Consider the following 70,899-nt stretch of genomic DNA (forward strand, 5'->3'; position numbering starts at 1 on the left):
TCACAGCTCACAAAGTGAATGCTATTAATACCTGATTGGTGTAGAGGAAAAAATAAATGTGTTGCTTTTTAGAATTGTTTCTTGATCACAGTTAATTTTCATATACTAGCCTGTAGGAAGAAAGTCTCGTTAAGAGTTAAGAAACCTTTTAGAGCCACAATTTGAGAGTCATCAGGACCCAATATCTTGGTAACAAGACAATAAATTTAAATTTGAATATAAAGGATTTTTACCCCAACCTGGCTAACAATATTTAGGTTATGTATGTGCTTGATATGTGAATATCTAGAATTTGGCTGTAGTTTTGTGTTTTTTTTGTGGGGTATTTTTTTTTTTTCTTGGAGACAAAGTATCACTCTGTTGCCCAGGCTGGAGTGCAGTGGCATGATCACAGTTCACTGCAGCCTCGACCTCTCAGGCTCAAGTGATCCTCCCACCTCAGCCCTTATGAGTAGCAGGAACTACAGGCACATGCCACTGCACCCAGCTAATTTTTGAATATTTTGTAGAGACGGTTTGCCATGTTGCCTAGGCTGCTGCAACTTCTAGCCTGAAGCAATCTGCCTGCCTTGGCCTCCCAAAATGCTGGGATTACAGGCGTGAGACACCATGCCCAGCTGGCTGTATTTTCATAATAAAATGTAATGGTGTTTTATATTCACAAAGGAGTCAAGTCTTCCTAATCTCCCATGGGGTTCCTTTTGGAAATGAGGCCCTTGGTTTGTGCTGTGATCTGAACCAAGACTCAAGGTAATTTGAGTATATAATTTTTTTTTTTCCTAGGCAATTGTCCCTTGTTTTGTGACTCCCTTGGTGGGAATCCCTCTCAAAATGTGATATTCATGGAGGCAATTGAGGTACCAGCAAGCTTGTCCAACCCACCTTGCTTAGTTGTTTTGTTTTGGGTTTTTTTTTTTCCCCAGGCTGGTCTCAAGAAATTCTGGGCTCAAGGGATCTGCTCACTGTGGCCTCCCAAAGTGTTGGGATTACAAGTGTGAACCACTGCTTCCGGCCTTAAAAAATACATATTTTTGAGACAGGCTCTTGCTTTGTCATCCAGGCTGGAGTAGCAGTGGCGCGATCACGGCTCACTACAGTCGTAACCTCCCAGGCTCAGGTGATCCTCCCACCTCAGCCTCCTGAGTAGCCAGGATCACAGGCAGACGCCACTATGCCCAGCTAATTGTTGTATTTTTTTGTAGAGACAGATTGTTGCCTTGTTGCCCAGGCTGGTCTCAAACTCCTGGGCTCAAGCGATGCACTTCCCCCACCTCTTAATCTCTCAAAGTGCGGGGATTACAGGAATGAGCCCTAATTTATGGTTTTGTTTTTTTTGTTGTTGTTTTTCTGTACTCTGTATACTCCAGGGTATTTCAGATGTAAGGTATTTCAATACATCTAATAAATTTCCTTGTCTAGACTTGGTGACAGCCATTTCTCCAAGAGCTCTGCTTCGTTTTGTGGGAAATGCTATTTGAAGACCATAATCTAGGCACAGATATAGTCATTGTTTTTAGTTAGGCCATTTCTTTTTCTTTTTCTTTTTTTTATTCTTTTTTGCTTTTTTTTTTTTTTTTTTTTTTTAGACAAGGTCTTGCTCTGTTGTCCAGGCTGGAGTACAATGGCATAATCATAGCTCACTACAGCCTCAAACTCCTGGGCTCAAGTGCTCCACCTTCCTCAGCCTCCCAAGTACCTGGGACTATAGGTGCGTCCCACCATGCCTGGCTGATTTGTTTTTTTTTTTTTCTAGATACAGGGTCTTGCTTACATTGCTCACGCTGGTCTTGAACTCCTGGGCTGCTTCAGCCTCCCAAAGTGTTGGTATTACAGGCATAAGTCACTGTGCCTGGCCTAGTTTGGGCATTTCTAGGCCTTTTTAGTGGACTGAACTAAAAGAGACTATAGTCTCTTTTGCTGAAAATCTTGGTTCCTAACCACATAATTATTTGCTCTTCCCAATGTATACATAAATACATATGTATGCATATATGTAACAATACCAGTATTTTCTAGCCATAGTATGACTGGAGGTAAATTTTCTTTGGGGTAGTATAAAATTTCTGTGTTTGCCAATCACTTGAAATAACTCCTTGTGTGCATCACAATGTTTCTTCATCCATGTTGCTGCCTGTGTCAGTGTAGAGTTCTCCAGAAAAACAGAGCCAATATGATAGATGCAAGAGATTGATCAGGAGGAGTGGCTTAAGTGGTTATGGAGGCTGAGAGGTCCCATGATCTACTGTCTGCAAGATGGAGACCCGAGGAAGCCAGTGGCATAACAGTCCCACTCCTAAGCCCTGAGAACCAGGGACACCAATGGCGTACGTCCTGGAGTCGAAAGGCCTGAAAACCAGGAGCTCTGACATCTGATGGTGGAAGATGGATGTCCCCAACTCAAGAAGAGACAAAATTCGCCCTTCCTCCACTTTTTGTTCTTTTCCGACTCAACAGGTTAGATGATGCTCCAGATACTGCCCAGGTTGGTGAGGGCAGATCTTCTGTACTCAGTCTACTGATTCAAATGCTAAAGTCTTCCAGAAACACCCTCATAGTCAGAAATAATGTTGACCACCTCTCGGGTATGTCTTAGCCTGGGCAAACTGACACATAAAATTAACTATCACAGTCAGTATTTCTTTTGGATTACTGAGTAGAATGCTGTGGTATGAATATGGCACAGTCTGATTACCTTTTCTCCTGTGGGTGGACATTTGGTGTCTTTCCAGTTTGGGGCTATTATGAATAATGATTCTTGTACGAGTTTGCTTTTGTTTTCCTGATACATATGCCAAGGAGTGGAATTGCTGAGTCATGGGGTAGGCATATCATTACCTTTATTAGACACTGCTGAACAGTTTTCTAAAGTATTTACATCAGTTTATACTTCTACCAGTAGTGTGCCAGAGGTCCTGTTGTTGCCATTCTCCTGTACTGATTTCTGTCATTTCTTCTATTTTTCTTTTTTTCTTTTTTGAGACTGAGTCTCTTTCTATCACCCAGACTGGAGTGCAGTGGCATGATCTTGGCTCACTGCAACCTCCGCCTCCTGGGTTCAAGTGATTCTAGTGCCTCAGCCTCCCAAGTAGCTGGGATTACAGGCGCCGCCACCATGCCTATTATTATTATTATTATTATTATTATTTTGAGATGGAGTTCTGCTCTTGTCGCCCAGGCTGGAGTGCAATGCGCAATCTCGGCTCACTGCAATCTCCGCCTCCCAGGTTCAAACGATTCTCTGGCCTCAGCCTCCTAAGTAGCTGGGATTACAGGCGCCTGCCACTGCGCCCGACCTATTTTTTGCATTTTTAGTAGAGATGGGGTTTCACTATGTTGGTCAAGCTGGTCTCGAATTCCTGACGTCAAGTGATCCACCCACTTCAGCCTCCCAGAGTGGTGGAATTACAGGCATGAGCCACCACGCTTGGCTTCTCCCTATTTTTCTTATTCTGATATTTCCTCAACATTTTTTTCCAACCCTTTACTGAACTTTTTATTTCTGTTATCAAAATTTTTTTTTTTTTTTTTTTTTTTTTTTTTTTTTTTTTTGAGATAGAGTCTCACTCTGTCGCCCAGGCTGGAGAGCAGTGGTGCGATCTCAGCTCACTGCAACCTCCGCCTCCCGGCTTCCAGCGATTCTCTTGCCTCAGCCTCCCGAGTAGCTGGAATTACAGGCACACACCACCACTCTGGATAGTTTTTGTATTTTTAGTAGAGAAGGGGTTTTGCCATGTTGGCCAGGTTGGTCTGGAACTCCTAGCCTCAAGCAGTCTGCCTGCTTTGGCCTCCCAAAGTGTTGGGATTACAGATGTGAGCCACCATGCCTGGCTCAGATTTTGATTTTAGAATGTACACACTTACAAATGGAAATTAAAGTGTGTTGAGAAGTTTTTTTCGAAGCTGAGTTAAGAGTTAGTGCTTTTATATCAATTTTCATTATTAAAAAGTTCTCAGGAACCAAATAACATTGGTCCCCTTAAATTGAGGCAGTTCTGCCCAAAATGGATGCTTGGGGCCCAAGCTGAAGGCCAGTGGTTGTTGAGGAATCTAGTTAGAATTGCGTTAGAGGAATTCCTTTCTTTTTCTTTTTCTTTTTTTTTTTTTTTTGAGATGGAGTCTAGCTCTGTCGCCCAGGCTGGAGCGCAGGGGCACCATCTCAGCTCACTGCAAGCTCTGCCTCCCAGGTTCACACCATTCTCCTGCCTCAGCCTCCCCAGTAGCTGGGACTACAGGTGCCCGCCACCACGCCCGGCTAATTTTTTGTATTTTCAGTAGAGACAGGGTTTCACCGTGTTAGCCAGGATGGTCTTGATCTGCTGACCTCGTGATCCACCTGCCTTGGCCTAAAGTGCTGGGATTACAGGCGTGAGCCACCGCCCCCGGCAGGAATTCTTTAGTCCAACATTTGTGGTGCAAACTTTGAGGTTTTGCGCAAATAACTTCTTTCTTTCTTTCTTTCTTTTTTTTTTTTTTTTTTTTTTTTGAGACGTAGTCTTGCTCTGTGCCCCAGGCTGGAGTGCAGTGGCGCGATCTCGGCTCACTGCAAGCTCCGCCCCCCTGGGTTCACGCCATTCTCCTGCCTCAGCCTCCCGAGTAGCTGGGACTACAGGCGCTCGCCACCTCGCCCGGCTAATTTTCTTGTATTTTTAGTAGAGACGGGGTTTCACCGTGTTAGCCAGGATGGTCTCGATCTCCTGACCTCGTGATCCGCCCGTCTCGGCCTCCCAAAGTGCTGGGATTACAGGCTTGTGCCACCGCGCCCAGCCTCTTTCTTTTTTTTTTTGAGAAAATATTTGAGATAGCCCAGGGCCTCTCTCTGGAGCCGCATCCCCTGCCCGTGTTGGCTTATCAAGTTGGCACTGAAGTTGGATCTCTAAAATGTTCACCAAGAAAGCCAACTCCTTCGTGTACTTTCAGTACTTAAAGCATGTGTTTTTATCTTTTAAATCCACGTTCAGCGTCGTGACACTTCAAGAGGTGGGCAGATTATTCGTTTGTGAATGAACAGCATTTATGAGAAATTTGGAGAAATTTGATGTTGAAGAGACACGAAGAATCCCGAGCTTTCCAAAACAGACTGAATGAAAATGCAAGCTCCTGGAGCAGGGGCCTCTGCTGGATGTTCGGAATCATGGGGCTGGTAGGGCCAGGAGTCTGTACTTTCATAACGGCCAAATTATCTAAAGTATATAGTCATTCCCAGTCCAAACTCTGTATGGAGAGAAAAAAATCTAAAAATGGCATATTCGGATTATGTTATTCTAGCTTCCTGTAGAAATCAGGCTTCAAGGAGCATACAGCCATTCTTATCAACATGAGACACTGATTTTTAGGCAATATCTGTACCTTTCATAAAGCTGGCTAAAAGCATCAGCCAGTATTTATATAAGAATCCATGTCTGTTCTTTTTTTCCAAAAATCCTAGAGCAGTTGGTTCCTCAGATAAACCTGTGTGTTTCTTTTATCCAGTAAAAGCAGCGCATCCAGAGGTACTTGTTTCCTGGCCTTCTGCGAAGCCCACAGATAAATTAGGTCTCATCTGGAAACGTCCCATTTCAAAAGGCCTGCGGTATCTGTGCCTACCGATCAATTTACCGCCTCACTTTAAAATGTGAGTCTCTTCTTAGAAAGGATTTATAACTGCGTCTACTATAATAATAAAATGTAAGCAACCTTGCGCTAGGTACTGAAGAATTTCATAGCTTTGAACTCTCCAAAATGTTCTAGAAGCCAATATAGAAACCCAGAGATCTCAGTTTTTGTTTGCAGAAGGGACAGGAGAACCGGTCGTGTTCGCCCTCCCAAGTGCACAGCGCCAGCATAAGGTCTGTCTAACACACAGCCCAGGCTCTGTAAACGTTTGCTAAAAGAACGAATCAACAAGGAATAAATAATGGATAATAATAATAAACAATAGTGAATCCATTCTTCCTGCAGTCGTGGGTCTGGCGGGAATAAATTCCGGCCCGGATTCCGACCCCAGGACCAGACCCGGACTCGCCTCGGCGCCTAGGAGGGGGCGGGGCTTCCCTGGGGTACCGCCCACGTCGGGCGGGACCTGAGAGGCGCTTGAGGGGCGGGGCGTCCATGAGGTCCCACCCATGCGGGGGGCGGGGCCTGCGGCGCGCGGGAAGCGGCGCGCACTGCGCGGGATGTGACGGCGCCTCTGACCGTCCGGGTTCCTGCAGGTACGGCTTCTCGGGGCTGGCCCGGGCGGCTCCGCGGCTCTTTTGGTCGGGTCGATCTGGGGCCAGAGGCCCTCGCCCAGGGCCTGGGGCCCGGGATAGCTCCGGAGGGCGCGCGTTCGGGCGGCGGGGCCCCGTCCACCCCCGGCCCCGCGCGGCCTCCTCCCGGCGGCCTCCGTCCCAGCTTCCCGGGCCCAGCGCCCGGTCCCTGGGAAAGGCGGGGTTCTGCTCTCGCCCCGCCGCCCCGGTCCCCTACCCCGTTTGCCCCCCTCTTCCGGGAGGCCCCTCCCGGGGCGGGCCCCTACCTGGGCTCTCAGGGCGCGCCCCTAGACCCTACTAAGCGGGGACAGGCCGTGCAGATGGCCGGGGCCCCTAGGTAGCCTCTACCTGGATGTTTGGTTTTGCTTTTCTGGACGTAGCGGCGTATCATAAACTTGTGGATGTCAGGACCCAGCGAAGCATTTTAGGTGGAGCTAGCAAGGTGTTCTTGTCAGATGGCAACGTTAACATCCTTTCCCAATGCAGTGTGCATTTTAAATGGCTCCTGCCCTATTCAGCGCTCAGTAACCCTTCGCTGCTGCTAACACTGTTGTTTAATCCATCACCAGCATTTTGCAGCTTTCCTCCGTCTTGAAGTAGAACGGTGCCCGAGAAACGTTTTGCCCCTTCAAGACTCAGGAGGATGAAAGTCATCACTTGTGAAATAGCCTGGCACAACAAGGAGCCCGTGTACAGCCTGGACTTCCAGCATGGGGCGGCCGGGAGGATCCACAGACTAGCGTCTGCGGGCGTGGACACCGCTGTCAGGGTAAACTGGGGCAGAGATAGCCATCTGGGAACACTGCTTGAAGCAATAGTTTTCATTCTTTTATTTAAAACCAATGTCGGCTGGGCGCGGTGGCTCACGCTTGCAATCCCAGTGCTTTGGGAGGCTGAGGTAAGAGGATCACTTAAGTCCAGGAGTTCGAGACCAGCCTGGGCAACATAGCCAGAAATGAAAAAGTAGCAGGACGTGGCGGTGTGCAGCTGTAGGCCCAGCTACTTGGGAGGTTGAGGTGAGAGGATCGCTTGAGCCTTGGAGTTTGAAGCGAGCAACCATCACTCCACTGCACTCTAGCCTGGGTGACACAGCCAGACCCTTCTCTTAAGTAAATGAATGAATGAATTGAACATATGTCAACAAATTCAAACTACTCTGTCATCTAGCCCAGAATGCTAAATTTCCAGGGCCTGCGGTGAACAATGAAAGCAAAAGAGAGCTGCTTTTTTTTTTTTTTTTTTTTTGAGATGGAGTCTTGCTCTGTTGCCCAGGCGGGAGTGCAGTGGTGCAATCTCGACTTACTGCAACCTCTGCCTCCCAGGTTCAAGCTATTCTCTTGCCTCAGCCTCCCAAGTAACTGGGACTACAGCCACTCATTACCACACCCGGCTAATTTTTGTATAAAGTAGAGATGGGGTTTCACCATGTTGGCCAGGCTGGGCTCGAACTCCTGACCTCAGGTAATCCACCCACCTTGGCCTCCCAAAGTGCTGGGATTACAGGCCTGAGCCACCATGCCCTGGCTCTGCTTTCTTATTTGATTCATTTTCCCTAGATTATTGTAACTGGACGTTCATTGTTTTGGGATTCTGATCCTGGTTCCTATTGGGTAACAAGTTGCTCTAGAAAGAAGGCGGAGGGGAACAGTAGACATTTATGTTTTAGATAGGGATTTCTTTCTGAAAATAAGCATAGTTTTTTTTTTTTTTTTTTTTTGAGACAGGGTCTTACTGTGTCGCCCAGGCTGGAATGCAGTGGCCTGATCTCGGCTCACTGCAGCCCTGACCTCCAGGGCTCAAGTGATCCTCCCACCTCAGCCTCCCGGGTAACTGGAACTACAGGCATGTGTCATCACACTTGGCTAATTTTTAAAATTTTCTGTAGAGACCAGGTCTCACTATGTTTCCAGGCTGGTCTTGAACTCCTGGCCTCAAGTGATTTACCCACCTTGGCCTCCTAAACTGCTAGGATTACAGTTGTGAGCCACCGCACCCAGCCCATAGTATTGTTTTAATACAAACAGTATAATATGTGCCCATTCTATGTTTTTCAAATGAATGTTTTGGTATTGACAGATCTGGAAGGTAGAAAAGGGACCAGATGGAAAAGCCATAGTGGAATTTTTGTCCAATCTTGCTCGTCATACCAAAGCTGTCAATGTCGTGCGTTTTTCTCCAACTGGGGAAATTTTAGCATCGGGAGGAGATGGTGAGTATTGCTGTTCTTCAGAGATTCTTTAGGAACCAGATAGATACCTGTGTGTCTCGTGTCAGATAGTGAGATTTGAGCTGAATATGCTTTTTTAGGAGGGGTGGGATAGAGTGTTGCTCTTATTCCCCAGGCTAGAGTGCAGTGGTGCAATCTCGACTCACTGCAACCTCCGCCTCCCGGGTTCGGGCGATTCTCCTGCCTCAGCCTCCCGAGTAGCTGGGATTATAGGCACCTGCCACCACGCCCGGCTAATTTTTTTTTTTTTGTATTTTTAGTAGAGATGGGGTTTCATCATGTTGGCCAGGCTGATCTCGAACTCCTGACCTCAGGTGATCCACCTGCCTCGGCCTCCCAAATTGCTGGGATTACAGGCATGAGCCACCGGGCCTGGCCTGGATATGCTTTTTATTTCAGATATGGCCGACCTTCTCAATCTGTCATTTAGGTAGTTCAGTAAAATAATGTTCTAGGGAGTGCGGTAGAATCGGAGAGGGAGGACAGCAAGATGACACTGGGAACACCTGTTTGAAAACAGCTGCTTTCCTGCTAGCTCCCACTGGGCTCTTCCGAGACAAGATGGAGAGGCACTTACCTTTCCATCACATCCCAAGTAAGGCGGCTGTTCTGGTTTTGATTGTTAGTTTAATATCTGTGGTGATCAGAGTCAGTTCAGTGTCTCTGTATAATTAATTAATTGGCTTTAGGACTGCATTATTAATTAACTGGCTTTGGGAGTTTTTTTTTTTTTTAAACCAGTCATCTTTTATTTGGGTTTTTTTTTTTTTTTTTTTTTGAGAGAGTCTCACTCTGTCACCCAGGATAGAGTGCAGTGCCACGATCTTGGCTTACTGAAACCTCCGCCTCCCGGGTTCAAGCGATTCTCCTGCCTCAGCCTCCCAAGTAGCTGGGATTACAGGCACCTGCCACCACCCCGGGCTAATTTTTGTATTTTTAGTAGAGATGGGGTTTTGCCATGTCGGCCAGGCTGGTCTTGAACTCCTGAGCTCAGGCAATCTGCCTGCCTCGGCCTCCCAAAGTGCTAGGATTACAGGCGTGAGCCACCGTGCCTGGGCTATTTGGGCATGAATTCTAAAGTGGGATATGAAAGAATTCAGCAATGGCCAAGTTCCTCATGGAGGGGTGCCATGCTCAGAAGCGCAGCATGCCTCCCACTGGCCCCTCTTCAATGGGCTCTGAGTAGCTGCTGGTGTTTGATCTCCCTGTAAGAAAACTAGTAGCTGAAAAGCACATAAGCTGCCAGCACTGTGGAAAGCCCCGCGATGCTCCCCTTCCCCACAGTGACATACTTGTTGTAATACCCATAGTAGCCTCTGAAACGCTCCAGCAGTGCCCGTTGGGGTAAGATCCCACATCGGTACCCAGCTTGGCAGCTCCTCTGGTCTGACATCCATGCATTTTCTCCCATTCCCTGCTGTGCCTGATGCTGTTTTGGAGTCCTGGTGTCTGCAGTGCCGGGCTGCTGGAGGGTGCTGGGGAGGGAGCATACCGGGAGTGTCGTTAATGAATGGTCTTGTGATTTGTGCTTACTTGTTTGGTGGGAATAAATTGATTCTTGTTTTCTGCCTGTGCTTAAATGGGATAAAACTATATGGAAAAAGTAAACCAGGCTGGGTGCGGTCGCTCACACTTGTTATAACCCCAGCACTTTGGGAGACCGAGGCAGGTGGATCACTGGGGTCAGGAGTTGGAGACCAGCCTGGCCAATATAGTGAGACCTTGTCTGTACTAAAAATACAAAAATTAGCTGGGCATGGTGGTGCACTCCTATAATCTTAGCTACCCGGGAGGCTGAGGCAGAGAATCGCTGGAACCTGGGAGGTGGAGTTTGCACTGAGCCAAGATAGGATCATTGCACTCCAGCCTGGGCAACAGAATGAGACTCTGTCTCAAAAAAAAACAAAAAGTAAACCTTCCTTTTTACCATACTTTGAAACAATCTAGAAACTATTACAAAATAAAACAGAAATCTAAAGTTTTATTTTTGCAGAAGGAGGAAAAGAGACCTGGTTGAGTTCAGTGCCATGATGCCCAGAGCGCATGACGGGTGTGTGTGTGTGTGTGTGTGTGTGTGTGTGTGTGCACGCATGCACGCATGCTGATTTGTAGAGGGAAAGGTGGGGAGTAGGAGCGTCACATGACGGGTGTGTGTGTGTGTGTGTGTGTGTGTGTGTGCACGCATGCACGCATGCTGATTTGTAGAGGGAAAGGTGGGGAGTAGGAGCGTCACATGACGGGTGTGTGTGTGTGTGTGTGTGTGTGTGTGTGCACGCATGCACGCATGCTGATTTGTAGAGGGAAAGGTGGGGAGTAGGAGCGTCACCAAGGAGGAAAAGAGACCTGGTTGAGTTCAGTGCCATGATGCCCAGAGCGCATGACGGGTGTGTGTGTGTGTGTGTGTGTGTGTGTGTGTGTGTGTGTACGCATGCACGCATGCTGATTTGTAGAGGGAAAGGTGGGGAGCAGGAGCGTCACCTAGGGGTGGCTGCCTGCTGTTTGCCCTGAGGTTGCACATGGCAGCCCCCATTTTCCAGAGTCCCTTGGCCTTGGAGGCCCAGAAACCTGCTGTTGTCAGCACACAGAGAGTGTTCATCCATCAGGGCCAATGGCATCTTAACCAAGCTCCCAGACTAATGTGTGCAACCAGGATTCCGGTTAATTTAGCATGGGAATGCAGGCTGGGTGCGGTGGCTCACGCCTATAATCCCAGCACTTTGGGAGGCTCAGGTGGGCAGATCACCTGAGGTCAGAAGTTCGAGACCAGCCTGACTAACATGGAGGAACCTCGTCTCCACTAAAAATACAAAATTAGCTGGGTGTGGTGGTGCATGCCTGTAGTCCCAGCTATTCAGGAGGCTGAGACAGGAGAATCGCTTGAACCTGGGAGGCGAAGGTGGCGGTGAGCTGAGATTGTGCCATTGCACTCCAGCCTGGGCAACAAGTGTGAAACTCCATCTCAAAAAAAAAAAAAAAGGAATGGGAATGCGCATGTCCTCACATTCATTCACTCTCCTGCTGTGCACATTTCTAAAGGAAGCCAAGGGATGGTCAGAAGGTTATGTGGTAATCGTGGAGTCAGAATGTGGAGAGTCATCGGACTCAGACAATGGGTGACCTCAGGCTAAAGTACCTGATATGTCTATAATGATTAATAGCTGACACTTCCATGTGGCTTACTGTTTGCCAGCCGTTGTGTTGTAAGTGTGTTATACACATTGACCAATTTAATCCTCACAACAGCCTGTGAGGTAGATATATTGTTTTCCCCATTTTTGAGACAGGGTCTTGCTCTGTCACTCAGGCTAGAGCACAGTGGCAAGATCAGGACTCACTGCAGCCTCTACCTCCCGGACTCAAGTGATCCTCCCACCTCAGCCTCCTGTGTAGTGGGACCACAGGTGTGTGCCGCCACACCTGGCTAATGTTTTTGGTTTTTAGTAGAGACAAGGTCTTGCTGTCTTGCCCAGGCTGGTCTTGAGCTCCTGGGCTAAAACAACCCTTCCGTCTCAGCCTCCCAAAGTGCTGGCATTACAGGCGTGAGCCACCCCACCCTGCCTATTGTCCCCATTTACAGGTGAGGAAACTGAGACATCAAGATGCTCAGTGACTTGCTGAAGGTTTCTCAGCAGGAACATTTGCCAACCCCTGCACTAGGGGTTCTTTGCTGTTTTGTTTTTCTGTTCGGCTATTTATAGATTATGCCTTCAGTTTTGTTAATGTAGCCAGTGTCATTTTGCAGTGGCATTTTGCTGGCCTAGGACCCTTCTGTTTAAGGTGATTTTGTATAGCTCTGATCTATTATGAATTTGATTTTGGAGTTTTAGCTGAGAAGGCAAACCTACTTTCCCTGTTGAAATGCTTGGAAGTAAATCATCGTGGCCATGGTGTCCACTGAACAACATAAATGTTGTTTTAATGCCCTAAAAATCCTGATGTGCGGCTCATTCTTTTGTATTTTTAGTAGAGACAGTTATCCAGGATGGTCCCGGGAGGCGGAGGTTGCAGTGAGCCAAGATCGCGCCACTGCACTCCAGCCTGGGCGACAGAGCGAGACTCCGTCTCAAAAATAAATACATACATAAATAAAAATCCTGACATGAAGGAGTGTGGGTGAGGCATGGATCACTGTAATTGAATCGCCCCGCAGATGCCGTCATCCTGTTGTGGAAGGTGAATGATAACAAGGAGCCGGAGCAGATCGCTTTTCAGGATGAGGACGAGGCCCAGCTGAACAAGGAGAACTGGACAGTTGTGAAGACTCTGCGGTAACTTGGGAGGGACCCTGGCAGTGATCTCTCTTTACTCTGAGCGCATTAAATGGAATATACATTTTGACTTTTTTTGGGTGTGTTTCTTTTGAGATAGGGTCTCATTGTCACCCAGGCTGGAGTGCTGTACTGTGATCACAGTACCCTGCAGCCTTGACTTCCCGGGCTCAAGTGATCCTCTCACCTCCCAAATAGCTGGGACTACAGGCACATGCCACCACACCCTGCTAATTTTTACATATTTTGTAGAGACGGGGTCTCACTATGTTGCCCAGGCTGGTCTAATTTGGAAGTTTTATTTATGTGAAACAGTCCTAAGACAATAGTTTTAAAGGATGAAAGCATAATTAAAATGGATTTTCTTAGTTTCTCCTATGAATTTTTCTCAGTAAAAAGGATTCAATTTTAAAGATACAGCTATCCTTTTTTTTTTTTTTTTAAGATGGAGTTTCGCTCTTGTTGCTGAGGCTGGTCTCAAACTCCTGACCTCAGGTGATCCACCCACCTCAGCCTCCCAAAGTGCTGGGATTACAGGCGTGAGCCACCACGCCTGGCGAGATACAGTGATCCTTGAAAGTAGTTTTTTATAGTTAATATAGTGCCAGTGGAAATTTTGGAATCTCATTTTATGCATAGTTCTGGAGCTTGCCCTTATATTTTTGATAACTTGTCCTTTTTTGAGTTAATAATTGTTTTTTGTTTTGTTTTGTTTTTTAGATGGAGTCTCACTCTGTCGTGTGGGCTGGAGTGCAGTGGCATGATCTCAGCTCACTGCAGTCTCCACCTCCTGGTTTCAGGGGATTCTCCTGCCTTAGCCCCCAAGTAGCAGGGACTACTACAGGTGTGCGCCACCATGCCTGGCTTTTTTTTTGGCTAATTTTTTTTTTTTTTTTTTTGAGACAGAGTCTCACTCTGTCGCCAGGCTGGAGTGTAGTGGCACAATCTCAGCTCACTGCAATCTCCGCCTCCGAGGTTCAAGTGATTCCCCTGCCTCAGCCTCCCGAGTAGCTGTGTCTACAGGTGTGTACCACTGCACCCAGCTAATTTTTTGTATTTTAGTAGAGATGGAGTTTCACCATGTTGGCCAGGATGGTTTCGATCTCCTGACCTCGTGATCTGTCTGCCTTGGCCTCCCAAAGTGCTGGGATTACAGGCGTGAGCCACTGCACCTGGCTGATTTTTGTATTTGGAGTAGAGATGGGGTTTTACCGTGTTAGCCAGGCTGGCCCTGAACTCCTGACCACAGGCAGTCTGCCTACCTCGGCCTCCCAAAGTGCTGGGATTACAGTTGTAAGCTGCTATACCTGGGGAGTAATTGCTTTTTTCCTCTTTGTTTTTGGATTCTAGGGGCCACTTAGAAGATGTGTATGATATTTGCTGGGCAACTGATGGGAATTTAATGGCTTCTGCCTCTGTGGATAACACAGCCATCATATGGGATGTCAATAAAGGTAAACTATATGTTTTTGTTATTAGCAGGAAGAAATATTCTAAGCATCTATAAAAGCCTAAAAGCCTAACTTGCTTTAACTTTTTTTTTTTTTTTTTTTGAGACAGGGTCTCGCTTTGCCGCCCAGGCTGGAGTGCAGTGGTAAGATCTCGGTTCACTGCAACCTCCACTTACTAGGTTCAAGTGATCCTCCTGCCTCAGTCTCCTAAGTAGCTGGGACTACAGGCATGTACCACCACACCCAGCTAATTTTTGTATTTTTAGTAGAGACAGGGTTTCATCATGTTGGCCAGGCTGGTCTCAAACTCCTAACCTCAGGTGATCTGCCCACGTCAGCCTCCCAAAGTGCTGGGATTACAGGCATGACCCACCGCTCCTGGGCCTAACTTGCCTTAACTTTATTTTTTATTTTTGTTTTTTTGAAAACAGAGTTTTGCTCTTGTTGTCCAGGCTGGAGTGCAGTGGCACAATCTTGGCTCACTGAAACCTCCACCTCCTGGGTTCAAGCAATTCTCCTGCCTCAGCATCCCGAGTAGCTGGGAGTACAGGTGTCTGTCCCCAGGCCCGGCTAATTTTTGTATCATTAATAGAGACGGGGTTTCACCATTGGCCAGTCTGGTCTCAATCTCCTGACCTCAGGTGATCTACCTGCCTCGGCCTCCCAAAGTGCTGGGATTACAGTCATGAGCCACCACACCCGGCCTACTTGCTTTAACTTTAAAAGCAACACAAAAAATTGTTTTAGTGAACTAGAGCAGGTGGTTGGCTCAACAGGATAGGGTTTAGTCCCATATGCCATGGATTGTCAGAGGGTAAGAGGCTTAGTAGTGGTGCTGCAAGTTACTGATACTGAGGCCAGGCAAATCCCACATGGTGGGGCCAGCAGATAAGATGACAGGCCCAAGCCCTGCCTTTATGGAGGTTAGGATCTCGGAAAGATTAACAAGTCACTTATAATTTATAGGGCATTGCATGCTAGTTGATGGAGTAGGTGGGATCAGGTTTCCATTTTAGAAGATCAAGGAAAGCCAGGGACATTCTGTTCTCCAGCTGGGGAGACAGTGGACATGTGAAAAGTTATAGTGGTGTAAAAATAGCTGTGAAATGCCAAAAGCAAGTAGTGGCTAACTCCTAACCATTTTTATCTCCCGCCATCCTTTACTCAAACTTTGTTTTCTCCCAAACCTCTTCCTGCCAATTCTACAACTCAAGTACCTGGGTAAGGAGTTGTTATTGGCTGCCCCTGCAGCACTGTGTCAGCCCAGTTCTCATTCAGCCTATAAAAATTGTTGCTCTTTTTAGTTCCGTGCTGTCCAGCCAAGCCATCCTCCATCCTCCATCCTCCATTCTGTCTTGTTTCATGTTTTTTTTTTTTTTTTGGGATGGAGTCTCCTTCAGTCGCCCAGGCTGGAGTGCAGTGGTGCGATCTCCGCTCACTGCAACCTCCGCCTCCCAGGTTCAACAATTCTGCCTCAGCCCTCAAAGTAGCTGGGATTACAGGCACCCCCCGACCCCAGCTAATTTTTGTATTTTTAGTAGAAATGGGGTTTCCCCATGTTGGCCAGGCTGGTCTTGAACTCCTGACTTCAAGTGATTTGCCTGCGTCAGCCTTCCAAAGTGCTGGGATTACAGGCGTGAGCCAGGATTTTAGGTTTTACCATAAGTGTGATGGGTTGTTACTGAACCTCACCAAAAACCTCAAAAAAAAAGAATGACTTGTCAGGCACAGTGGCTCACACCTATAATCCCAGCACTTTGGGAGGACTGTGGAAGCCTAGGAGTTAAGACCAGCATGGGCAACATGGCAAAAACCTCTCTCTACCAAAAAAAATGCAAAAATGAGCTGGATGTGGTAGTACATGCCTATAGTCCCGGCTACTAGGGCTGCTGAGTCTCTTGAGCCTGGGAAGTTGAGGCTGCAGTGAACTCTGATGGCACCACTGCACTCCAGCCTGAGCAACAGAACCAGACCCTGTTTCAAAAAAAAAAAAAACACAAAAAACAAAAAGGAATCGCCAAAGCTTCATAACTCCCTTGTCTTTTCGTAACTCCCTTGTCTTTTTATGCAAGCAATCTCTGTGTGCTAAATATTTTCCCCAAAGCCCCTTGTTCATCCCTGCTCACACTGTCTGCTCTGTGATGAGGAGGGCCCTCATCTCTCTCTCGGTCTACTCTGTCACCTCCTAACTAGCAACCCTCTTTGTCATCTTCTAAACCTGTTTCACCTTTAAAATGCAGGTGACTCCTCAGCTCGAATGCCCACAGCCTTTTCCTTACACACAAGGTCTCTGTAACACTTCTCGTTTCCTCCTTATCTTCTGTTCTTGGCCCTCCTGTGTGCCCATTAGCAGTTCTCAGCTGCCTCTCACTGCTCCATATTCTCTTCACTAAGGTGTCTTAACCCGGGGATTCCCTGACGATACCTTCTTCCACCCTTCATCTCCTCTTCATCCTGCCTGACCTGGGGAACTGAACTTAGATCTTCTCAGACCCTCTGCCCTGTGCTGTCAGCTCCCCTCCCCGGGTCCACGTGTGTGATGCTTGCCTGTTGATGGGTCTGTCTGATCTGTGAGCTCCCTGAGGGTGGGGACTGCATGAAGTCATCTTTGTGGCCCCAGAGCCTGACACGGGGTTCAGTACGGAGTCCCTCACTTACTGCCTGCTGAGTGATGCATGGTAAAGGGAATAATATTTAAGTCATAGTTTATACTATTTGGGCTCAAATAGGTTTTGATAATGCTGTTTCGGTATGTGTGTTTTTTTGTAGGACAAAAGATATCAATTTTTAATGAACATAAAAGTTATGTCCAAGGAGTAACCTGGGACCCTTTGGGTCAATATGTGGCTACTCTGAGCTGTGACAGGTAAATTTAGCTTTAGCATTTACTTGGAATTTCTTTGTATTTACTTGTAATTTTCTGAAGAGAGGTATTTATTGCCACTTAACCAAGATTTATCATAGTCTAGCTTTGATTCTTTTGTTCTTGTTTTCATACTCATTCTTACAACATAATCAGAAATTGGAAATTAATTAGGACAAGTGCCTTCCACGAAGTTTGTACTTAGTAAATCTTTTTTTTTTCTTTAGACAGAGTCTCACTCTGTCACCCAGGCAGGTGTTGTGGCACAGTCTCATAATCTCAGCTCACTGCAACCTCTGCCTCCTGGTTTCAAGCGATTCTCCTGTCTCAGCTTCCCTAGTAGCTGGGATTACAGGCACATGCCACCATGCCCAGTTAATTTTTGTATTTTTAGTAGAGACAGGGTTTCACCATGTTGGTCAGGCTGTTCTCAAACCCCTAACCTCAAATGATCTGTCCGCCTTTGCCAATATGCTGGGATTACAGGCATGAGCCATCACACCTGGCCCTGAACTTAGTAAATCTTTATTATTATTACTATTTTTTTTTTGAGAGAGAGGCTCACTGTGTCACCCAGGCTGGAGTGCAGTGGCGCAATCACAGCTCATTGCAGCCTTGACCTCCTGGGCTCAAGCAATCCTCGTACTTCAGCCCCCCAAGTAACTGGGACTACAGTTGTGCACCACCACACCCGGCTACTTTTTGTATTTTTTGTAAAGATGGGATTTTGCCATGTTGCCGAGGCTGTTCCTGAACTGTTGAGCTCAAGCCATCTGTCTGCCTTGGCCACCCAAAGTGCTAAGATTACAGGTGTGCTACAGTGATTTTTATTTTTATTTTTATTTTTTAATTGTTTTTTGAGACAGAGTATCACTCTGTCCCTCAGGCTGGAGTGCAGGAGTGCGATCTCAGCTCACTGTAACCTCCACCTCTGAGATTCAAGCGATTCTCCTGCCTCAGCCTCCTGAGTAGCTGGATTACAAGCATGTGCCACCATGCCTGGCTAATTTTTTTTTTTTTTTTTTTTTGAGACGGAGTCTCGCTCTGCCGCCCAGGCTGGAGTGCAGTGGCCGGATCTCAGCTCACTGCAAGCTCCGCCTCCCGGGTTCATGCCATTCTCCTGCCTCAGCCTCCGGAGTAGCTGAGACTACAGGCGCCCGCCACCGCGCCCGGCTAGTTTTTTGTATTTTTTAGTAGAGACGGGGTTTCACCGTGTTAGCCAGGATGGTCTCGATCTCCTGACCTCGTGATCCGCCCATCTCGGCCTCCCACAGTGCTGGGATTACAGGCTTGAGCCACCGCGCCCGGCCTATGCCTGGCTAATTTTTGTATTTTTAGTAGAGACAGAGTTTCACCATATTGACCATGATGGTCTGAAACTCCTGACCTCGGGTGACCTGCCCGCTTCGGCCTCCCAAAGTGCTGGAATTACAGGCATGAGCCACCTCGCCAAGCCCAGTGATTTTAATGACTCCATTTAAATCGATATAAAAATAAACTATTTTTGTCCTTTCTGAAAAGAAGTCTTGTTGCTGTGTTTACTGGCATAATTGCATTTAATTGTATTGTTGGAATAAATATTTTAAAAATGAGGAGTGCCTCCTATATTACTTAATAGTCCTTTTGAATATTTATCTAACTACTTTTAATTAAAACAAATTGAATATAAGATGGCCTTGTAATAAAAGTGGTAGGGAGGAGTTAGTGTTTATTTTTCATAGAATTTCCTGTTGTATTCTAAATACCATTTATTTTCTGATAAGTGTGTTTTATTCAGACAGTCATCAGTAAAACAATCTGATTAGCTAGTGGGAGTAATGTGACTTACCAAAATTTTTTTTTTTTTTTTTTTTTTTTTTGAGACAGAGGCTCGCTCTGTTGCCCAGGCTGGAGTGCAGTGGCATGATCTCGGCTCACTGCAACCTCTGCCTCCTGGGTTCAAGTGATTCTCCTGCCTCAGCCTCCCGAGTAGCGGGGATTACAGGCGCCCACCACCACACCCAGCTACTTTTTTGTATTTTTGGTAGAGATGGGGTTTCACCATATTGGCCAGGCTGGTCTCAAACTCCTGACCTCAAGTGATCCACCTGCCTCTGCCTCCCAAAGTGTAGGGATTATAGGTGTGAGCCGCTGCGCCCAGCCTGTGATATCCTTTAGGTTGTTAATGCTTGCTTCCTTCTTCATTACCCAGTTGTGAATATCATGGGTAAAGGCTTTTGCAGACTGAAAGTTGCTGAGGTGGTGATAGGCTGTTGGTAATAAGTTGTTTCTGTGTGAAGCATAATTCATTTACTAGAAGTGGTAAATCAGACATGTTCCTTCTTCAGGGTGCTGCGAGTGTACAGTATGCAGAAGAAGCGTGTGGCTTTTAATGTTTCGAAGATGCTGTCTGGAATAGGTGCTGAAGGAGAGGTATAAAATATTTTGCTATTCTTTTTCAGCAGCGCTTTAACTGAGACTTAGGAAGTCTTGAGCTCCTCCCATACCCTTGCGGCCAAATCACTGGTCTCAAGGAGCCGATTCCTGAACTACAATAAGGTTTCCTTTTGGACAGTCAAGGCTCAGTTACTGTGGTGGGCTAGTCTGTATGGAAATGGGGACATCTGGAGCCCAGGGGAGAGCCACTGATGGAGGATAGGACAGTGATTTTCCACCCTGGCTGCACCATGGAATCACCTGGGAAGAATTACAAATATGGTTGCTGGCCGGGTGCGGTGGCTCATGACTGGAATCCCAGCACTTTGGGAGACTGAGGCGGGTGGATCACTTGAGGTCAGGAGTTTGAGACCAACCTGGCCAACATGGCCAAACCCCATCTCAATGAATTACAAAAATTAGCCAGGTATGGTAGTGCAGGCCTGTAATCCCAGCTACTAGGGAGGCCGAGGCATGAGAATCACTTGAACCTGGGAGGTGGAGGTCTCAGCAGTGAGCCGAGATCATGCCACTGCACTCTGGCCTGGGCGACAGAGCGAGACTCTATTTCAAAAATAAAATGAAATAAGGCTGGGCATGATGGCTCACGCCTATAATCCCAGCACTTTGGGAGGCTGAGGCGGGCAGATCACCTGAGGTCAGGAGTTTGGGACCAACCTGGCCAACATGGTGAAACCCCATTTCTACAAAAAATATAAAATTAGCCGGGCACATGCCTGTAATCCCAGCTACCCAGGAGGCTGAGGCAGGATAATTGCTTGAACCTGGGAGGTAGAGGTTGCAGTGAGCTGAGATCGCACCATTGCACTCCAGCCTGGGTGACAAGAGCAAAACTCAGTCTCTAAATGAATAAATAAATAAATAAAAATAAAATAAAAATAAAAATATGGATGCCATGGCCCCAGCCTCAGTGGCGTGATTCACTTGGCTGGAGCTAAGCAGGGCCTCCGTGATTCTCAGGTGTAGCAAGGGCTGGTCACTACTGGTCTGGGAAGATCCCTACACGAGGCAACAGAAGACAGGCAGGTCGAGTGTTGGATCTGTCTGGCAGCAGGCAGTTTACTGTCTTGGCAGGTAGGTAGAGAGCTTTGCTAGCAGACAGCAGAGACCCAGCCAAAACACTGGTATTTAGGAATAGGAAGGATTTTGACTTTGAAAGAATTGGCAAATGAAAATAAGACCCTATTTCTAAAGGAATCAAGGCTACTGAGGCAGGCAGCGAGGTGCAGGCGAGCAAGCTGGTTATTGGCTCCACACGGGGACAAGGTGCAAATGCACCCAAGGAACCAGGGTAAGGCAGTGTGGGCTGGGCGCTGACAGGCACTGAGAGGTCACACCTGTGAAGTAAGAATAGTAATGCTGGCCAGGTGTGGTGGCTCATACCTGTAATCTCAGCACTTTGGGAGGCAGAGGTGGGCAGATCACCTGAGGTCAGGAGTTCGAGACTAGCCTGGCTGACATGGTGAAACCCTGTCTCTACTAAAAATACAGAAATTAGCTGGGCATAGTGGCGCATGCCTGTAGTCCCAGCTACTCTGGAGGCTAAGACAGGAGAATCACCTGAACCTGGGAGGTGGAGTTTGCAGTGAGCCGAGATTACGCCATTGCACTCCAGCCTGGGCAACAAGAGTGAAGCTCTGTCTCAAAAAATATACATATATAAAATATATATTTCTGTATATTATATAATATATATTATATATTTTATATATTATATATGATTTTTTATATTTTTGTATTTATATATTACATATATTTACATATTTTATATTACATATAAATAAACATATATTACATATATTTGAATATATAAATTCAATATATATGAACAGTAATGCCTGCTTCCTTGTAGTCTTAAGAATTAAATGCTTGTTTGTTGAGACAGTGTCTGGCTCTGTCACCCAGGCTGGACTGCAATGACACGATCTTGGCTCACTGCAACCTTCAATTCCTGGGTTCGAGCGGTTCTCCTGCTTCAGCCTCCCGAGTAGCTGGGATTACAGGTGTGCGCCACCACACTTGGGTAATTTTTGTATTTTAGTAGAGATGGGGTTTTGCTATGTAGGCCAGGCTGGTCTCGAACTCCTGGACTCAAGTGATCCACCTGCCTTGGCCTCTCCACCTGTAATCCCTGGGATTACAGGTGTGAGCCACCATGTCTGGCAAATGCTTGATGTTTATAAAATGTCAATAAATAGTAGTAAAAACTGTCCCACACAGGTGTTCAAGAAATGTTGTTTTAAAAGATTAATGGTTACCAGTTTAATAATCCACAATTTTCTTTTTTTAAAGGGTGCATTTATTAATAGCTGGATGTGGTGACATGTGCCTATAGTCCTAGCTACTCAGGAGGCTGAGAAGGGAGGATTGCTTTGAGCCCAGAAGTTCTAGGTTGCATTGACCTATGATTGCGCCCCTGCATTTGAGCCTGGGTGACAGAATGAGACTGTCTCTAAAGAGTGCGTTCAGTTGGAAATTCTAAATGAATCCGCACAGATAGAAAGCAGAGTCCTCCTGGTCATCTTCCCAGTATCTCCCAGTCTCAAGCCCCAGACATGCCACTGTTGACCCTGTGGTTTGTGTTCTTAAGAGTTTTTAAAAATAATTTTAGAACACATAAAACACACATATATACATATAGCTTTACCTAACAAAAACGTGTGGTCAGTTTTCATGAACGTTTACCCTTGCGGTATTGTACAATTATCTGATTTGTAATGTTTCAGTTTCATTTATGATTATGTCAACAATAAATGACACTATGTAAAGAAAACCATAGGCACATACAGCAGTTGGGAAGCCTTTATTGTGAGTGTAAAGATTTGGAAAAATGTTTAAACTTTGTGTGTAGAAAAGAAAGAAAACAAAATAATAAAAAAAATAATAAAAATAAATGTTGTGTGCGACAGGCAAGAAGCTACCGGATGTTCCACGACGACAGCATGAAGTCTTTCTTCCGTAGACTGAGTTTCACTCCCGATGGATCTTTGCTCCTCACGCCAGGTGTGTTTTGTAGTTTTGGACTTAAGGGAATGAGGGCCGAGCGGGGATGTCTGCTCCCGTTTTACGCTGCTGCTTATCAGTTCAGTGAATGCTGGTTAGAATGAGGGTCCCCGACTTACCTGCCCATTGGAACCTCCAGGAGAGCTTAAAAAAAAAAACGCTGGCTCCTATGTCCCACCGCCAGAGATTATAGTGTAATTGGTCTGGGTGGCGTGGCTTTTGGAATTTTAAAAAGATTTCCAAGTGATTCTAACGTGCAGAAAACTTTGGGAGTTATGAGATTAAAATGATAGGCATTTTCTCTTAGATAAATTTAACTTTTGGCTGGGCATAGTGGTTCACACCTCTAATCCCAGCACTTTGGGAGGCTGAGGTGGGTGGATCACTTGAGGTCAAGAGTTCATGACCAGCCTGGCCAACTTGGTGAAACCCCCTCTCTACTAAAAATACAAAAATTAACTGGGTTTGGTGGCGCATACCTGTAATCCCAGCTACTTGGGAGACTGAGGCAGGAGAATCGCTTGAACCCGGGAGGCGGACAGTGCAATGAGCTGAGGTCGCACCACGGTACTCCATCCTGGGAAACAGAGTGATAACTTATCTCAAAAAAATAAAATAAAATAAAATAAACTTTACTATGTAAACCTTTTAATGAATGCTTTTCCATTCATTAACATGTATATGGAAGTCATAGTGCTAAAGCCAAAAATAAAGCTCCTTTATTGTTTTTATTCTCCGCAATAAAGAAGCACATTTGTGACAGCATTAGACACATGGACAAACTTGTAAAGCAGCACTGGTCAAAATCAAAAGGTCAGCCAAGTAGCAAGGACAAGATAGGTTTATTGTCCCTAGGAAGGAAAGGAGCTCAGCCCAGCAAGTAAGGCTAGGCAGTGTTGTGGCCACAGTGTTCTCAGAGGAGAATGTCTGCTCATTGCCATGGCTCCAGGACCATCCTGTGCACAAAGATGACAACAGAGCCCAGGGTTGGGCCAAACGGGAGGGCACCGGCCAGCTTTGCCACTGAGTCCCATCCCAGCTGAGCCAGGGAGTGCCTGAGAAGGGTGTGAATCACACATGCAGCTGTGTGGGTAGGGCTTTAAAGAACACTGCAGAACATGTGGGAACGACACTGTGGCTCAAGAAGTCTCAGGCCCAAGAATAATTGTTTAGGTTATATTTACTAAAGTTAGTTACTAAACATTTATTAGAAGTTATTCACTAAACCCAGTAATAAATCATTTTTCCTTTCGAGACAGAATCTCGCTCTGTTGCCCAGGCTGGAGTGCAGTGGTGCGATCTCCGCTCACCACTGCAACCTCCGCCTCCTGGGTTCAAGCGATTCTCCTACTTCAGCCTCCTGAGTAGCTGGGATTACAGGCGTGCGCTACCACTCCCCACTAATTTTTTTGTGTTTTTAGTAGAGACAGGGTTTTACCATGTTGCTTAGGCTGGTCTCAAACTGCTGACCTTATGATCCACCTGCCTCAGCCTCCCAAAGTGCTGGGATTACAGGCGTGAGCCACCGCGCCTGGCCTTTTTTTTTTTTTTTTTTTTAAAAGGAATCTCTCGCTTGGTCACCCCAGCTGGAGTGCAGTGGCACCATCTTGGCTCACTGTAGCCTCCACCTCCTGGGTTCAAGCAATTCTCCTGCCTCAGCCTCCTGAGTAGCTGAGATTACAGGTGCCTGCCACCATGACTAGATGATTTTTGTGTTTTTAGTAGAGACGGGGTTTCGCCATGTTGGCCAGACTGGTCCCAAACTCCTTATCTCAGGTGATTTGCCCACCTTGGCTTCCCAAAGGGCTGGGATTACAGGTTACAGGTGTGTGAGCCACCGTGCCCGGCCCCGGTTTCAAATCCTTTACTAAGTGGCCACTCTAAAAATATTTTCAATTAAAATCAAGCAGGGTGGATGTCTGTTATCAACATTATTATTCTTTGTGGTGTTAGTGTGGGAAAAACAGGAAAATGAAATTACAAAGATCGGAAAAGAAGAGATAAAAATCTGTAATACGATTGTGTTTCTAGAAAATCCAAGAGATTTAAAAAATACTATTAGAACAGAGCTTGCAGTGAGCTGAGATCCGGCCACTGCACTCCAGCCTGGGTGACAGAGCGAGACTCCGTCTCAAAAAAAAAAAAAATACTATTAGAATTTTTAAAATAATTTGATAAGATGGCTGAATAGTGTAAAATATATAAAAATCTGTGATCTTTCGTCTATATTGGCAGTGAGTACTTAGAAATGGAAGGAGGAGAAATATTTTATTCATTGTAGTGCAAAGCCTGCAAAACACATGGAGTAAATGTATTTATTTATTTATTTATTTTGAGATAGGGTCTCACTCTGTCACCCAGGCTGGAGTATGGTGGTGTGATCATGGCCCACTGCATCACTGCAGCCCTGATCTCCTGAGTTCAGGGAATCCTCCCATCTCAGCCTCCCTAGTAGCTGAGACCATGGGCATGTAGCACCATGCCCGGCTAATTTTCTTATTTTTTTGTAGAGACAGGGTCTTGCTGTGTTGCCCAGGCTGGTCTTAAACTCCTGGGCTCAAGCAGCCTTCCCATCTCAGCCTCCCAAAGAGCTGGGATTACAGGTGTGAGCCACCACACCCCGGCAGAAGTAAATTTAATAAGGAAGGGGCAGGACCTTTATGGAGAAGCCTAGAAGGTCTTATTGAAGGTTATAAAACAAGTTCTGAACAAATGGAAAGATATATCATGTTCTAACAATTAACATACCAATTTCATTTCCAATTAGAATTGCATTAAAGTTTTTTTTTTTTTTTTAATTGGATGAAATTTCAGCTTTGTTTAGTAGAATAAATGCTGAAGAACAGCCAAGGAAGTATGAAAAAAACCCAGTGATACTTGGTTGGGAGGGCATTTGCCTCGCCACATGTCAGAAGATACTATAACACTACTTTTATCCAATCAGTATGGTGTTGCTAGAGGACCAAACAAATAGATTAGTGGACCAGAACACAGAGTTCAGAAGAAGATCTCAGGATATAAGGCAATTTAATATATGACCTCAGGTACTGTTCCAGTGGAAAAAAAATCTGTTATTTATTTGTAATTAATTGTATGTTACTTAAATAATTCTCAAGGGAATTAGACACTGAAGGCAAATAGGACAAGAATTTGTCATTAAGAAGGCTGGGAAGTGTTGAGATTGGACGAAGACCTATTCCTCTTTTTTTTGAGACAGAGTTTCACCCTTGTCGCCCAGGCTTGAGTGCATTGGCGTGATCTTGGCTCACTGCAACCTCCATCTCCCAGGTTCAAGCGATTCTTCTGCCTCAGCCTCCCGAGTAGCTGGGATTACAGGCGCCTGCCACCATGCCCAGCTAATTTTTGTATTTTCAGTAGAGACAAGGTTTCACCGTGTTGGCCAGGGTGGTCTCGAACTCCTGACCTCAGGCGATCCACCTGCCTCAGCCTCCCAAAGTGCTGGGATTACAGGCATGAGCCACCACACCCAGCCTCCTCTCTTTTTTTTTAATTGACAGATGAAATTGTATGTAGTTGTGTATGACATGTTTTGAAGTATATATATGTTGTGGAATGACTAAATCTAGCTAATTAGCATAGCATGATCTCACATAATTAGGATTTCTGTGGTTTGAACACTTTATATCTACTCTCTTAGCATTTTTCAGGAATATAGTACATTGTTATGAACCATAATCACCATGTTGTACAAGAGATGGATCTTGCAAAGGGAGGACTCTGTTATTGAATGAGTAGTGCCGGGGTAGCCAGATATGTGGAAGAAGATAAAATTGGACCCCTTCCCTAGATATAAAAAATAAATTCCAAGTGAATTCAGTACTTAAACACAAAAGGTAAAAATAGAAAACTCTTATAAGGAAATATAGAAGGACATTCTACGAATGGAGAAGACCCAATTAAGACTGGAAACTGGCCGGGCGTGGTGGCTCAAGCCTGTGATCCCAGCACTCTGGTAGGCCAAGGTGGGTGAATCACCTGAGGTCTGGAGTTCAAGACCAGCCTGGCCAACATGGCAAAACCCTGTCTCTACTAAAAATACAAAAATTAGCCAGGCGTGGTGATGCACACCTGTAGTCCCAGCTACTCAGGAGGCTGAGGCAGGAGAATTGCTCCAACCCAGGAGGCAGAGGTTGCAGTGAGCCAAGATCACGCCAATGCACTCCAGCCTGGGCAACAGAGTGAGACTCTGTCTCAAAAAAAAAAAAAAAAAAAAAAAAAGTGTATGTTCAAGTATGCTTATTGCAAGCATTGTTTATAGTGGTAAAAAACCAAAAGCAAATAAATACTCATTAACAGAGGTTGGGTGAATGAATCTTGCAGTAAATATTATGCAGCTACAAAAAAATAATGCATCAGTGCTATGCAAGTTAATTTTCATGAGTAGTGGATTGAAACTAGCAAAATAAGGAGAAGTGTCAATAATACCCTGCTTTGTAAAACAAATGGACTAAATAAAAAAAAATCCTCCGCCAGGCGCGGTGGCTCACACCTGTAATCCCAGCACTTTGGGAGGCCAAGGTGGGTGGATCATGAGTTCAGGAGATCGAGACCATCCTGGCAAACACGGTGAAATCCCATCTCTACTAAAAATACAAAAAGATTCGCCAGGTGTGGTGGTGGGCGCCTGTAGTCCCAGCTACTCGGGAGGCTGAGGCAGAAGAATGGCGTGAACCTGGGAGGCGGAGCTTGCAGTGAGCCGAGATCGTGCCACTGCACTCCAGCCTGGGCGACAGAGCTAGACTCTGTCTCAAAAAAAAAAAAATCATAGAGGTATATATGTGATTGAGTTATAACTGATTGTAATGATTTTGTGAGCATGGGGGAAATATACAGATGACATAATGGTTTGTTGAATGTTAAAATGGATTTCTTGGGGATGGAAGAATGGAGTGGGATGAAAAGAGGGGCCTGGGTGCAGTGGCTCATGCCTGTAATCCCAGAACTTTGGGAGGCCGAGAAGGGCAGATCACTTGAGGTCAGGAGTTTGAGATCCCTCTGGCCGACATGGTGAAGCCCCATCTCTACTAAAAATACGAAAATTAGCCGGACATCGTGGCAGGCGCCTGTAATCCCAGCTAGTCAGGAGGCTGAGGCAGGAGAATTGCTTGAACCCTGGAGGTGGAGGTTGCAGTGAGCCAAAACCCAGTCTTGCCTGGGTGACAGAGCAAGACTCTGTCTCAAAAGAAAAGAGGGCAGCTATGTAGAATGTATTAATTAAAAAAAAAAAAAAAGACTATTGATACTGTCTACTGCCCTCCCTGGTAGATATGAAACGGTCATATGTAAAGTTATGTGTGTGTATATGTATCAAGAAATAACATAAAACAGGGAGATGTTAGTGTAAGAGCAGCAGTGTATGATGGTCACTCTGACAGGCCTGAACTGTTTTAAGTACAGCACGGGGTGAGTGGAGAAGAGCTCTCAGATGGAGACTGTTCCCCAGAGCAAAGTCAGGTTCTGAAGGAGGCTGGAGGTTTCAGCAGAGGGCAAGGTCTCCTGGCAGCCTCATGGCTGGATAGGGAAGTTGGGGAAAGGCTAGTCTCAGCCTTTGGATAGCATCCAAGGCTGGAATCCAGGGAATAGAGATGAGGGTCTTAGGGAGAAAGGAGCCTGGGCAGCTGAATCTAGTCACGGTGCATCAATCGAGGAATTGCCTGGAGGCTCAAAGGTGCCCTGTGGCAAAGGCTCACTATGTTCTCCCGGCCCAAGATCAGAACCGGGTCCCCAGGGACTGCCCACAGGTAGGTGGAGATGACAAGTAGGTAGAACTGGAGTAAAGGCCGAGACCAGACAGTGCTGGAATATTTGTTTTTGTGCTCAGTCACAACATTGTCTAGAGAGTATAACTTCAGGGGGAGCTATTTTGCAAACCGGAACTGAAGGCTCTTGAGTTTCCGTTGGTGAACAGAACAGAACAGTTTGCTGAAACAGTGACTTTTCTTTCCTCTCCCTCCCTTCCCTGCTCCCCAGCTGGATGTGTGGAATCTGGTGAAAATGTAATGAATACCACTTATGTTTTCTCCAGGAAGAATCTTAAAAGGTATGCAGTCAAGGAAATGTTTGAAATATTTACCTTTATTTTAGTCGGAGTTTTGCTCTTGTTGCACATGCTGGAGTGCAATGGTGCGATCTCTGCTCGCTGCAACCTCTGCCTCCCGGGTTCAAGTGGTTCTCCTGCCTCAGCCTCCCGAGTAGCTGGGACTACAGGTGCCCGCCACCACCCCCAGCTAATTTTTCTGTTTTTAGTAGAGATGAAGTTTCACCATGTTGGCCAGGCTGGTTTCAAACTCCTGACCTCAAGTGATTCGCTTGCCTCAGCCTCTCAAAGTGCTGGGAATACAAGCATGAGTCACTGCACCCGGCCTGTATTTTTTTTTTAGTAGAGATGGGGTTTTGTCATGTTGGTCAGGCTGGTCTCGATCTCCTGACCTCAGGAGATCTGCCTGCCTCCTCCTCCCAAAGTGCTGGGATTATAGGCGTGAGCCACCGTGCCCTGCCGAAATGTTTACCTTTTATTTTTGCTTTCGCTGAGTCACAGTGCCTTTTCCTAACACTGCAATTAATCCCTTAGGCCCATCGCTCATCTTCCGTGTCCTGGAAAAGCCACTCTTGCTGTTCGCTGCTGTCCGGTCTACTTTGAACTGAGGCCAGTGGTGGAAACAGGTATCCTCAGTGCCTCAGGGTGCATTATGTTTTCTCTCCGAAACGGGTCACCAGAGTGGGGTGGAGATTCGGATTCTGTCTTACAGGGAAAGGTGTGTATGTGGGTTTGGTTCAGTTCAGTTATTTTTAAAATATTTTATTTTTACATTTAAATCTATTTATTTATTTATTTTGAGACCAGGTTATGAGACTGGTTAATTTTTGTATTTTTGGTAGCGACAGAGTTTCAGCATGTTACCAAGGCTGGTCTTGAGCTCCTGGACTCAAGTGATCCACCTGCCTCGGCCTCCCAAAGTGCTGGGATTACAGGTGTGAGCCCCCGTGCCTGGCCCGGTTTAGTTATTCTTAAAAGCTGGAGCAAAGACTGAGGTTATCAAAATACATGTCAGTTTTTTTTTTTTTCTTTTTTCAGGATTTATTTTCTTAAGGCACTTTAAAAGGAATAGCCGTACTCCTTTTGTTTGTCTATGTCTCTCATTATCACTTTTCTTTTCTCTTTTTTTTTTTTTTTTGAGATGGAATCTTGCTCTGTCGCCCAGGCTGGAGTGCAGTGGTGCAATCTCAGCTCATTGCAACCTCTGCCTCCCAACCTGTCCTCCAGAGTAGCTGGGATTATACGCACACGCCACCACACCCAGCTAATTTTTGTATTTTTAGTAGAGACGGGGTTTTGCCATGTTGGCCAGGCTGGTCTCGAACTCCTGACCTCAGGTGATCCACCCACCTCGGTCTCCCAAAGTACTGGGATTATAGGTGTGAGCCACCACGCCCAGCCATTTTCTTTATGTTTTCTTGTGCTTGGGGTTCACTGAACTTCATAGACCTATCAGTTTATAGTTTTTATTACATTTGGGAGTTTCAGCCATTTTTCCTTCAAATATTATTTCTGTCATCCCCTTCTCTTATTCAAGTACTCCCCATTGCACATGTGTTATATTAGGTCCTTTGAAATTCATTCCTGGCCTTTGATACTGCTTACTTTTTTTGTTTTTTTCTTCTTCCAGTGTTTGATTTTGGAAGTCTGTATAGCTGTGTTTTGAGTTTGCTAACCCTTTCTTCTGCATGCCCTGCCCTTGGTCCCATCTGGCGTGTTTTTCGTTGTTGTGGTTCTCATCTCTAGAGGTTCACTTTGGGTCTTCCTTATATATTTGTGCCTCTCCACGCTCCATCTTTCCTCTTGCTGCTTTCTTTTTTTTTTTTTTTTTTTTTTTTGAGAAGGAGTCTTTCTCTGTTGCCCAGGCTGGAGTGCAGTGGTATAATCTCGGCTCACTGCAGCCTCCACCTCCCAGGTTCAAGTGAATCTCCCACCTCAGCCTCCCGAGTAGCTGGGATTACAGGTGTGTGCCACCACACCCAGCTAATGTTTTTATTTTTGGTAGAGATAAGGTTTTGCCATGTTGGCCAGGCTGGTTTCGAACTCCTGACCTCAGGTGATCTGCCCACTCAGTTTCCTCTTGCTTCTTAAGCCTATAGAATACAGTTATAATAGCTCTTTTAATGTCCTTGTATACAGGTTGGTTTTGATTTTTTTTCTCCTCCTTGTGGGTCATATCTCCCTGTTTCTTTGTTTGCCTGGTACTTTTTGATTAGATACCAGACACTGAATTTGACCTTAGTGGATGCTGGATGTATTTTATTCCTATAAATATTCTCTTTTTTTTATTTGAGATAGAGTCTTCCTCTGCCGCCAAGGCTGGAGTGCAGTGGCACAATCTCAGCTCACTGCAACCTCCGCCTCCTGGGTTCAAGTGATTCTCCTGTCTCAGCCTCCTGAGTAGTTGGGACTACAGGCACACACCCGCATGCCTGGCTAACTTTTGTATTTTTGATAGAGACGGGGTTTTGCCATGTTGCTTAGGCTGGTCTCAAACTCCTGAGCTCAAGTGATCCACCCAGCTCGGCCTCCCAAAGTGCTGGGATTCTAGGCATGAGCCATTGTGCCCGGTCAGAAGCCTTGTTTCTGTGGTTTTACTTTGTCTCTGTCCCCGACCCCCAGGTGTGGAGCTGATGACTCTGCCCTACCGCCTCGTGTTTGCTGTGGCCTCGGAGGACTCCGTGCTTCTGTATGACACCCAGCAGTCCTTCCCTTTCGGTTACGTGTCTAATATACATTACCACACGCTCAGTGACATTTCATGGTGAGTGGCTGCTAATGAGGGAGAGTGAGTGAAGGAGCCCATGGCCGTACCCTGGAAGAGACCCTGGGGTTAGGGAGCATTTCGTTACTAAAGATGGCTTTGGGGGACATATTCACCAATTTTGTTTCTTATTTGCTTTTTTGAGACCAAGTATCACTCTTGTCGCCCAGGCTGGAGTGCAGTGGTGTGATCTCGTTTCACTGCAACCTCCACCTCCCAGGTTCAAGTGATTTTCATGCCTCAGCTTCCCAAGTAGCTGGGATTACAGGTGTGCACTACTACGCCTGGCTAATTCTTGTGGTTTAGTAGAGATGGGGTTTCGCCATGTCGGCCAGGCTGGTCTCAAGCTCCTGGGCTCAAGCGATCCTCCTGCCTCAGCCTCCCAAAGTGCTGGCATTACAGGCATGAGCTACTGCACCTGGCCCAATTTTATTTTTTAAAGGAATCAACATTAAAAGGAAAAGCCATTTCTAGTTTGCCATCATACTTGCTTCCTATTTTCACACTGGTGGGTTTTGATGGCATTCAGATTGCCTTGTGGGGTTAACTGGACTCTGATAAACTGAGCGGAGGCCCTGTAGACTCCCTGGCCATCTGGGGATTCCTGAGGCCCTCTGGGAAGAAGCTCTCCCCTGCATGTCCCTGCTGCCCAGGACAGGGAAGTGCCCCGAGCTGGGCCTGTCTAGAGAATGTCACTCACCCCTGCCCTTCCACCACCTTTGGGTCCCCAATTCAGCCCCCGCAGCTTGCTTGGCTCAGTGTGAGTTTTTTTTTTGAAATGGAGTCTCAGTTTGTCACCCAGGCTGGAGTGCAGTGGCAGTCTCAGCTCACTACAACCTCTGCTTCCTGGGTTCAAGCGATTCTCCTGCCTCAGCCTCCCGAGTAGGTGGGATTATAGGCGCCTGCCACCATGCCTGGCTAATTTCTTTGTATTTGTAGTAGAGACAGGGTTTCACCAGGTTGGCCAGGCTGGTCTTGAACTCCTGACCTCAAATGATCCACCTGCCTTGGCCTCCCAAAGTGCTGGGATTACAGGTGTGAGCCACTGTGCCCGGCCTATTCAAGTGCAAGTTGCTAGTAGCACAGATAGGTTGCAGTGACTTAGCAAATCGTGATGAAACTGCATGAGTGAGTTGCTATCACACACTCTTTTCCAGTCGTATCTTTTCCCTGGTCTTTGCCTTCAGACAAGCTTGTGATTTTGCTTGAACTTCCCTCTTCTAACTAGATGTGAGAGTGTTGGTAAGGTCTGTAACTTTTCCCTATTTTGGGGATGAAGGTCCAGCGATGGCGCCTTCTTGGCCATTTCTTCCACGGACGGTTACTGCTCGTTTGTGACATTTGAGAAAGATGAACTTGGAATTCCTTTGAAAGAGAAGCCAGTTTTGAGCATGAGAACTCCTGATACAGCAAAGAAAACCAAGAGTCAGACACATCGAGGGTCTTCGCCAGGACCCAGACCAGTAGAGGGAGCCCCTGCCAGCAGAAGCCAAGACCCCAGCAGCCCCGGCACAACCCCTCCTCAAGCCAGACAGGCCCCAGCCCCAACAGCCATCAGAGACCCTCCCTCCATCACTCCTGCTGTCAAAAGCCCCTTGCCGGGGCCTTCAGAGGAGAAGACCCTGCAGCCCAGTAGTCAAAACACAAAAGGCCACCCATCCCGGAGGGTCACTCTGAACACACTGCAAGCCTGGAGCAAGACAACGCCCCGGTAAGACCTTGTTGGAACAAGTTGTCATTGCAAAATGAAACGTGAAATGCAAACAGAACGCTCCCACCCTGCCGCAGGTGAAATTCCAGGCGGCGAATACTTCATGCCAGTAGGTTGCCAGAGAGATTCTTAACTTCAAATCCGAGAGTGTCATTTCTTGCATATAGGCCTGTTTGTTCCTTCAGTTCCTGCCTGTCAAATAAAGCCCAGGCTTGTGATTTGGCTGCAGCCTGTCATCCAGGACTGTGGCCACTCTCTCTCCTGAGTCCGTGGCCTTCATCTCTAGCCCAGTCCTGAATGTCATCTTCCCAGAGCACACTCTGCCCTTTGAGGCTTCTGTCCTTCCCTTCTCTGGGGAAACCCTGTACCTCTCTTCCTCTTGGTGACGCCAGGAGTCTTCTGAAAGACCCATGTGAATGTAGCCTCTCTGTTTGCAGGCTCTGTGGCCCTTCAGCCTTTCCCTTGTCACCACACATCAGATTCTGTAGCAGGTGCTTTGATGCTTCAGTTTCCCTGCTGGTTATGAGCCCCCAAGGACAGGAAGCAGAGCCTGTGTTTTATTTACGCTGTCCTGCCCAGGATGTAGGCAATTCCAGGAGTGTCTTCCTGAGACTCCGTTTGATGTCTCCAGCAGTCTGGTCCGTGAGAAACGGGGGTCCTGATCTCATAAATAATCCCCAGGGAGGTGCAGAGTCATTTCTTCCCTGCTTACGTCTGTGTCTGGCACGCACGCCTGTGTCTGCCACTCCTGCTGGACAGAGCCGCTTAGCACATCCCTCGCCGTCAGGCAGCACAGCCTCCCGTTTCCATCCTTCCCTGCGGCTGATATCCAGTTACTCCTCTGATCCTGTGTAGTTCCTTCTCCACCAGGCCCTCTGCCTCCCAGCCTGCCCATAAACTGAGTCAGGAGGAGGGCTGGGGAGTGGCATGCAGAGGGGAGTGGTGGGGACGCCGAGCTGGACAGAGCGCCCTGTGCCTCTCAGCCTCTCCTGTGCCCACAGGTCTTCTTTGGCAAGTTCATAATATGTGTGTGGGTTGCTGGCTTTACTGCCCTCTTAAAATCTCTCATTTCTTTCTACAGATTAGCAACGTATTTTACAATTTTTCTATTTGTTTTTATGTGACGGAAGGTATTCCTTGAACTATTTTTGGTATTAAATTATTTTCCCCCTCTTGATTTCTTCTGAATTATTTACCAAGCTTCTTGAAGGTGTAATCTTCTACAAACAAGAATAGTTGTTGAAAATTAAGACTCTGGGTTTTTATTTATTTATTTATTCATGTGAGACAGGGTCTCGCTCTGTTGCCCAGGCTGGAGTGCGATGGCACGCTCTCTGCTCACTGCAACCTCCGCCTTCTGGGTTCAAGTGATTGTCCTACCTCAGCCTCTCAGGTAGCTGGGATTACAGGTATGTGCCACCATGCCTGGCTGACTTTTTGTATTTTTAGTAGAGATGGGGTTTCGCCATGTTGGTCAGGCTGGTCAAAAACTCCTGAGCTCAAGTGATCTGCCCGCCTCGGCCTCCCAAACTGCTGGGATTACAAGCATGAGCCATCTCGCCCAACCCAACACTGTGGATTTTTAAAAAGTATTATCTGTGTTTTGGCACTTTCTATGTGTAGAAGCCATATCTGACTGCCTTTTACAGCAGCCAGCAGAGTGGTCACAAAACCATGGATAATGAACAGAACACAGGTTTTGAAACTTTTACATGACTGGTTATGGTTTAAGTTGACTATTATAAATGTGATGGTTTAACTTAATACATGAATGTAACCCTCAGTTGTTAAACAAGTGGTCACATCTTACTATTTAATGCCTTGAACCATATGTTCAGCTGAAAATCTAAGTATTTCCTTTGGTAGTTTTGAAGGTTGGTATGGTACATAAATAATTCCTGTGATACTAATGAACCATGCACCCCTCTACTTTTTGTTTTTTTAAATGAAGGAGAATAAACTTAACACCCTTAAAGACAGACACTCCACCAAATTCTGTACCAACCAGTGTGATTTCCACCCCTTCTACAGAAGAAATTCAGTCAGGTACGTAATATTGTTACTGGTTTAATATAATTAAAGGTGCAATATCTTTTCTTTTGTTCTTTTGGAAATTAATGCCATCTAATTTTAAGTCAGTTCTGAGACAGCAAGGATGCACCTTATTGGAACCATTGTTTAAACCCACTGGCTGCGTGTTGACCCCTCAGCAGGGAGGCACCTGGCCAGTGAGAGCATACTGGTGAGCCATGGAGTGGGTTCAGTAGGAGATCGTTTAGCTCAAGTGTCTCCACCTGATGGCTATTGACCTTTTGGGCCAGGTAATTCTCAGTTGTAGGGGACTGTCCTGTGTATTACAGGATGTTTAGCAGCATCCCTGGGTGCTACTTCTTGGCCATGACATTCTTTTTTTTTTTTTTTTTCCTTTTTTTTTGAGATGGAGTCTCGCCTGTTGCCCAGGCTGGAATGCAGTGACACGATTTCGGCTCACTGCAACCTCCACCTCCCGGGTTCAAGCAATTCTCCTGCCTTGGCCTCCCGAGTAGCTGGGACTACAGGCATGCACCACCACACCCGGGTAATTTTTGTATTTGTAGTAGAGACAGAGTTTCACCATATTGGCCAGGCTGGTCTTCAACTCCTGACCTCAAATGATCCACCCGCCTCAGCCTCCCAAAGTGCTGGGATTACAGGCGTGAGCCACCGTGCCCGGCTTGCCCATGACATTCTAAAATGCCACTAGGCATTGCCCACTGTCCCTTGAGAGGCAAAATCACCCCTGGTTGAGAACCACTCTATAGACCCTTCCCTTCTATCAGTATAGGATCTTGCCAGGCAGCTCAGTTCCATGTCTTGGCTCTGTATTCTGTAAATGTCAGCCCTTGACTTCCAGAATTCTTCATTTACTTGCCAACCTTATGTTTGTTAATGTTGCAGAGACGCCTGGAGATGCTCAGGGCAGTCCCCCAGAGCTAAAGCGGCCCAGACTCGATGAAAACAAAGGAGGCACGGAGAGTCTGGACCCTTGATGGGACCCCGGCTTCTGCTTGACACTTACCAGGCCCCCGGTGTGTGCAGGGAGACGGTGAAGCTGGAGGTGCCTGAGACCAGGGCTTCCGTGGAGTGGGACAGACACTGTAAATGGATTTCTGTAACAGAAGTGACACGTGTACTGATTTTTCTCCAGAAACATGGGTGCCGTTGTATTCAGTATCCATTTTTAACTTGGGGACATGCACATCTTAACATTGTAAATCCTCTTTTTGATGAGTTTCTGAAACTGGAGCGGTTCACCGTTATCCCGTGTGAAAATCAGTGAGTCCCCCCTGGCATCCTCGTGAAAGCGCACACACTTCATGGAGGGACTCCTTTTAAATAAGAATTAGGAAGAGGAGAAAGTAATTCGAGATTTTACTCTGTTGAATTTTAGAGTATTTGAAGTGATTGTTAGATTTCACTTCTAAGGAGTTTATTGATTAAACTTTGGAAGGTAGTTGTGTTTGTTTTCTGATTTTAAAGGTAACGGTGCTTATTCTATTAGTAACGAAGTGAAGTGAAAAAGATGGGAATCACCCATCATCTTCCCACCAGAAGTAACCCTCGTTAATGTTGTAGTATATTTCCTTAGCATTTTTGTGGATCTATTTATTCTAAAGAGAGAGTTGAGATTTTATTTCATATACAATTTGGTATCTAAATAGGTTAGTTTTTTAGATTGGTTTTTCAAAGCAAAAAAAGTATCTTTTTTGTTTTTTGAGACAGGGTCTTGCTCTGTTGCCCATGCTGGAGTGCAGTGACACTGTCTCGGCTCACTGTAGCCTCGACCTCCTGGGCTCAGGCGATCCTTCAACCTCAGTTTCCTGAGTAGCTGGGACCACAGGCATGTGCCACCATGCCGTGCTAATTTCACACACACACACACACACACACACACACGATATATATATATAATATATATATATGTACACACACACATACACATATTATATATGTATATTTTTTTCTTTTTTATTTTTTGAGATGCAGTCTCGCTCTGTCTTCCAGGCTGGAATGCAGTGGCATGATCTCGGCTCGCTATAACCTCCACCTCCTGGGTTCAAACGATTCTCCTGCCTCTGCCTCTCAAGTAGCTAGGATTACAGGCGTGTGCCACCATATCCAGCTAATTTTTGTATTTTTAGTAGAGATGGGGTTTTGCCATGTTGGCCAGGCTGGTATCTTAACTCCTGACCTCCGGTGATCTGCCTGCCTTGGTCTCCCAAAGTGCTGGGATTACAAGTGTGAGCTACTGCACCTGGCCTATTTTTAGGGGAGACAGGGTTTTGTCATGTTGACCAGGCTGGTCTCGAACTCCTGGGCTCAAGCGATCCTCTCACCTTAGCCTCACAAAGTGCTGGGATTACAGGTATGAGCCACTGTACCCGGACCAAACAAAGTATCTTTACTTAGCAATTTATGTCTGCCTTTGCTTTCTCTAGGCCGGGATGATCATGTGTTCTCTTTGTTAGAAGTAAGCATGAGAGTTGTGGGCTCAATGTACAAAGTGATGCTGTCGACCGAAGGTGGCAGTCATATACATTGGAGTCTTGTCTTAGCTCAGGAGACCCCTGGCTGCCTGGATGAGAGGGTTGAGGCCTCTAGAAGCTAGTGTTGCTACCTCCCCTTGAGAGATGTTGTCACAGTTGAATTTCCTAATGTGCGATGCTGTCGCTGTGACATAGGAAGGCACTAACCTCAGGGCCATCTTCACAGTCTGAAGCTGGCCAGAGAGTTCAGTACCTGCAGTTCAATCTGATGGAAGTTGCGCTGAGGACTTGAGGAGGCACTTTTGGTTTTTTTTTTTTTTTTTTTGAGACAGAGTTTTGCTCTTGTTGCCCAGGCTGGAGCGCAGTGGTGCGATCTTGGCTCACTGCAACCTCTGCCTCCCGGGTTTAAGCAATTCTCCTGCCTCAGCCACCTGAGTAGCTGAGACTACAGGTGCATGCCACCACACCTGGCTAACTTTTGTATTTTTAGTAGAGACGGGGTTTCATCATATTGGTCAGGCTGGTCTTGAACTCCTGACCTCAGGTGATCCGCCCGCCTTGGCCTCCCAAAGTGCTGGGATTACAGGCATGAGTCACCGCGCCTGGCGAGGAGGCACCTTTTTAACGTAGGTCACCAGTGACAAAGAAATTAGTTGGAAAGAAGTATCACTTTATTGCTTAATCCACAGCCTAGTAAACCAGAGAGTCTGCCTCCGTTTTAGATGGAAGGTGGTAACCTAGAGATAATTTACACTGTAGAGAATGGAAAGGGGAACACATGTATACTTGTGATGCAGGTGTGGCTCACATTCAAGATGAAAAGGTATTAAAATGTCAAATGATATCTGTTTGTTTGTTTTTGGAGATGCTGTCTTGCTCTGTCGCCCAGGCTGGCATGCAGTGGCCTGAACGTGGCTCACTGCAGCCTTGATCTCCTGGGCTTAAGAGATTCTCCTGCTTCAGCCTCCTGAGACCACAGGTGCACACAACTGCACACGGCTAATTTTTCAAACCTTTTTTCTAGGGATGGGGCTCTTGTCATGTTGCCCAGGCTGGTCTCAAACTCCTGGGGCTCAAGTAATCCTCCCTCCCCAGCCTCCCAAAGTGTTGGGATTACAGGCGTGAGACACCACGCCTGGTCAAATGGTATCTGTTTTGACGGGTGGTTCTCAACTGTAGCTGCATATTGAAACCACCCAAGAGTTGACATACCAGTGCCTGGGTTCCCGCTCCGGAGGATCTGGCCTCATCGGTCTGGGGCATGGTCTGAACATTAGGATTTCTTAAAGCTCCGGGAGTAATTCTGATGCACAGCCAAGGATGAGAAATCTAAGGGAAAAAACTTTCCCTGGATACGGTATGTTCTGGTTAAATGCATTTCCACTGAAAGCATTTTATTTTATTTTTTTGAGACACCCAGGCTGGAGTGCAGTGGTGCCATCTCGGCTCACTGCAACCTCCACCTCCCAGGTTCAAGTGATTCTCCTGCCTCAGCCTCTCGAGTAGCTGGGATTACAGGTGCACGCCACCACGCCCGGCTAAATTTTGTATTTTTAGTAGAGACGGGGTTTCATCATGTTAAGTCAGGCTGGTCTCCCACACCTGACCTCTGCCCCGTCACTGATTGACATCCTCCTTTACTGGGGCCGCTGGACTGAAGGAGAGTATGTAGGAGGTGCTGTCAGCTCTTCTGAAAAGAGATAGCTTTCAGTGTCATGCAGCTGCTGTGAGGTGGGATGTGCAGTTGTTGATCTTGTGCAGACAGATGAGTGACCATGGGTCCCCTGTCCTTAGTGAGCAGCCCGCTTCCTGGCCACACCTGGGGAGGAACAGTGTTAGGTTTGCTGGGCGCGGTGGCTCACGCCTGTAATCCTTGCACTTTGGGAGGCCAAGGTACACGGATCACTTGAGGTCAGGAGTTCAAGACCAGCCTGGCCAACATGGTGGAACCCCGTCTCTACTAAAAATACAAAACTTAGCCAGACGCGGTGGCATGCACTTGTAATCCCAGCTACTGGGGAGACTGAGGCACGAGAATCGCTTGAACCCGGGAGGCACAGGTTGCAGTGCGCTGAGATGGCACCAGTGCACTCCAGCCTTTTTTGAGACTGTCTGAAAAAAAAAAGAAAAGAACAATATTAGGTTTTACAAATCTGTTTCTTATGCATTGATAGTGGGGGTTCGGGTTGGGGGCAGGGTGCGCCTTCAGCCTGAAGTGCGCATTTATTGGAATGATGGCCCGCCTGTTCTCAGCCATCATCCTTAAATATAAATCAAAATTGGCAATAAAAGACCAAGTGAAGTCACCTCAGTGTCATAGTGTAAAACTGCCTGCGACCATCTGGGCAGTGCACTGGGAAAGCCTTTGCAAAGGGAGCCCAGCCTGAAGGCTGGCAGGGTTCCGCCTGACAGTGGGTGCTGTGTTGAAGATGCTTCCCACCGTTCTGGATCTGTACTTGGAGGGGTCTTTGTTTCTGTTTTGAGCAGTGTTTCCAGATGTCTCCAGTAACACTACTGTTGAATATTAGTTCCTGCTGCTGGGGGTGCCTAGAAGAAAATCAGGCTCAGGCTTGGGGAGACTGCTTGGGAGAATTTGACCTGCGTTCCCTGGAATCTGGGATTGTGACGATAGGTCAGGCGTTTGAAGGAAGAAAGCTGGAGGCGCGGTGTGGGCAGCAGAGGGTGAAGCCTCCATTTCATGCAGAGGCACGTACGGTGGCCTCGGGTTATCGTGGATAACGGGCCCAGCCATCCTTGGCAGGTGCCCGCAGGGCCAGGGTCCTCCAGCAGGGAGAGGCAGGAGGATGTGCCACGGGGCAGGGGAGAAAGTCTCCTGGGGTCCTTGTTTACTCCAATTTCCTCCCTTACATCCACTTCCGTCGTCTTTGCTGAAAGCACATCTGTGTAACGATGCCCTTGGCCCTTGTTACCTAAATAGTTGTCAGCGTTCACTTAAACAACATAGGTCTGAGTCCTTGGCTCTGGAAACATCAAGTAGGGAGAGGGAGGAGGTGGAGGATGAGCTGCTCCAGCCCCTTCTTCCCTGGCCTGGGGTCTCCCAGGACTCCTGCAGCTTCCCTGGTTATTTGGCTACAGTTCAACCTTGGGTGTATGTGTAGGACAGACAGACCTTGAACAAATTACTTCATGAGTCTGTGCCTGTTTCTTCACCAGAAAAATCTCTACAGCTAGAAAACCTTGGATTTGCTTGCTTTGGTCGGGGAGAGGGGTAAGAGAAAATGCAGGGGAGTCACCCAAGCAGAAACGAGAAACTGAAATAACGCGACTGGAAGTTGAGCCAGATCGCACTTCCCTTCCCTGGCATGCAGAAGTAACAGACACTTGTTTTCGTGCACAAATTCTCAGTGGCCACTGGGGGTCACTGTCCCCACTGAATCCACTCAGCAGTTGTGCCTCCTAGGCCTGAAGGCCCCATCTCTCCGCCCTACCTCCTCTAAGTGATCCGTGTCCCTGTCCGGTCTTGGGAACAGAGTGGCCTTAGACGCCGGCTTCCGCCCCTGGTGGCCAGACCCGGAGTGGAGCATTGTTGAGCAGACACGGGTGGGAGAGGATGGTGAAAGCAGTATGTGCATGGCCATGCCTTTGTTCGTTCGTTCGTTCATTCATTCATTCATTCATTCGAGAAATGTCTATCAAATATCCTTTGGTACACACCTCAGGAACAAACCAGACAAAAGCCACCACCATCATGTGGCCTACCTCCTGGCTCGGGGAGACCAACATAAGTAAATACAGGGAAAACAGAACGGTGAGGTGCCCTGGGAGAGCTGGGTTGGAGACTGGGTTGCAGCCTGGAGTGAGGAGGGCCGAATTGAGAAGGTCAAGAGGCAACACAAGAGAGAAGGGAAAGTGATTGGATGGGGTGTTATAGATTTTTCTAGGAGCAGGATATCCTTGTCATCGAGGGTAACCGGTGTGTTCTCTGGGCAGCCTGGGTGTTTTGGGGTCCCCTATTGCTTCCCCACTTGGCATGAATCCCCAGATTGGCTGGAGTTGCCCTGTCCATCACCCGGCCTCCCTGTTATCCTCGCCTCGGGAGTCGACCCCATGCCTGCTTGTGTGCAGCCTCTGGGGATGCGGTTGGGTGGCCCTCCGTCTCTGGTTAGAGATCTTCTGTCCCAGATCGAAGGCAGAGCTACGTGACATCTAGCTGTTACCTTCCATGTTCTGCTTTTAGCAAATTCTGTGGTGGTTTTAACCTCTCAGTTGCGAGAGGTGGTGGTTGTGGAGGGTGCTTTCTTCCACTGGCCCTGTACCTTATGTCCTGCCTTAGTGCAGACAAGGTCAGCATGGAGAGGAAAATATTTCCACTGATGTGGGCCCCCTGTAGAGGGCTGTTTTCCCTCAAGTTTCAGCTCTGAGAGATGGCGTGAAGCAACAGGTGTTGCCCCTTTAAAAGAGTCTGACAAATTTGTAGCAATGATTATATGGACTGGGTAATAGACTGGTCCTTTTTTCTTTTTTTCTTTCTTTCTTTTTTTTGAGATAGGGGTTCACTGTTGCCCAGGCTGAAGTGCAGTGGTACCATCTCGGCTCACTGCAGCCTCCAGGGTCAAACAATCCTCCTGCCTCAGCCTCCCGAGTATCTGGGACTATAGCCATGTGCCACCATGCTCATTTTAAAATTTTTTCTTTTGTAGATCTCACTCCTGGGGTCTCACTATGTTACCCAGGCTGGTTTTGAACTCCTGGCTTCAAGTGATCACCTACCTCAGCCTCCCAAGTGCTGGGATTTTTCTTTTCTTTTTCTTTTTTTTTTGAGACGGAGTCTTGCTCTGTTACCCAGGCTGGAGTGCAGTGGCTTGATCTCGGCTTACTGCAACCTCCGCCCTCCGAGTTCAGGCGATTCTTCTGCCTCAGCCTCCCAAGTAGCTGGGATTACAGTTGCCTGCCACCGCGCCCAGCTAATTTTTGTATTTTTAGTAGAGACGGGGTTTCACCATGTTGGCCAGACTGGTCTTGAACTCCTGACCTTGTGATCCACCCGCCTTGGCCTCCCAAAGTGCTGGGATTACAGGCGTGAGCCACTGCGCCCAGCCAGCCCCTGTTTTCCTAATACCCAGAACAACCTGATGTCTCCTTCTGTCATAGAATATTATCTATAAAAGCCATTTCAAGTGTCATCACAGGTTATTTCTTTGAAATCACTGGTCTCTCTGTTCCTGGTCGGAGCCCTTGGCGGGTCTGTGGAGAAATGCGAGTTTGGGATGAAGTGAGGGCTGGCGTCAGCCCCTCCTGCTCCAGCTCTTCTCTTCCCGCGACTTCCTCCTGGTCTCTTCCGGCCCCCGCCGCCCACCCCGAGTCTGTGGAGCTGGCTAAGCTCAAAAGCAAAACAAAAGAACATCACCTCAAGCCTGGCCTTTGTTCAGATCCCGAGTCGGCCTCTGCAGGTGAGCCGGGCACATGCAATTTCCAAAGCTCAGGAGACTCCAGGCCCTCAGCATAGGGAACCCCCCACGGGGGAATTGCGAAGTCTGGAAAATTTGAAGGGGAATGGAATACTTTGAGCTCAGCCATTTCATGACGAGCGTCCATATTCCACAACCCAAGGGGCTGAGTGTTGGAGAAAAGTCACCCCCCACGCTGGCGTCATTCTGCTTTCACGTGACATTTACAGGAAGGAGTAAAATGCCTTGTGACTGCAGCCACCCCCAAAGCAAAGAACTCGGGTTCCTAACAGGCCGGGCACTTGCGGACGCCACTAGGGGGCGGTATTGTTAATCCTTCTCTCCTGCTTGCCCCGAAGAGCCCTGTCCCGGTCTCCTTCCCAGGCCCAGGTCTCTTGTCCCTGCTCCGTGGGGCTCTGCTGTTGGAAACTGCTGTGAGTTCCCTGGTGGCCCCTCATCAGACAGGCAGCTGTCCCCGTGACTGTCCCATCCAGAGCCCAACCATTCCTCCAGGACTGACGTGTCTGCGGGTTGTCGACACCAGAGGCATTTGAGTGTTTGTCCTTTTGATTTCTACAGAATCCTCGACATTCAAGGCCGTCTTAGACGTGGCCTGTCCCCTAATCCTTGATGTCGCTGGGCCACTGCTCTGCCACATTGCCTGGCTGGCCAGGTGGCCTGCCCGCCCTCTAGCAGCGGCCCTCTCTCCACGGCCCCTGCACCAGAGGTGCATTTTGATCGCCTCCTTTCCACCCTGTTGGTGAGGGAGGGATTCCCACACTGGGGTTTCAGGATGGTCAAACCTAGCACCCAACACAGGACACCTGAGGTGCACAGCTGTGTGCTAGTTGCATCACTCACAGCTTGGGAGGAGGAGCACTGCAGGCCAGGCAGGGCCACACGGGGCAGCACTCGAGGGCAGGGTGAACAGCAGGGGTGGTGGGCAGCGGGCTTTGCAGTAACAAGAGGACGGGGTTCCCCTGGTTCCCACAGGAGATGCGATGGCTCATGTGACTAACTCCTGGGCTGGTCAGGGAGTGAAGCCCGCTGCTCGGGGATAAACAGGAGATGTGTCTGGGGCCATGATAAGGCCTGGCTGTGGGGACCTTATCCGTGGGAGGAGAGTGGGGAGGGGAGCTTGCAGTTAAGTCATTCAAGGCCCTTCCAGTTTTAGAGGCCAGGCAGCACCTAATATTAGCATTAGACCTTAAACCAAGCGGGTGGGTGGAAGGCTGACAAGGGAGTTGTCCTTGATGGTGGCAGGGGACCTTAGGCCAGCGAGCCAAGTGACTGTTGGCTTCTCCCCCAAGGTGGGCTGCTGGAGTGTGTGGGATGCTGCGAAAGGGGGTGTGGGAGGTGAGAGTGGAAAGCCATGCACTTTCGAGCTAGAAGAGGGGCTTAATTCTGTCTTAAGCGATACATTGCCGTGGGTCTTTGCACTTCACTGACCTCGGCCTCCATTTTCCTCTCTGTAAAATGGGGATGCAACATATGCCTGACGGTGTTTGAAGGGATTACCTGAGACAGGTAGCTTCCTCTTTTTTTTTGAGACAGAGTCTCACTCTGTTGCCCAGGCTGGAGTGCAGTGGCTCGATCGTAGCTCACTGTAACCTCCACCTACCAGGTTCAAGCGATTCTCCTGCCTCAGCCTCCCGAGCAGCTGGGATTACAGACACATGTCACCACTCCTGGCTAATTTTTGTGTTTTTAGTAGAGACAGGGTTTCACCACATTGGCCAGGCTAGTCTAGAACTCCTGACCTCATGATCCGCCCACCTCGGCCTCCCAAAGTGCTGGGATTACAGGCGTGAGCCACCGCGCCCCGTGTAGCTTCCTCTTAAGTTGAGAGTTCCATTTTTCTCACAGGAGAAATGTAGACTTCTGGAGGGATACTCAACCACTGTCAGTCACGGTTCTACAGGACGTGTGTAGAGATTCACTGTAAGGAACGGGCCCATGTGATTGTTGAGGCTGGCAAGTCCAAATCAACAGTGTGGACTGGCAGCCTAGAGACCGCCGAGAGCCAGCAATGCAGAGGAGGGCCAAGGCCGTCTGCTGGAGAGTCCCCTCTTGCTCAGGGAAGGTCAACTTTTGTTCTAGTCAGGCCTTCAACAGATTGAGTGAGGCCCACCCACATTATAAAGGGCAATCCGATTCCTCAGAGTTCATGAATCTAAGTGTTAATTTCTCCAAAACACCCTCCAAGTTGACACACAAAATCAGCCCGCACCCAGGCCAGCACTAGGAATTGGGAATTGAGAATGTGTGTGGCCTGGTGGGCTGACCAACAGTCTGGACTCCAAACAGCCGTGGGTCTGGATCCTTAATCCATGGCTCACCTGGCCTCCCAGACATTTAGTACAATACCCTCTCTCCCTCCAAATTTTCTCATCGACAAAATGAGAATACTCTGAGAATAGCAATAAAATACCATACTCTCAGAACCTCTCATGACAATTCAGGAAGTATTCAAACAGGGTTAAGCTGGTTCCTTCCCTGTGAGCAGGAACAACCCAAAGCATTTGTGAGTTAATACGTAGCTGAACCCAGCATGACACAGGTTCTCAGCCATCACATGGTTTAAAGGCTACAGACTCCCAGCCAGTGTGCCCGTGCTTGGATCCTGGCTCTGCCAATTGCTGTGTGACCAAGGCTGTGTTGTTTAACCTCTCTGAGCCTTGCTTTTTTCATCTGTAAAGTGACATGACAGAGAGCCCTGGGCTCGGGGTCTTGCAGTGCAGATTAAATGAGAGACCCTGTGTGGAGTGTCTGGTGTTGGTGTCCCCTGTGGTAAGTCTCAGAACCCATCAGCCAGGGTTGCTTCTCTCTGGACCCCATCACCGTCGCCACTGACCGCCTCATGGGCACATGTGCTACAGGGGTTTCGGTCCAAACCAATGCTTTTGGGCCCCAGCTCATATTGCTCTTCCTAGTGGACCCTTGCCCTGTTGAAAGCTATCAAATTAACATCTCAAAAGCCCTACATGGAGGCAGGGGCTAGAGACTGTAGTCCCAGCTACTCAGGAGGCTGAGCCCAGGAGTTCAAGGCTGCAGTGAGCTATGGTCATGCCACTGTACTCAAACTTGGGCAACATAGCAAGACTCCATTTCTAAAAAAAACCAAAAACCCTTTACCATTGGGTTTCTTGCTATTGAGAAGCAGATGTTGGGCAGAAAGTTCCCTTTGGGGGACGGTGGGATTCGTACTGTTCACCAACAAAGGAGCAGCTACGCATGGCGGGCTGGTGGCCCTGGACCACCCTGAGGGATGAGTGAGATGCACATTCTCAAGCTGCAGTCATAACACCATCCTCTCGCCCTCCATGGCTGGCTTTGACACCCACCAGAGAAGCCCAGGCCAGAGCAGCCTCCAGGGGAGCTGACTCAGGCAGGGTGGGAGCCGTGAACCAGAGGCAGCTGCAGAAACGTCCGGTGATGTGAGGCAGACGAGGCTCCTATGTGTGGCAAGGCTTCTACAGCTGACAATCCTGAGTGAGGCTCTCACGCACACATTTGCAAAAAGGAATTTAAAACAGCCAATATGAGAAACAAGCATTTAAAAAACAGAGCAAGGCTGGGCACAGTGGCTCATGCCTATAATCCCAGCCCTTTGGGAGGCCGAGGCGGGTGGGTGGGTCATTCGAGGTCAGGAGTTCGAGACCAGCCTGGTGAAACCCCATCTCTACTAAAAATACAAAAAAGTTAGCCAGGTGTGGTGACGCCCGCCTGTAATCCCAGCTACTTGGGAGGCTGAGGCAGGAGAATCACTTGAACCCGGGAGGCAGAGGTTGCAGTGAGCCGAGATCGTGCCACTGCAATCCAGCCTGGGCAACAGAGTGAGACTGTGTCTCAAAAACAAACAAAAAACAGAACAAGATTCTATCCACCAAGCCAGCGTGAAACAGAATACTGGAGTTCATTTGTACTCGTTTCTGAGGCCACCATAATACTTCGTCAAGAGTAGCTTGAAACAACAGAAATGTATTCTGTCCGTTCTGGAGGCCAGAAGTCCTAAGTCGGGGGGTCGGCAGGGCCCCACACCTCCCAAAGGCTGCAGGGGAGAATCCTCCCTTGCCTCCGCCAGCTCCTGCCGGCTTGCAGCCACATCACTCCAACCTCTGCCTCCGTCTTCACATGGCCTTCTCCTGTCTTCCCGTCTTCTTCCTTCCCTTCTCTTCTAAGGACACCTGCCATTGGCTTTAGAGTCCACCCTAATTCAGGATGATATCTCAAGATTCTTTTTTATTTTTTTTGAGATGGAGCCTCGCTCTGTCGCCCAGCCTGGAGTGCAGGGCATGATCTCGGCTCACTGCAACCTCCGCCTCCTGGGTTCGAGTGTTTCTCCTGCCTCAGCCTCCCGAGTAGCTGGGATTATAGGCGTTCGCCACCACACCTGGCTAATTTTTTATATTTTTGGTAGAGATGGGGTTACACCATGTTGGCCAGGCTGGTCTCAAACTCCTGACCTCAGGTGATCCGCCTGCCTGGCCTCCCAAATTGCTGGGATTACAGGCGTGAGCCACCGCACCCGGCCTCAAGATAATTCATGGGAGGGGCCTGGTGGGAGGTAATTGAATCATGGGGGCAGGTTTTTCCCCACTGTTCTGGTGATAGTGAATAGATCTCATGAGATCTGATGGTTTTATAAAGGGCAGTTCCCCTGCACATGACCTCTTACCCGCTGCAATGTAAGACATGACTTTGCTTCTCCTTTGCCTTCTGCCATGATTATGAGGCCTCCCCAGCCATGTGGAACTGTGAGTTCATTAAACCTCTTTTTCTTTATAAACTACCCAGTCTTAGGTATTTCTTCATAGCAGTATGAAAATGGATGAATACACTAATTATATTTGCAAAGACGTGATTTCCAAATTAGGTCACATTCTTAGGTTTCGGGTGGACACAAAATTTGGAGGGACAGGATCTACACTATACCATGAGATGGGCCTGTGAGGAGGGCTGGCTGGAAGATGAACAGCAGTTTCACAACACGTGGCGGGTAAACCCAAGCCAGGAAGAAACCACCATAATTGCAGAAATGCAACATGTCCTTGGAACTGTCCTCAGCTGGCTAGGCATGGCCCTTCTGAAGGTTCCTTTGCCTTGGCTGGTGCTGGCTGGAGGAGAGGAGGCGATGGTATTTCGGTAGCCAGAGGGGCTGCTGAAGTTAGCCTCATGGCACCAGTGTTAGCTCCCAGATCCTCACACAGTTCTTGGAGGTATGAGGAAACCGAGGCACAGGGAGCATAAGAAACTTGCTCATAGTCTGAAACTTGCAGTTAGTAACTGGCTGGGAGCTAGCTGGCTCCAAAGCCTGTGGTCCCACCCACTCTGATACCTGACTGGAATCCTATCTTTACCTGGGGAATGTGGGCATATAATGAGCCAGAACCTGGGTTTCCCTGGGTGTAGGAGAAGCTCCAAGAGCTCAAGTGAAGCTGGACCAAACTGACTCCATCCCTCCTCGAGGACGGATTTTCCTTTCACTAGTAAAAGAGTGAAAAGATGCACTTTGATGGGGTGAGGTGGGAGGATTGCTTGGGCCCAGGTGTTCGAGATCAGCCTGGGCAACACAGAAAGACATCATCTCAAAAAGAAAAAGAAAAAAGAATGAAAAGACTTGCCACCTGGTGGTCCAGTGAAGGTGGCAGGCATCTGGCTTAGCTTTTCTGAGCTCAGCTCTACCATGACAGGTCAGACTGCGTCACTCCGACCGTGGAGGTAGCTCGTGAGAGAGCCCTAGAGTAAAAGGGAAGATGAGGGATTTTGAGGTGGAGGCTTCAGTGAAAGAGAAAAGGATTTCTGGGCTTGACTGTGGTCCCCGCCCCATGCAGCAGGTGGTCCCAGAAGGCCGCAATGGACAATAGGGGTAGGGGATCACAGGAGAGTGGACCTATTTTTATTTTTTAATGTTTTGAGATGGAGTCTTGCTCTGTTGCCCAGGCTGGAGTGCAATGGCACAATCTCAGCTCACTGCAACCTCTGCCTCCTGGGTTCAAGCGATTCTCATACCTCAGCCCCCCAAATACCTGGGATTACAGGCACGTGCCACCACACCCAGCTAATTTTTGTATTTTTAGTAGAGATCACCATGTTGGCCAGGCTGGTCTTAAACTCCTGACTTCAGGTGATCTGCCCACCTTGGCCTTCCAAAGTGTTTGGGTTACAGGTGTGAGCCACTGTGCCCGGCTGTACCTATTTTTAAAAGCACGTTTATGTAAGGCTGACTTGAGGGATGACATCTGAGCCAGTAGAGGCTTGAAATACAAAGAGAAGTGGAGGTGGGCATTTCAGGCACAGGAAATAGCCAGCAGACCCTGAAATGGGAAGGCCTGGCCTATTTGAGGGACAGACAGACAGACAGACACGCATGTGGCTGGAGCTTTGTGCAGCAGCAGGCGGAGGATGCGTGCCGAGGACAGAGGGGAGTCTGAGTATATTCACAGCACACGGGACTCCCCATCTGCATTTTACACAGAGCTGTCTGGATGCTGGGCGGGCAATGAACTGTGGACAGAATCCTAGCCAGGCAGTTACTGCAATAGTCCAGGCAGCGGGGACGGGCCTGGGCCAGATGCTGGCTTGCGGGGTGGAACAATAGGTGCACTGGAGGGGTGTTTTGGCAATCATGACTTTGCTGATGATGTGAAATTCTAGGACTCTGTTACTGGGGGGGCCTTAGAGATTTGAATTTTACAGCCAGAAGCAGCCAACCCAGTGGCATTGCCTATGTCTGCCCAATTTTCCTGAACTTCGCTTCTGGGTGAAGAAGGGACTGAGACCCGGGAAGGGTAGGTGCTTGTGTTGGTCTGTCCAAGGAGCAGATGCCAAATTCGCTTTCAAGAAAGTGGAGCCCAGGGCTGGGCTGTTTTCCACAAGGGACAGTATCCACATAATCCACCCTCTTTCCAACACAGGGATACCGTTCACTCCATCGTGCTTCGTCTCACTCAGCCTCAGCTGGAAGCCCTCTGGCAATGGGGAGCTCACCACTTTGTGAGCTCAGCCCTAGACACTTTTCCCACTCAGCCCTAGGCAGGCAGCTTCTCCACATACGGAATCAAAACTCAGCTCTGTGGTCAGGCACGGTGGCTCACGCCTGTAATCCCAGCACTTTGGGAGGCCAAGGCAGGCAGACTGCTTGAGCCCAGGAGTTCAAGACCAGACAACATGGCAAAACCCTGTCTCTACAAATTACAAAATATTAGCTGGGTGTGGTGGCGTGTGCCTGTAGTCCCAGCTTCTCAGGAGGCTGAGGTGGGAGGATCATGTGAGCCCAAGGAGATCGAGGCTGCAGTGAGCCGAGATCGCACCACTGTGCTGAAACCTGGGCAATAGAGCGAGACCTTGGTTCCAACAAACAAAACCCCAGCTCTAGGTGTGCCCTCGGCCCCTCTGGGCAGCCTGCGTCCTCTCCCCCAGGATTTAAGATCATACCGCTCTTGTTTTCAGCTTTCTTTTTCAGGACAGTTAACTCTCAGGAAGAGGGGGACCTCCAAACCTCTAAGTCGCCAAATCACCGCACTGCCCTGGGTGGAAGAAATCGCTTCGGCAGCAGAGGAAACAACAGCTTCACAGAGCAGCCTGGCCCGAGGGGCTGCACGGGGTCTGTCTGGTCTCAGCTGTGGCCTCTCAGTCATTAGCGTTTTTTTTCTTCTGAGGCCAGGGCTTCAGATTAGTCAGGGGCTCCTGTTTCCTGGCTGATGAAGCAGGTGGAAGAAACACAATCCGGCCGCCCGGAAGCTGCGTGAAGCTCATGACCCTGCGGAGTGACTACCCGAGCGAGCGCAGCTGGGTGGGACCAGAAACCACCTCTGGGCACTCCTAAGTCACAGGCACAGGAGCCTTCGCCTCCGCCTTCAGGCTGGCCCTCGGGCTTCCCTGCTCAGAGGCAGGGAATTGTGCAGCCGGAGTTTCATTTTCCAAGGTAACGTGGGATTTTTATACTGTGCTAAATGAGAGAACGGGAAATGGAGCCTGGGTCGAGATGCCCACAATATGTAACACAAGCCTGCGGGGGAGTCGGTTTCTCTGGGTGTGTACTTTCTTTTTTTTTTTTTTTTTTTTTTTTTTGAGACAGTCTCACTCTGTCACCCAGGCTGGAGTGCAGTGGCGCGATCTCAGCTCACTGCAGCCTCGACAGCCCGGGCTCAAGCAATCCTCCCACCTCAGCCCCAAAAATAGCTGGGACTACAGGCATGTGCCACTACACCCGGCTAATTTTTGTATTTTTTGTAGAGACGGGGTTTCGCTATGTTACTGGATCAAATGATGTAAAGGGTTGAATTATGTACTCCCAAAAAGATACGTTGAAGTCCTAACCACCAGTACCTCAGCATGTAATGTTATTTGGAAATAAGGAGGGTCTTTACAGATGTAATCAACTGAAAATGGTACACCCTAAAGCAATCTGACTGGTGTCCTTCTAAACCAGGGAGATTTGGACACACGTAGACGTGTATGGAGGGAGGACATTGTGGACACACAGGGAGAAGGTGGCACCAACAAGCTAGGGACACCAAAAGCTGGGAGAGCCTGGAACAGATCCTTCCTTTGTGGAAGGAGCCAACTCGGCCAAAACCTTGATTTAAGTTTTGTTTTGTTTCTCAAGACAGAGTCTGGCTCTGTTGCCCAGGCTGGAGTGCAGTGGCGTGATCTCGGCTCACTGCAACCTCTACCTCCCAGGTTCAAGCGATTCTCCTGCCTCAGCCTTCTGAGTAGCTGGGATTACAGGTACCTGCTAGCACACCTGGGTAGTTTTTTGTAATTTTAGAAGAGACAGAGTTTCACTATGTTGGCCAGGCTCATCTCTAACTCCTGACCTCAAATAATCCACCTACCTCGGCCTCCCAAAGTGATGGGATTACAGGCATGATCCATTGTGCCTGCCAAGACCTTGATTTTGGACTTCCCACCTGCAGAACTGGGAGACAACATATTTCTTTGTCTAAGCCACTAAATTTGTGGTGCTTTGTTACGGCGGTCCTAAGAAACTAATACATATTGTAATTCTGTTTAGGTTTTTGAAGAACTGCCAAATCACTTCCCTCCACAGCTGCACCACTTTCATTCCCACCAACAATGTAAGAGGCGGCCAATTTCTCCATATCCTCGTCAAAACCTGCTATTTTCCATTCATTCATTCATTCATTCATTCATTCATTCATTCATTCATTCATTTATAGTTTGAGTCGGAGTCTTGCTCTGTCACCCAGCCTGGAGTGCAGTGGTGCGATCTTGGCTCATTGCATCCTCCGCCTCCCAGGTTCAAGTGATTCTCCTGCTTCATCCTCCTGAGTAGCTGGGATTATAGGCACGTGCCACCACGCCTGGCTAATTTTTGTATATTTAGTAGAATTGGGATTTTGCCATGTTGGCCAGGCTGATCTCAAACTCCTGACCTGAAGTGATCCACCTGCCTCAGCCTCCCAAGTGCTGGGATTACAGACGTAAGCCACCGCACCCAGCCTTCCTTAACAAAAAAAAAAAATTATCGCCATCCTAGTAGGCATGGAGTAGGATCTCACTGTGTCTTGTCTTGCATTTCCCTCGTGAGTGGGGTGCTCAGCATCTTCACTGGCCATCTGTACATCTTCTCTTACTTGTTTTTTATTATTATTTTTTGAGACAGTCTCAGTCACCCAGGCTGGAGTGCAGTGGTGTGATCTCAGCTCAATGCAACCTCCGCCTCCTGGGTTCAAGTGATTCTCCTGCCTCAGCCTCCCGAGTAGCTGGGACTACAGGAACCTGCCACCACACCCGGCTAATTTTTTGTGTTTTTGGTAGAGATGGGGGTTCACTGTGTTAGCCAGGATGGTCTCGATCTTCCGACGTCTTGATCTGCCCGCCTCGGCCTCTCAGAGTGCTGGGATTACAGGCGTGAGCCACCGCGTCCGGCCCCTCTTCCTCTCATTTGTATTTAACTCCCCATTGTACAGTGCCCTGTCTGGTTTGCTTAGTCACTCTGTTTGGATGTATGAGTGGGTGGGAAGCCCTGGCCTTGGGCTTCTCCACTGCTTTCATTCAGTGTAGCCGGTTCAGTAGGAACGTTACAGCAGCCCCATCCCGTCGCTTCTCAGAGGGCTTAGAATAAACCTGAATTCCTCACACAGTCCTCACGGTGGCTCCCCGACTCCCCACCCACTTCACTTCTTCCCTCTCATGACCAAGGGAGATCATGAGATGCAGCGTGCACACGGGATGTTTTTGAAAGATAAACGAGGACAACAGACATCCACTGGGACTGTCTTCAGCACACCAGGAGGGGAGGTCAGCCTGGCCATTGCTCTCAGCCACACTGGCCCTAGTGTGTCCTTGAGCGTCTCAGCTCTTCCCCGTGTGCGGCCTTTGCACAGGCTGCCCCAGAGCCCGGATGGCTGTTCTCTTGCTTTTCTCCCTTCTGGCTCTTTCCTGGCCTGCGGGTTTCACCTCCAGTGTCTCCTTCTCAGGCTGCCTCTGCCAACATGCCTGTCTAGGGGAGACCTACCCTGTCACCCTCTCACCACTCCTTGCCTACTTTTTTCATCGCATGGATCAGAGTTCAAGATGATCAATTCATTGCTTACCTACTTTCTGTTTGCTTACTCTAGACTATTTGTTTTTTGTTTGAAACGGAATGGAACCAGCATGTTGCCCAGTGCCTGACAAAAGTTAGATGACAAATCAATAGCTGTTGAAGGAATGAGCTATTCATAATGGTAAGAAAGGCACTGTTGTGTGGCTATACAGATGACAGCCGGGAACTGATAAAACTTGTCTGAAGATCCACATTCTGTGAAGAGCAAACTTGCAAGCTGGAAAATATTAAACCAATGAGGAATGCTTGGCTCTCAAATTGTACTTCAACCAGAGGATGGGTTGGAATCATTGTCAATGGTGTCAATAAGCTGTTGTGAGAATGGGTTTTTGCAGCTCCTGCCTTCTTTCTTGTAGTTACTTATCTCCCCAACTCCCCCCCACCATTCACTGCCACCTCTACAATCCACCTAACACCTATGCATCCACCCACCCAGCCACCATTCCAACCAACGTCCATGCACCATCTGCCTACCATTTAACCTTGCATCCCCTCCAGCACCCACGAAGCCAGCACACACCCACCCATCCCTGGCGCTTGGCCATGGTTGCGTGGCCCCACGGGAGGCTGAGTATTACCAGTGGGGGGAGTGGTTGACTTAGGGGAGCTCCCTTTCAAAGTGTCCAAAGATGAAGGTTATATGTGAATAAAACAATGAGGAGAGATACCTGAGATTTCCGTCCAGACCTGGTGATTTGGGGACACAGGAAGTCCCAGCCACAGAGGCAGTCTTGGTTATTGCAAACATCAGCCTGTGCATGTATCTGCCTGGACCCAGAGGTTTGTGCTTGACAATCTCCCGCCCAAGGGGAGAGTCGTAGGGTGTCAGAAAGGGCCTCGAGGCCGCCGCTGCTCTCACACGCAGCCCTTACTGCTGCTTTTTTTTTTTTTTTGAGATGGAGTCTCAATCTGTCACCCAGGCTGGAGTGCCGTGGCGTGATCTTAGCTCACTGTAACCTCCGCCTCCGGTGTTCAAGCGATTCTCCCGCCTCAGCCTCCTGAGTAGCTGGTATTATAGGCACGCGACACCATGCCCGGCTAATATTTTATTTTTAGTAGGGGTTTTGTCATGTTGGTCAGGCTGGTCTCAAACTCCTGACCTCATGATCTGCCTGCCTCGGCCTCCCAAAGTGCCGGGATTACAGGCATGAGCCACCATGCCCGGCCAGCCCTTGCTGCTTTCTTGCCACCAGTAGATGAAAAAGAAAGTGTTTGGAGTCATAGAATGTTGAGTGTTGCCAGGGCCTTCAGCTGCAGCCAATCCCTCCTTTGCAGAGGAGGAAGCCTGGGCCAGGGGCTACTGTTACCAGTGTCCAGCCAGAGTCTCTGGGGGACCTGCCAGGCCAAGCACAACCTCAGAGAGGATGCGATTGTGTTGCTTTATGGGATGTCCCCTTCTCTGACTCCATAGTCTTTGGGAGATCACCATGCCTGCATGCCATTTAGCTGTAGTAAACAGGGTTACTGTCTTTGTGTCTTTTAAATTTTAAACGCTTACTACAGACTAGGGAATTCTTTGTGTCTTAAACACAAGGGTGCTAACATCTATTGAAGTCACGCCAGTGCTGTCTGGGGTTATAATCTGCACTGCTTATCTTATCCCTGGAGAGCCCCTTCTGGAAAAGTCTGCAGTCAGACGGAAGCCAGAGCCCTAGTTCAAGGGAGGGAGGTTGCTGAGAATCAGCCAGGTGGTTTAAGGGCCCGGCCAGCCTCAGTAATTAAGCGTGATGTATAACCCTGGGCTCTCCCTGCAGCCTCTCCGCGTATCACTCACACCTTCTAGGCTGTCCTGTTGAGACTTGTGCCTGCACCAAAGCATCCTGCAGAGCGCTGGGGCCTCTGAATGTTATTTCTCCTGCCTGACAAATCCAGACTTTCCCAAATTCAAAAGCACACCTCAAAAGAGAGATGACTCTATCAAAGCCCTGCAAGTACATTTTCCGCCCCCACCACCCTGCCAAGTCCCCCATATTCTGCTATGGATTCGGCTTTTGACGGACTTATTTATTTAGTCCATTTAGAAAAACTGTACCTTTGGAGACAAAATGTGGGGTAAAGAGAGGAAATAACAGTGGGAATACAGAAAAAAACAAAAGGCAGTGGCTGGCATGTGTTAAAAGTCAATAAAATGCAGCCAGGCGCAGTGACTCATGCCTGCAATCCCAGCACTTTGGGAGGCTGAGGCAGGCGGAACACTTGAGGTCAGGAGTTCAAGACCAGCCTGGCCAACATGGTGAAACCCGGTCTCCACTAAAAATACAAAAATCAGCCAGGCGTGGTGGGGGGCGCCTGTAATCCCAGTTACTCTGGAGACAGGTGGGAGAATTGCTTGAACCTGGAAGGCAGAGGTTACAGTGAGCCGAAATCACACCATTGCACTCCAGCCTGGGCAACAGAGCGAGACTCTGTCTCAAGGAAGAAAAAAAAAAAAAGCCAATAAAATGCCTATTTGAAAGGGTTCTTCTTTGGTTCTCTCGTAATGGATTGACTGAGACTCCCCTCTCCGCAGTGCTAATGCTCAAAGGGAGAAGTGTCTTTTCAAGCAGCCCCATCTGCAATGATTTTCCGAAGGCAGACGCCCCGGCCTGGGTGTGTGTGTCTGTGTTTCCCGGCCAGCTGCAGCTGAGGTTTCTGCATGCATCTGCTGCTGGCCCCCCATTTTCTAGCCTGGGGATCAGAGGTGGTATCAACTGTTGGAGGGTTGGGGCAACTCAGAATTATGAATTTTCAGCCGGGCACTGTGGCTCGTACCTGTAATCCCAGCACTTTGGGAGGCCGAGGCGGGTGGATCACCTGAGGTCAGGAGTTCCAGACCAGCCTGGCCAACATGGTAAAACCCTGTCTCTACTAAAAATACAAAAATTAGGCGAGGTGGCAGGCGCCTGTATTCCCAGCTACTCGGGAGGCTGAGACACGAGAATCGCTTGAACCTGGGAGGCAGAGGTTGCAGTGAGCCGAGATTGTGCCACTGCACCCCAGCCTGTGTGACAGAGCAGGAATCCATCTCAAAAAAAAAAAAAAAAAAAAAAAAGATTTTTCTTTTAAAAGTCATTCTTGGCAGGTGTGGTGGCTCACGCCTGTTATCCCAACACTTTGGGAGGCCAAGGTGGGTGGATCACATGAGAGGTCAGGAGTTCAAGACCAGCCTGGCCAACATGGTGAAACCCCATCTCTACTAAAATATAAAAATTATCTAGGCATGATGGTGCACACCTGTAGTCCCAGCTACTTGAGAGGCTGAGGCATAAGAATCGCCTGAACCCAGGAGATGGAGGTTGCAACGAGCCGAGATCCAAGATGGCACCACTGTACTCCAGCCTGGGCAACAGAACAAGACTCCGTCTCAAAAAAAAAAAAAAAAAAAATCATTCTTTGCCAGACCAGCAATTTAGGCAGGTTACAGGAACAGGAGAGGATCTCACAGCTTGCTGAGCTTTGGGGACATCTATAAATCTGTTTGCTGCTAATTTTCCCGGCACTTTGGGAAGTCAAGGCCAGCAGATCACCTGAGGTCAGGAGTTCAAGACCAGCCTGGCCAACACAATGAAACCCTGTTCTACTAAAAATACAAAAAAAATTAGCTGGGTATGGTGGCACAACCAGGGAGGTGGAGATTGCAGTGAGCCGAGATCACCCCACTGCCCTCCAGCCTAGGCAACAGAACGAGACTCTGTCACCAAAAAAAAAAAAAAAAAAATTAGAAGGAGCCAGAAGCTAGACCTAGAATGCAGTAATGTGAAGACAGCTAATATTGGTCTCCTAGACAAATAATAATTGATCAAGTAAACTTTTAAGTTGTGGCTTAAAAATGGCACCCCACTGTGTGTGTGTGTGTGTGTGTGTGTGTGTGTGTGTGTGTGTGTATGTGAATACCAGATAGTCGAAAGATTTAAACGTAAACATAAACTACTTCATGTCTGTTGCCTCATGGTCACAATGTGGCTGCTCACCTCCAGCATCACCTATGTGTTTTAGGCATTGTTAAAAAGCTGCTAAAATGAGTTCCTGGAAGCCTTGGTACTTTCCACTTATATTTCACTGGCCAAGATCTAGCTGTAAGGGAGATTGGGAAAAATGAATGTCTTTATCTGGGTACATTGCTCACCCCACACAATACTGGAGTTTTTTAAAGAAAAAATGATAGAAGGGATAATAGTATACAACTAGTAGCATCTGCCCAGTGTCTCACTGACTAACTGTTGTAAGATGTTGAGGGAAGAGAGAAACAAGAATGATATCTGGGCTCTGGGCCCCAGGGACTGGGAAGCCAATGACACTGTCTACTGATTTGGAAAACATAAGGTTGGGGAATCAATACTTCTCTTTTAGCCACATTCAGTTTGAGATGCCTGTGAGATTTCTGAGTAGAGAAATCAAGGAGACAGTGGAGCATGCGACCCTGGAGCTCCAGGATATACAGATTTGAGAGCACTGCATATGAATGAAATTTTAAAACCATAGACTGGGTGACATCACCAGGCAGAGGAGAGGAGACAGTCCAGGACAGGCTGGATGCAGTGGTTCATGCCTGTAATCCCAGCACTTTGAGAGGCAGAGGTGGGCAGATCACCTGAGGTCAGGAGTTCAAGACCAGCCTGGCCAACATGGCAAAACCCTGATTCTACTAAAAATACAAAAATTAGTCGGGCGTGGTGGTGGGCGCCTATAATCCCAGCTGCTTGTAATCCCAGCTACTTGAACCTGGGAGGTGGAGGTTGCAGTGAGCCAAGATCACACCATTGCACTCCAGCCTGGGCGACAAGAGTGAAACTCTGTCTCAAAAAAAAAAAAAAAAAAAAAAAAAAAAAAAAAATTCATTACAGAGACCTGGGTCTGGAGGGAGGAAGAGCAAACGAAGAGGTTGCACCAGAACCTGCAGTGTTCCCCAAGCCCCAGGAGGAAGGTTTCCAAGGTGAAGTGGTCAAATATCTGACTTGGCTGCTGAGACTGTGAATAAGATGAGGACAGAAAACCAACTGGTGGTTTTGGCAAAATACGGGCCATTCATGTCCTTGATAAGAACTTTTACTCACTGGCTGGTGGATGTAGCCACTCCCTTAATGATGCACACTTGGCTTGTCTCTCTCTTTTTTCACCCCCCAGATCCCATAGGACTGAGAGTTGTATCTTTTTTCTCTGCTTTTTTGCTAATGAAGGCAATACTACAATGAGTGTCTTGCGCATATATGTTTGCAAACCTGTGAAAGTATTTCTTTTGGATAAGGTCTAGAAACCATTGAGTCAAAAGGTATGCATATGTTAAATCATAATCCACATCGTCAGATGTCTACTAAATGGTTATACCGATTTACATTCCCATCAGCAGTGTTTTTGAGTTTTAGTTTAACACAAAATTAAATCGTCGCTAATCTGGTAGTTGAAAACTCTTGTTAATTTCATTTGAACTTCTTTTTTTTTCATTGGATATTTGCATTCCTGTTTTTCCTTATGTTTCTTTTCAGTTATTCTTTTTTCCTTTCATTTCTTTTCTTTTGAGACGAAGTCTCACTCTTTCATCAGACTGGAGTGCAGTGGCGTCATCTTGGCTCGCTACAACCTCCGCCTGCCAAGTTCAAGTGATTCTCCTGCCTTAGCCTCCCAAGTAGCTGGGACTACAGGTGTGCGCCACCACGCCCGGCTAATTTTTGTATTTTCAGTAGAGACAGGGTTTCACTATGTTGTCCAGCATGGTCTGGATCTCTTGACCTCGTGATCTGCCTGCCTCGGCCTCCCAAAGTGCTGGGATTACAGGTGTGAGCCACGACACTGGGCTCTTTTTTCTTGTTGATTCATCAGAGCTCATATATAATGTGTGTGTATGTGTATAATATATACATATATTTATATATACACACAATATATATATAATTTTTTCCAGTTTATGGTTACCTTTTGGTTTTTAAGTGTTTTTTCTTGCCAACTTTAAATTCTGTATTTATTACATAGTTAAATTTGTCAGTTTTGTTCTTTTTTGCTTAGAAACGCCTTCATCACCCCAATATTATAAAAATATTCATTTTCTTCTATGTTTTATAGTTTCTTTTTAAGATTGAAGCTTTGATCTTTATAGAATTATTTTGGTGTCAGAAGAGAGGTTGAAAGCCAAGCTTTATTTCCCAAGTGGTTAGCCAGCTGTTTCAACACCATTTCTTGAACAATTTATTTTTCTCCAATCAATTTAAAATGCCACTCTTCTTATTCAATGAATTTCTACATATTGGTGGCTCTATTTCTGAATTATTTTTTGTTCCATGAGTCTACCTATGAACTTGTCTGCTGTTGTATCAGTACCATACTGTTTTAATCGCTGTAGCTTTATGTGTCAGTTAGGAAGCCTTTCTGTTGCCAGTGCTGGAAAATCCATCTTAAACTGGTTTAAGCACAGGGCAATATATTGGCTCAAATAAATGAAAAGGCTGGGAGTGCTGAAAGTCACCAGGACCCTTTCTTTTTCTGTCACTTGACTTTGCTCCCAAACTAGGCCAGAGCCCGTCTCTTCGAAGGTTCAAGTCCAGCTGCCTCTCTCTGGCTGCTGCACGAGCCCTGTTGGCTCTTATTGGCATTAATGGGATCACAGGCACATGCTGGGGTGGGCCTGAGTCAATGCTAGGGTGGAGTTAGCTTCACTCAAAGTACTTGGGCTGAGAGGGAAAATGGGGTCCCACGCAGGGAAAGTGGGTGTGTCACCAGAATGGAAGGTAAGAGCCAGTAGGGGCTGGGCAGTGAGACCAAAGGATGTCTTCCATTTGTAAATCACTGTTGGTCCCCATGCAGAACTTGTTTCTCCTCATTTGCAGAAATTCCCTGGCTATTCTCATGTGTTAATTTTTTTTTTTTTTTTTTTTTTTTTGAGGTGGAGTTTTACTTTTGTTGTCCAGGCTGGAGTGCAATGGCACAATCTTGGCTCACTGCAACCTCCACCTCCTGGGTTCAAGCGATTCTCCTACCTCAGCCTCTCAAGTAGCTGGGATTATAGGTGCCTGCCATCACACCCGGCTAATTTTTGTATTTTAGTAGAGACAGGGTTTCACAATGTTGGCCAGGCTGGTCTTGAACTCCTGACCTCAGCTGATCCGCCCACCTCGGCCTCCCAAAGTGCTGGGATTACAGATGTGAGCCACCGTGCCCGGCCTCTCACGTGTTAATTCTTATATTTGAATTCAGAAAATAATTTTTTTCAAGTTCTAAAAGAGAAAAATGAAAGCTTATATTCGATTGCATTGGATTTATAGACTGTTCTCAGGGAAAAGGACGCGCTTACGGTACTGAGTGTATTGAGTCATCCTATCCAAACACATGGGCTACGTCTTGATTTCCTCAAGTCTTCCTTAATTACTCTCAGGAGAGTTTTAAAATCTTCATATGGGTTCCACATATCTCTCAAATTCATTACTGGGGCTTTTTGTTTTTTAATGAATAGGCTTTATTTTTTTGAACAGTTTTGAGTTTACAGAAAAATTAAGCAGAAAGTTCAGAGTGTTCCTGCGTACCTCCCACTCTGCCCCGCTCCCCACCCAATCTCCCTTGTTATTAACATCTTGCATAAGTGCTACGTTTGTTATAATTAATGAGCCAATATGGATACCTTGTTTGTTTGTTTAAATAGAGATGAGGTTTTGCCCTGTTGGCCAGGCTGGTCTGGAACTCCTGAGCCCAAGTCTGGCCTCTCAAGGTGCTGGGATTACAGGCTTGAGCCACCATTCCATGCCCCAATATTGATGCATTATTATTACCTAAAGTCTCCAGTTTACAGTAGGGTTCACTGTTTGTGCTGTGCATTCAAAGTTTTGACACATGTATAATGTCAGTTATACATCCTTACAGTATCATACAGAGCAGTTTCACTGCCCTAGAAACGCCAGGGCCCCTTTATCCCTCCCTCCCTCTCTCCCTCCCTCCCTCTCTCCCTCCCTCCCTCTCTCCCTCTCCCTCTCCCTCTCCCTCTCCCTCTCCCTCTTCCTCTCCCTTCCTTCCTTCCTCTGAGCCCCTTGCAACCACTGATTATTTTACTGCTTCATAGTTTTTGTGTTTTCTAAAATGTCCCATAGTTGGAATTATGCACTATGTAGCCTCTTCAGATTAACTGCTTTCACTGAGCAATAAGCATGTAAGATTTCTTCCTGTCTTTTTATGGCTTGATAGTCTATTTCTTTTTCTTTTCCTTTTTTTTTTCTTTTTTTCTTTTTCTTTTTCTTTTTTTTGACAAGGCCTTGCTCTGTTGCCCAGGCTGTAGTGCAATGGTGTGATCTCAGCTCACTGCAACCTCAACCTCTTGGACTCAAGAGATCCTGGCTGGGTGCAGTGGCTCACTCCTGTAATACCAGCACTTTGGGAGGCCGGGGCAGGCGGATCACTTGAGGTCAGGAGTTTGCGACCAGCCTGGCCAAAATGGTAAAACCCTGTCTCTACTAAAAATACAAAAATTAGCCAAGTGTGGTAGCATGCAACTGTAATCCCAGCTACTCAAGAGGCTGAGGCGGGAGGATCGCTTGAGCACAGGAGGTTGAGGCTGCAGTGAGCCATGATTGTGCTACCACACTCCAACCTGGGCAACAGAGGGAGACGTTGTCAAAATAAATAAATAAATAAATGAAGTTCAACGTTATCTCACTGGGCTCCAACCAAGGTGTTGGCAGGCTGTGTTTTTTCTGGACTGTCTGGGGAAGAATCCATTTCCTGTATAGCAGTTTCACCTGCAATCCTCGGTTTGTGGCCCCCTCCTTAAAGCCAGCCACATTGGCCCAAGTCCTTCTCAGGCTGCCATCTGTCTGGTTCTCTGGCTCCTGCCTCCTTCCTCCACTTATAAGGACCCTTGTGAAGACATGGGGCCTACTTGGATAATCTAGGGGCACCTGCTTGTTTTAAGGTCAGGGAACTAGCAACTGCAACCTTGCCTGCCGCCTCAGCCCCCTGTACTCTGTAACTTCACGTATTTACGGGCTCTGAGCATTGCCCTATGGGCATCTTTGGGGGTCTTTCTTTTGCCCACCACAGTTCCCTTTTCACTTCTCCAATGCCTGTTTAACCAACTCCTTATATTAACTACTCTCTCTTATGGTAGTGTCTGTGTTCCTAACTAGATCCTGTGTCATATTGATACTATGGTTATTGCATGTTACATGAAACGTTTAAAACCATCTCTCTCCCTCTCTATCCATCTCTCTCTCTCTCTCTCTCTCTCTCTCTCTCTATCTATCTATCTATCTATCTATCTATCTATCTATCTATGTCTAATCCTGTAACTAGTCATCTGATTGAAGTAGATTTTCATCTTGATACTATGGTCATTGCGTGCTACATGAAACTTTTAAAACCATCTCTCTATATCTATCTATCCATCTATCTGTCTATCAATCGTCTATCTGTCTAATCCTGTAACTAGTCATCTTATTGAACTAGATTTTCCAGACATATAACTATATTATCAGGAAATAAATATAATTTTTTCTCTTATTTTCGACCATTTTTTTTAATCTTATTGACTCTCTTGTTCCATTTTATAGTACAATGCTTCCTAAATAATGGTCAATAATGAAGGCAGTGGGTGCCCTTCCTAACATGTGTTGTAACATGCCCACATGTGTACAAAAAATATATCACCATTTTAAAGAAATCTTAACCCAAACATAGTTTACTAAAAAGTATCTTTCTAGTTTTTAGAAAATTTTTATTTTTTACTCAATTTTTTAAAACTTTTTTGAATATGTAACACATTCCTGTGGTTCAGAATTCAGAAGGTACAAAATGCTATAATAAGAAGGTATAATATAAAAAATCCTGGCTAGGCAAGGCGGCTCATGCCTATAATCCCAGCACTCTGGGAGGCCAAAGTGGGAGGATCACTTGAGCCCAGGAGTTTGAGACCAGCCTGGACAATATTGTGAGACCTCATGTCTACAAAAAATAAACAAAATTAGCTGAGGGTGGTGGCGCACGCCTGCAGTATGAGTTACTCAAAAAACTGAGGTGGGAAGATCACTGAGCCCAGGAGGTCAAGGGTGCGATGAACTGAGATTGTACCATTGCACTCTAGCCTGGGTGACAAAGTTTTACCCTGTCTCAAAAATTAAATAAATAAATAAAAATAAATTAAATGTCCCCTTCCCACCCTCATCCTCTGCTCTTCTTTCCGGAGGCAGCCAATCTTACCAGTTTCTGGTGTGTCTTTCCAGAGATACTTTATACAAGTATAAGCATACAGAACTTCTAACTGCTGTCACTCAACCTTGTTCCCAACCTAGGCCAGAGCCTGTCTCTTCCCAGGTTCAAGTCCAGCTGCCTCTCTTTGGGTGCTTTGTGAACCCCACTGGCTCCTATTGGCATTAATGGGATCGCAGGCCCATCCTGGGGCAGGCCAGAGTGGAGTTAGCTTCACCCAAAGTACTTGGGCTGAGAGGGAAACGGGTGCCACGAAGGGAAAGTGGGTGTCACCAGCATAGAAGGTGCCAGGAAGATAAAGTGGGTGTGTCACCGGAGTAGAAGGTGAGAACTTCTTCATGATTGCCTTCTCCTTCTGATTAGAAAGGCAATGGAAGTTTATCAAGTGTCTCAATGGCTCATCTTGTGATGCTTGTATTATTTTCCTCCTTTGAACTACTGAGTCCTCTGGGATGGATTTTGAATAAACTCATTTATGGTGTACATTTATCTTTATGGGTTCTATTTTCTAATGTTTTATTAAGCATTTGTATCAATATTTATTTATTTTTTGAGACAGGGTCATGCTCTGTCACCCAGGCTGGAGTGCAGTGGCATGATCTTGGCTCACTGCAACCTCCGCCTCCCGGGTTCCAGCGATTCTTTTGTCTCAGCCTCCTGAGTAGCTGGGATTACAGGCATGCGCCATCATGCCTGCTAATTTTTGTATTTTTAGTAGAGATGAGGTTTCACCATGTTGCCCAGGATGGTCACAAACTCCTGACTTCAAATGATCCTCCCGCCTTGGCCTCCCAAAGTGCTGGGATTACAGCCGTGAGCCACCGTGCCCGACCCTTTGCCTACTTTTTAATGGGGTTGTTTTTTCTTGTAAATTTATTTAAATTCCTTATAGATGCTAGATAAAATATGGTACATTTACGCCATGGAATAGTATGCAGCCATAAAAAGGAATGAGATCATGTCCTTTGCAGGGATATGGATGGAGCTGGAGGCTGTTATCCTTAGCAAACTAACACAGGAACAGAAAACCAAATACCGCATGTTCTCACTCGTAAGTGGGAGCTAAATGCTGAGAACACATGGACACATGGCAGGGGCTGGTGGGGGTGGGGGTGGGGACAGCAAACACTGGGACTGTCGGAGGGTGAGGGGTGAGAGGTGGGAGAGGACCAGGAAGAGTAGCTAATGGATGTTGGGCTTAATACCTGGGTGATGGGATGCTCTGTGCAGCAAACGACCACGGCACACGTTTACCTATGTAACAAACCTGCACATCCTGCACATGTAGCCCAGAACTTAAAGTAAAAGTTGGAAATTAAAAAAAAGTTGGCAGAATTGCCATGAAACCATCTGAATGTGAAGCTTTTGGGGGGAATCATTCACTGAAAACTTCTTCCATTTTCCAAAATTACTAAGTAACCCTTTCCATCTTTCTTTTGGTCAATTTTAGTAAGACGTACTTTCCTAGAAGACCACTAACTAGCACAGAATTGCCTAAATATTGTCTTGTAATTATTTCCCTTACTTGATCCTAATTTTATTACTTGTGTTCCCCGACCCCTGCCTTTAAAAAAAAAATGATCAAATGAGTTTGTGATCTTTCTACTTTGTTTTTCAAAGAGAACTAAATCGTGATTTTTTTTTTTTTTTTTTTGGAGACGGAATTTCACTCTTGTCGTCCGGGCTAGAGTGCAGTGGCACAATCTCTGCTCACTGCAACCTCCGCCTCCCAGGTTCAAACGATTCTCATGCCTCAGTCTCCTGAGTAGCTGGGACTGCAGGCACCCACCACCACACCAAGCTAATTTTTGTGTTTTTAGTAGAGATGGGGTTTCGCCATGTTGACCAGGCTGGTCTTGAACTCCTGACCTCGGGTGATCTGTCCGCGTTGGCCTCCCAAAGTGCTGAGATTTCAGGAGTGAGCCACTGCGCTCAGTGATAAATCACGAATTTGCTAACAATTCTGTTTCCCCCTTCTGTCTCCTTTTTGTGTTAATGTTTCTAAGTCCCTCCTCCCTGCAGAATACTCGATTCACTTTTGCTTTCCATGAAGTATTTAAGAATATAAATATCATTTTGCCTTCGGCTTTGACCCTGTCCCATGAGGTTTTGATATATAATATCCTCATTATTGTAATTTCCTAGATAGGCTGCAGTTGTAGTTTGATTTCCTCTTTAAAATGAGGAAAAACAAGATTTTTTTTTTTTACATTTCCGATAGGTTGAGTATTAATTTTCTTTTTGCTTCAACCTTATTATTTTTAGTTTTATTGTAGCTTGAGAACGTGGTTTCTATTTCACTTCTTAGAATGTATTGAGGTTTTCTTTGTGATCTAATATATTGTAAAATTGTATAAGTCTCCTATTGTTTTTGAAAAGACAGTGTATTCTATTTTCACTTTCCTTTCAGGACAAAGAATTAGATATACATGTACAGTGTAAGATCAGCCTTGTCCATCTTGTTATTCAGACCCTCTGCATCTTTTTTACCCCCTTACCTGATGTTGGCGACTGAGACAAGTGAGTTAAAATATCCTATGCTAATATGTTACTGTCCTTTGTTGCAGATCCTGAGAAATATCTTTTCACTGTGGATCATGAGGTTCATCATAATCAAGTGACCTTTTTGTTTAACTTACTGAGTTTTCCTTGCATTCAGCTTTCTCAGATATGACTATTATACATTTCCCTTGCTTTCTTTTTATTCAGGCACCATCATTTATTTAGGTACCATCATATTATTTTGCTTGTAATTTGACTTGCAGCTCTTCTGAACCACCTTGTTTTAATATATCAGCATATATTTAGAGTTATCTTTTTAAATGTAATGTGAGGCCAGGCGCAGTGGCTCACGCCTGTAATCCCAGCACTTTGGGAGGCCAGGGCAGGAGGATCGTTTAAGCCCAAGGGCTCAAGGGTGTGGTCATCTATGATTGCACCACCGCACTCCAGCCTGGGTGACAGAGCAAGAGGCTGTCTCAAAGGAGAAAAAAAAAAAAAAGAGAGAGAGAAAGAAAATGTACTCTTGGAGCATCTATTTCTCCATTTCCTAATTTTATGTACTTGTTCTGGAGTGTTTGTCCTACTTTATACCATTGTCTGTTGAAAATAATGAAATAGTCCTTTCTTTCCCAGGAATTACAATAATATTCTTGTAATTAGAGCTTCTGCATTACTTGGATGTAATTTATAGTTAATAGATTCAGTGCTCCGTGCTGATTTTTAATCATATGACTTCCTCATTTCTGAGTTATTTATTTATTTATTTATTTAATTTTTTGAGTCTCGCTCTGTTGCCCAGGCTGGAGTGCAGTGGCGCCATCTCCACTCACTGCAAGCTCCGCCTCCCGGGTTCACGCCATTCTCCTGCCTCAGCCTCCTGAGTAGCTGGGACTACAGGCGCCCGCCACCACGCCCGGCTAATTTTTTGTATTTTTAGTAGAGACGGGGTTTCACCGTGTTAGCCAGGATGGTCTCGATCTCCTGACCTCGTGATCCGCCCACCTCGGCCTCCCAAAGTGCTGGGATTACAGGTGTGAGCTATTGCACCTGGCTATTTATTTATTTTTAAAAGAGAGACGAGGCCTTGCCTTGCCCTCAGATCTGGGCTGGTCTTGAACTCTCGGGCTCAAGCAACCCTCCTGACTCAGCCTCCCAGAGTGCTGGGATTATAGTCATGAACCTTACCCAGCCTAAGTTAATTATTTTAATCTTGTCTTTAACATAGATTGTGTCTTCAAGTAGATTTTTTCAATCTTATTGAGGTATACTTGCAGTATACTAAATTGCATGTATCTAAAATGTACAATTGGATCAGTTTAGGTTCACACATACCTGTGAAACTATCACTGCAATAAAGAGAACAGGCATTTCCATTTGAGGAAAAGCAATGCTCTATATGGAGGATGGACACAAATATCTAATGTGCCACTAATTTTATAGACCTAAAAATACAATAGAACAAATTGAACAGAAAAAAGTTAAAAGCATAATAAAAATGGAATTCCCTGAAATGAAGGAAGACATAAATGTCTACATCAAAGAAGTCCTTCGTTATAATAAAGAACTATAAACTCTGAGAGAAATTATTGAAAGACAAGGTTAAAAAGAATATGGCAAAAATAAAGCTATATACCAAGAAAAGTAGTCTAACTCAGATTTCTTCTTTTCTTTTCTTTTCTTTTCTTTTCGAGGCAGGGTCTCAGTCTGTCACCCAGGCTGGAGTACAGTGGTACCATCTTGGCTCACTGCAGCCTCGACCTCCTGGGCTCAAGTGAGCCTCCTACCTCAGCCTCCCAAAATGCTGGGATTACAAGCATGAGCCACTGTGCCTTGCCTTCTTGGCAATTTTAAATGAAAGAAGAAGATGGAGTAATGTCTACTGAGGACTATGTTTGAGGGGTGTTGTATGACCCTGTTTTCCATACCTAGCCAAGTTGTCATTAATGTGACAAGTCCACAGAAAGATGTTATATGGCCAGGAATCTATGAACTATGTCATTCATTCAGTCTTCCCTAAAATGTACCTGACTACAGCTAGCATCATATCACATGATGAAAGACCGTGTTTTCTCCTGAGGTTGGCAGTAAGTACGCTCACTTTCAACACGTCTACTCCCCATGGTTCTGGAGGTTACAGACACGGCAAAGGTAAGGAAAAGGCATAAACACAGGAAGTCACAAAGTATAGAGTTTTATGTAAATGGAACCATATGGTAGTTACCTGAGGATGGGGTGGAGAGAGGGAGAGGCTGCCTAAGCTTGTGGGTGACAGAAATCTTTATCTTAATTGTCAAAAATAATATGAGAAATTTCCCTTTCCTGTCTTCCTAAGCACGGCTGGAATCCTCCCCTTAGCATTGACTCTGCGAAGTGGGATCTCACCGTCTCTTCTCTCTTTAGATCGTTAGTTGCTTGAGTGTTAGCCTTAGCGTTTGGGAGGAGGACGGAGGTTGTGGTTTCTGGAAACTCCAGCCCTGTGGCTTCTCTCTGAATGTGTTGACTCCATGGGAAACTGGCTGTTCTGTGCATGTGGGGGTAACCTTTGGATTTCAGTTTGTTTTTCTGCATTGGTATGAGGCAGTCACTTCACTGAGAATTCGAGCTGGAGTGGTGCCTTGCAGCCTGGCCTGGAGACTTCTGTTCTGTGTGTGAGCGCTTATTTTTATCCAACAGTTGCTGCTTGTCTGCAGCTGTGAAGTGTGTGTCTGTCTCCAGGTCTTCCCTGTTGGGAAGGGAGGGCCTCTCTGAGTGGTCCACATTTGAGGAGAAACTTGAATGAAGGAAAGGAAAGAGCCGTTTGGAGATTGTGGGGAGGAGCATTTCAGGGAGAGGAAACAGCAGATAAGGAAGCCCTGGGCTGCGGGGGCTTGATGCTGCTTGGCCAGGAGCCTCTTCCTGCCGCCTTGCTGGTCTGCAGCGGGAAGAGTGTTCGAATGAACCCACTCATGCCTTTAGCCCTTCTAGGCCAGCAGGGTTTCAGGGTTGTGGGGAGCCCTTCAGAACTTCCTTCTCTTCCTGTGACAACCCTCGCCATGCTCGCAGTCCGATGTCTGTGTGTGTCCCTGATGTGTCCTTTCTCACTTACACCCAGCCAGTGGCCTTTGATGTTTATGACAAGAGGCCAAAGCTCTTCATATCTGCAGATGAAATGGACTTTTCTTTCTCATGGAACTCAGTTATCCATTGTCCCTTTGTCCTTTTGCTCCTGAGTCTCCATGTGTCTGTTCCATGCTGTGCCAGCCCAGTCGTGGAACTCAATGTTTCTGCAGTTTCCCTCCAAACATTTCCAGTTGCTCAAAGGCATTTGTGGTTTCACAAATTTTACTGAAGGTTTAGTACGGAGACAGCAGGGAGTTGCATCTTGTACTCCATCGCAAACAATGGAAAATCCTCCTTTGATGCTGCTCTGTGGGTTACCCCTAGGTTACCCCTCAGTGGGTGCCACCCCTTAGAGATCGCTGTCACTCTGCGAGTGGTCAGAGAGGAGTGCGGGGCTGTCCGTGTCCCTCCCACATGGCTGCTGCCTCCTCCTTCCCGGCTGCAGCCTCGGGCTGGGAGCTCCTGTCTTCCTCCCTGGTCACAGCTTGGGAAATCATCTCCTATTATGTGTTTCAAAAATTGAGGTGAAATTCACATAACATAAAATTAACCATTTAAAAGTGTACAATTCAGCCATCCAACACGGTGAAACCATGTCTCTTCTAGAAATATAAAAAATTAGCCAGGTGTGGTGGTGCACGCCTGTAGTCCCAGCTACTTGGGAGCCTGAGGTGGGAGAATTGCTTGAACCCAGGAGGCAGAGGTTGCAGTGAGCCAACATCATGTGACTGCACTCCAGCCTGGGCAACAAAATGAGACTTGGTTTCAAAACTAAATAAATGCATAAAAGTGTACAATTCAGTAGCATTTAGTACATACACAATGTTGCACAATCACCACGTCTATCTAGTGAAAAATATTTTACTCTTGAAAAATGTCTTAATTATCCCCAAAAAAAATGCCATGCCATACTTCATTAGGAATTCACTGTCTATTCCTCTCCTCACAGCCCCTGGCAACCACCAGTGGGACTGGGCTGATACAGTGGGGCACACACATGGCACGTGGGGACATCTGTACATTGGACTATTATTCAACCATTTAAAAAATGGGCCAAGTGCTGTCGTTCAGGCTTGTAATCCCAGCACTTTGGGAGGCCAAGGAAGGAGAATCACTTGAGGCTGGGAGTTTGAGACTAGCCTGGGCAACATAGAAAGAACCCATCTCTACAAAAAAATAAAAAAATCAGCCAAGTATGTGGTGCATGCCTGTGGTCCCAGCTACCTGGGGGGCTGGGGTGGGAGGATTGCTTGAGCCTGGGAGGTCCAGGCTGCAGTGAGCCGTATCTCACCACTGCACTCCAGCCTGTGTGACATAGTGAGACCCTATCTCAAAAAAAAAAAAAAAAAAAAGACTCCATTTTTGAGATGGAGTCTTGTGGAGTGCAGTGGCATGATCTCGGCTCACTGCAACGTCTGCCTCCCAGGTTCAAGCATTTCTTCTGCCTCAGCCTCCTGAGTAGCTGGGATTACAGGTGGCCACCACCAGGCCTGGCTAAATTTTTGTATTTTTAGTAGAGACAGGGTTTCTACTATTGGCCAGGCTGGTCACGACCTGCTGACCTCAGGTGATCCACCCACCTCGGCCCCGCAAAGCACTGGGCTTACAGGCGTTAGCCACCGAGC

General features: G+C 47.1%; 1 protein-coding gene across 4 annotated transcripts; it reads left to right on the plus strand.

Moving 5' to 3' along the window:
• The first annotated feature begins 5,444 nt into the window (after positions 1-5,444).
• On the plus strand, positions 5,445-36,498 carry LOC105472661 (chromatin assembly factor 1 subunit B). 4 transcript variants are annotated; one of them, XM_011726123.3, is made up of 14 exons: positions 5,445-5,611; positions 6,794-6,993; positions 8,301-8,433; positions 12,602-12,719; positions 14,070-14,173; positions 16,940-17,036; positions 19,361-19,445; positions 22,379-22,472; positions 28,464-28,533; positions 29,065-29,156; positions 31,153-31,294; positions 32,574-33,005; positions 34,957-35,051; positions 35,943-36,498. In XM_011726123.3, exons 2-14 carry the CDS (start codon positions 6,868-6,870, stop codon positions 36,032-36,034), a joined length of 1,680 nt encoding a protein of 559 aa, XP_011724425.1. In that variant the 5' UTR covers positions 5,445-5,611; positions 6,794-6,867; the 3' UTR covers positions 36,035-36,498. The 4 variants fall into 4 exon arrangements, with proteins under 4 accessions (XP_011724425.1, XP_011724423.1, XP_011724426.1 ...); XM_011726121.3 differs by lacking the exon at positions 5,445-5,611 and adding an exon at positions 6,113-6,188; XM_011726122.3 differs by lacking the exon at positions 5,445-5,611 and adding an exon at positions 6,530-6,666.
• The last annotated feature ends 34,401 nt before the right edge of the window (positions 36,499-70,899 follow it).

The sequence above is a fragment of the Macaca nemestrina genome, chromosome 4 (genome assembly GCF_043159975.1).
Source record: "Macaca nemestrina isolate mMacNem1 chromosome 4, mMacNem.hap1, whole genome shotgun sequence".
Classification (NCBI taxonomy): domain Eukaryota; kingdom Metazoa; phylum Chordata; class Mammalia; order Primates; family Cercopithecidae; genus Macaca; species Macaca nemestrina.

Excerpts from the sequence above, each read along its gene's own strand:
- LOC105472661 (XM_011726123.3), top strand. The coding sequence starts at position 6,868 with ATGAAAGTCATCACTTGTGAAATAGCCTGGCACAACAAGGAGCCCGTG. Across the intron at positions 14,174-16,939 it reads CATATGGGATGTCAATAAAG|GACAAAAGATATCAATTTTT; the intron begins GTAAACTATATG and ends GTTTTTTTGTAG. Across the intron at positions 28,534-29,064 it reads TCCAGGAAGAATCTTAAAAG|GCCCATCGCTCATCTTCCGT; the intron begins GTATGCAGTCAA and ends TTAATCCCTTAG.